Source organism: Salvelinus sp. IW2-2015, linkage group LG7 (assembly GCF_002910315.2).
Source record: "Salvelinus sp. IW2-2015 linkage group LG7, ASM291031v2, whole genome shotgun sequence".
Classification (NCBI taxonomy): Eukaryota; Metazoa; Chordata; class Actinopteri; order Salmoniformes; family Salmonidae; genus Salvelinus; species Salvelinus sp. IW2-2015.
The window spans coordinates 13,328,703-13,400,791 of record NC_036847.1 but is presented as its reverse complement, the minus strand read 5'-3'; the positions used below and the strand labels follow the sequence as shown (position 1 = coordinate 13,400,791).

General features: G+C 42.4%; 1 protein-coding gene across 2 annotated transcripts; it reads left to right on the top strand.

The window, feature by feature from the left end:
* The first annotated feature begins 19,709 nt into the window (after positions 1-19,709).
* On the top strand, positions 19,710-41,743 carry LOC111966422 (protein FAM110A). 2 transcript variants are annotated; one of them, XM_023991036.2, is made up of 3 exons: positions 19,710-19,842; positions 38,255-38,570; positions 38,729-41,743. In XM_023991036.2, the coding sequence occupies exon 3, from the start codon at positions 38,737-38,739 to the stop codon at positions 40,114-40,116; it is 1,380 nt and encodes a 459-aa protein (XP_023846804.1). In that variant the 5' UTR covers positions 19,710-19,842; positions 38,255-38,570; positions 38,729-38,736; the 3' UTR covers positions 40,117-41,743. The 2 variants fall into 2 exon arrangements, with proteins under 2 accessions (XP_023846804.1, XP_023846805.1); XM_023991037.1 differs by lacking the exon at positions 19,710-19,842 and adding an exon at positions 29,708-29,865.
* The last annotated feature ends 30,346 nt before the right edge of the window (positions 41,744-72,089 follow it).

The window sequence follows — 72,089 nt, the reverse complement described above, 5'->3', positions numbered from 1 at the left end:
AGACGCCACGCTTGCTAACCACCCTAAAGGCAGATCCCTAAACCGCACTCACTACAACATCCATCTGATGTGAAGAGATAATAAATGTTCAACCCACTGGTTACTGACACTTATGTCTCTGCGTAGTGACTGCTGCTATAAGGGCAACGCTCTAAAGTTCTCCATTATCTCCATTATCCATTATCTAGTCCTTATTCATAAAAAATACTGCTTTTATTTTATTTACCCTGTTTAGAGAATTTGGTTTCTGTGGCAACTTCCAGTTTTATAGAATGAATACCGATACTAAAAATGTGGAGTGTCTGTGTACATCAGGAAATTGTCAACCCCAACCTGGCAATGTGTTAATGACTTCCTCTATTTCCAGTACTTTATGAAATAAGTCACAATTTATCATCACACATTCTGTGATGTACACTGAATCGAGCATGCACCAAATTACCACAGGTAAGCAGCATCCCAGAGACAGAGAATACATCATGGGTCTAGTGCTGTAGATTTTCTTCCACACATCTGTGTGGTCCGCCTCAGTCATCCATGAGATTTCATCAGACTATACAGTACATTATCTGTCATGGTGGCCCCTACATGCACAGGCTAGCTGAGTCGTCTCTCCTGTAGAGCTTGTTCCCATGTTGGCTCCCTGGCCCTGGCAGCACAGGACTGTCCCCTCCTTTGAAGCCCGGTGGCCTGATGGGTAAGTGGGTCAAATTCCCATCATAAGCATCCCGAGGCTGGTTCATTTTTGTTCTCCCTCTGCTGCCATATTCTGCCCTGCTGCTTTGTGCTCTTTTTCGGGTTGTGCCTTCCCTTCCCTTCCCTGGAACCCCTTTCTAAGGGGATATCGATGCGTGCATGGGGATGTGGACCTGGATAATGATGAATGTGCCATGGAGCCACTGTTGTGAGTCTAGGGAAGACCTCGATTAGTGCCTCATCACTGTTTGTTGCGTTGGTTTCTCTTCATTAAAATAAACTAGAGGAAGGGGGAGCTCTGGTGCACCACAATAACATTGTCAGTTGTCATTCTTATCCAGGGCAGGTCACCTAGTTTGCAGTTTTACATATGATCTACCTCATGACGCAAATTGGGTTAAGCATCTTGCCTGAGGGCAAAGACTAGCGTCCTTCATTCTACTTGATGTGGCTCTAAAATATTTGGCAACAAGTGCTGTGCCATACCGGATTAGGCTACTGTTTTTCATCGATTTTTATTAATTCATTAAATTAACTCATGAAATTATCTCATTACATTGTATTACATCATACATAATAAAATAGATAAACTTCAAAACAATATAACTTCTGCACCAAATCAAATTAGTTTGTAAGTAAAACGTGGCAGTTGGACTTTTTTCTTCAGTCTTTAGTATTTCAGACGAGTTGGTCTTTGCAGACTTGTGTCCATTGCCAAGGCAGCGTAAGGTCCATTCTGTGCATGGCCTTAGAGTTAGGGGCCTTCCTTTGGGTGTCAGAGAGTGTCCTGTGCCTCTGAATAATCACCTGGGACACAATGCAGGGGGAAACCACCAGAGGGTCTGGAGAATCTTTATCCCAATTAATCTACAGGACAAACCACCCATTCTGTCACTCTTTGTTTTTAAATGGGTTCAAAGAAGGAAACATGGTGGAAATGAATCAGCTTTAATTTAATTGGTGGTAATGGATTTCCCTAAAGTGAGACAGGAATGTTGAATGGTCACTGGGTTATGTCCAGAATTGGAGCAGCTCTTTGAGTGTCTTCCTGCACACCTGTAGACACTGATGAGTTAGGTCAGGATGTCACCGCAATAGCGATGGGGGCCACTGGTATGTTGCTGTATGTACAGAATAAGTGTGGATAGCAAAAATAAAAATAGATGTTCAATATACACTCTGCTTGCTCTTCTGTTGTGCTAGCGAACATGGCATATGTTTCTCAACTTTGTCGGTTCAGAAGCAAACAAGGCCACTGCTCCAGGGCGTGTGTGTTTGRGTATCTGTATGTGTGTGTGTGCTTGTGCCATGCATGTGTTCATTTGTTTGCACACTTTCTGTGTCAGAGGGGCTTGATTTTGAACCTACTGAACTGGTCCTGGGTGTCAAAATACAACAATCTATTAATACACAAAAAATATACACTCATAGACTCACACACACTCGCTTATCGTATTCCACCGTGCACATAAAGGCAGACACTCCACATGTATTTACGGTGTACCCTCACATTGACTTAAATGCACTCAAACAAATAGTTAAAAAGCACTCTACTCACAGTCACATGTTGGCACCTCCCACTCAGCACACAACATAAAGGAGAAGAGGTGTATCTGGGAAATAGCCAAGAATTCTCTGTGGAATGCCATTAGATCACTTTGAGACAGGTGACCTGGAGAGAGATCAGGAGCTTGGGAAAGGCTGCAAACAGCCCAAGGTGGTTCGGGCTAGAATGGGAAGACCCTGGTACTGTATGTGTCGCATGTTATTGCTTCATTTTGTATCTCAATTATGAAATTGTTCACACATTAGTCTGGTTACTGGGATAGTGAATTCTCCAAAGAATAAATGAATGGGACAGCTCTCGGTCTATAGGACTGTGTCCTGTGGGGCTGTCAGGAGACAGTCGCATGAACCAAGTCTCTTTTTCTCACCATTCAGACACCTTTGCTTTACCCCCTAAAATGCTGTTTTTCAGACATATTCATCTTAATTTCCCCCTCCTATCTCACCTCTGCCTGTATTTGGTAAACTATGTGCTTCCTCTAACACATGTAGTCACATCTCTGCAGTCATATCTCTGTAGTCGGACCTTTTCCCTGTCGTCTGGTACAGGATTAGGCCTACTGACTTCATGGCCTTCCTGTGAACAACCCCCTGCCCCCTCTACTGTGCAATGTGGTCTGTCTGCTGCATAGAGTGGCCTAGTTCTTTCTTTCTTTCTTGTAATTTATTCTAGTCAATCATTCTACGCTTTGCGTGCCTTGACTGTCAACTGTGGATTTAAGCAATAGTATTGTGATGAGAATAATCTTTATAAAAGCAATACATTTCTGTTGCTAAGGTTTTTTATTCAGGTCAGCAAATAGAGCTGATGATATTCTGTACACGCACTCCTTTGGGATTCTGCTGTAAATTCCAAAGATTAGTGAAGTATAGGTGCAGCAGATATTATGAAATTGGCTGAACTAATGGCTTAAAAGGTCATAAACAAGTATCCAATCCAAACTTGTCCGTACTGTTGTCACTGCTCAGTGCTGATTCAGTGGCGTTCATAGTGGAGTGTCAGCCATAATTACACAGCTTCAGGACAAATATATTATCTCTGATCTATTATTCATTCCTTTATGATCCATAATTCATCATTTGGTTTAGGGTCCTTATGCATCGAGTCTCGACTGTTCCTTACGACAGCTTCAGCCACACATCTGTCCCATATTAAAGTAGGGAGAGCGAGAGTGAAAGAGAGTATTGGGGGATGTAGGGCAAGTCTTCTGGTGAGGATGGAGGGGGTCATCATGACGTTTTTCTTCCCGGGCCCCCTTTGTGATCATGGCCCAGTCCCCTGGGTTCTGAACCCTGTCTCTGCTGATCGACCCAGTAATGAGTGTCTGTGGGTGTGTGTGTCTGGCCGGAGTGTGTTTGTGTGTGTGTGGGGGGGTTCAGTGACTTCACAGAGAGAGAACACAAAGAACCCCGGTGAATGCAGGTCTGACCTCCGAACCTGAGGCGTCTAGTCACACCCATCCGATCCCTCCCTCTATCCCCTCATCCTTCTCTCCTGGGGCACTGCTTTTGCCCATATGGAGGTGTGGAGAAGCAGCTGGTTGTCTGGTGAGAGAAGGAAAGTGGAGGTGGATGGATAGCAGGAAGGCACTGAGGGGCGTGTGGCTAAAAGAGAGGGATGGACAACAACAAAAAATACTTTGTTTTAACCTTTGGCACAGTTTTATGCTATTGTCAGATGTTGAGTCACCCTGGCTTGCTCTTTAGCTAAGTAGATMTAAATGTATCACCACTCTTTGTAGGCTTCTCATCATCTACAAAGCCACTGTTTTAATTACATTTATGCAAATATAAATATGATAAGAAACACTGACTCAAATTCTACAGAAATTCATAGAAATTGTGTATTTGATGGGTTTCTGGGTTTTTGTGCTTTACAGCACTAAATACATATTTTTAGAACTTCGACATATTACAGGAATAGATTGTAGCAATGTAGATATTTATCCATAACTATCTTCATACCTCTCTGCACTGGCTGTAAATCTCCATCTGTCGCAACTGTGATCACCTGACCCTAAACTGACAAGACCTTTACCCCCAGCCTCCTACTCTGCCAACAAACGAGCAGGCCTGATGGTCTGTTACCCCATTAGAGACACACACACGCACACAAATCAGTAGCCCTCAACGTGCAAAGTCTCAAACACACACAGAGACACTCAAGTACCTTGACTGTGGATATAATGTCAACACAACAGCAGTCAGCAGCTTTGACTTTGTCTCTGTAGGCCCTATGTCTCTGAGCCCCTCCTCCTCCCCAGGTCCCTGTGATGATAGGGGGAGTGGGTGGGTGAATCTGTTTAATTCAGAGTGTGCCTTGGCAGCTTAGCATCTGCTGACCCCCTCCACTGGGGCTGTGTGGTGAAGACCCCTTGAGACCAGGGCAGGCCCAAGCCCAGGCAGGGAGAGAGAGAGGGATACTGAGGTGTTGGGGTGGAGGGGGAAGGGGGGAGGGGCAGAGCATGGGGAAATTAAAGGGAGAGAAAGTATTGCGTCTTTCTACCTGTATAATTGAACAAAGGATTCTTATTTTGTGAAATAAATAACAGAAAATGGGGTCCAACACATAGCAGAACATGCCAAAATCGCCTCAACATTGTTCCCACATGTTGGTAAGCTTGTTTTGGTTTTTATATGCCTCTGAGTTTTAGTGGAGCTGGAATGAGTGGCTGTAGAACTGTGTGATGTCAGTGTTTCTATTCTCTCCCATTCCAGAGTGGGAAGGTAAWGGAGCTGCGCTGTGCTCTGCTGTTATAAAACCCTAAAGAACTTTGTGTTCAGGTTCTCTGGGATGCTCTGCTGCTGGGGCATTTTCTTCTCTGCTCAGGTTTTCGAAACCCAAACCAAGTTCATTACGTTTCTTCAGCTCTAGTGTGGACTGTCTCTGTTTTGCCTGAAAGTCTGTCAGTTTTGTATCAAGTGTCTGCCAATCTGCCATCGGTTTGTGGGCAACACTTAATTTTAAGGGGTCCTTATTAGAGTGTAATTAATTGTAATAATTAATAGTTACACTGTAATAGCATGTAACTGGTGGTAATTGCAGTCTGTAATTACAGGGGTGTAACAACGAATGTTTGTTAATGTAACCGATGTGAAATGGCTAGCTAGTTAGCGGTGGTGCGCGCTAATAGCGTTTCAATCGGTGACGTCACTCGCTTTAAGACCTTGAAGTAGTGGTTCCCCTTGCTCTGCAAGAGCCGTGGCTTTTGTGGAGCGATGGGTAACGATGCTTCGTGGGTGACTGTTGTTGATGTGTGCAGAGGGTCCCTGGTTCGCTCCCGGGGCGAGTGGACGGACTAAAGTTATACTGTTACATTGATGCTGTTGACCCGGATCACTGGGAGCAGCGGAAAAGGAGGAGGTCGAAAGGGGGGTGAGTGTAACGGATGTGAAATGGCTAGCTAGTTAGCGGTGGTGCGCGCTAATAGCGTTTCAATCGGTGACGTCACTCGCTTTGAGACCTTGAAGTAGTGGTTCCCCTTGCTCTGCAAGGGGAATGGAGCGATGGGTAACGATGCTTTGTGGGTGACTGTTGTTGATGTGTGCAGTGGGTCCCTGGTTCGCGCCCGGGTCGGGGCGAGGGGACGGACGTAAAGTTAAACTGTTACATTACCATGCTAGTTACAAATGTCAAAGTTTCGGATAGTGTCACAACGCAGCATATTTCTGCCTGTACAAATTAGGTGATAAGTGTTAGCCAATTGTAAACTGACCACTCATTGACACAACTCTGCAATAAAGGGCTCTGGAGTCTGATGCCCGGGCCCAATGCCAAAAACATGGGTTCACAAATGGTTCACATACAAAAATACTTTAAATTGTTAAATCATTTAACAGTGCATTTGACAATGGATAAATTATATTAACCATCAAAAAAACTAATTGTTGTCTTGGTTGAATAGTGGTTTATAAATGAACTTAAAATGGTCATTTGACAAGCTCTTATTCCATCATACAACCTTGCAAGGGTTTCACTGTTGAGGAACATTCCAACATTTGGAACATTCCAACATTTGGACTTGACTAGCTAGCTAAACAGGCAAATATGCTATGGTCGCTACTCGCTAGCTAACTAGCTAGCTAGCTAACGTTAGCTGGGCTCGATGGTCTTATCTTCCCTGAACCTTGTTCTCTTTTTATTTTTTTTATTTTTTTATATATATATTTTTTTATTAACAACAAATCAATACAGAAAGTACATCAGGGAACACAAGTTTATATAGATTATATATAATGGACAATCGAGCTAGGGGGTACAATATCACATTACAATTACACAAGGACCTTAATTAAGGGACATACAGTGGGGAGAACAAGTATTTGATACACTGCCGATTTTGCAGGTTTTCCTACTTACAAAGCATGTAGAGGTCTGTAATTTTTATCATAGGTACACTTCAACTATGAGAGACGGAATCTAAAACAAAAATCCAGAAAATCACATTGTATGATTTTTAAGTAATTAATTTGCATTTTATTGCATGACATAAGTATTTGATACATCAGAAAAGCGAACTTAATATTTGGTACAGAAACCTTTGTTTGCAATTACAGAGACTAACGTTTCCTGTAGTTCTTGACTAGTTTTGCACACACTGCAGCAGGGATTTTGGCCCACTCCTCCCTACAGATCTTCTCCAGATCCTTCAGGTTTCGGGGCTGTCGCTGGGCAATACGGAGTTTCAGCTCCCTCCAAAGATTTTCTATTGGGTTCAGGTCTGGAGACTGGCTAGGCCACTCCAGGACCTTGAGATACTTCTTACGGAGCCACTCCTTAGTTGCCATGGCTGTGTGCTTCGTGTGTCGTTGTCATGCTGGAAGACCCAGCCACGACCCATCTTCAATGCTCTTACTGAGGGAAGGAGGTTGTTGGCCAAGATTTCGCGATACATGGCCCCATCCATCCTCCCCTCAATACGGTGCAGTCGTCCTGTCCCCTTTGCAGAAAAGCATCCCAAAGAATGATGTTTCACCTCCATGCTTCACGGTTGGGATGGTGTTCTTGGGGTTTGTACTCATACTTCTTCTTCCTCCAAACACGGCGAGTGGAGTTAGACCAAAAAGCTCTATTTTTTGTCTCATCAGACCACATGACCTTCTCCATTCCTCCTCTGGATCATCCAGATGGTCATTGGCAAACTTCAGACAGGCCTGGACATGCACTGGCTTAAGCAGGGGGACCTTGCGTGCGCTGCAGGATTTTATCCATGACGGCGTAGTGTGTTACTAATGGTTTTCTTTGAGACTGTGGTCCCAGCTCTCTTCAGGTCATTGACCAGGTCCTGCCGTGTAGTTCTGGGCTGATCCTCACCTTCCTCATGATCATGATGCCCCACGAGGTGAAATCTTGCATGGAGCCCAGACCAGGGTGATTGACCGTCATCTTAAACTTCTTCCATTTTCTAATAATTGCGCCAACAGTTGTTTCTTCTCACCAGCTTGCTTGCCTTATTGTCCTGTAGCCCATCCCAGCTTGTGCAGGTCTCACAATTTTATCCCTGAATTGTCGCTTACACAGCTCTCTGTCTTGGGCCATTTGTGTGAGAGGTTGGAATGTGTTTGATTTGAGTGCTGTGGGACAGGTGTCTTTTATACAGTAACGAGTTCAAACAAGGTGCAGTTAATACAGGTACATGAGTGGAGAACAGGAGGGCTTTTAAAAGAAAAAAACTAACATAGTCTGTGAGAGACCGGAATTCTTACTGGTTGGTAGGTGATCAAATACTTATGTCATGCAATAAATGCAAATTAATTATTTAAAATCATACAATGTGATTTTCTGGATTCTTTTAGATTCCGTCTCTCACGGTTGAAGTGTACTATGATAAAAATTACAGACCTCTACATGCTTTGTAAGTAGGAAAACCTGCAATAATCGGCAGTGTATCAAAATACTTGTTCTCCCCACTGTACATACACTTACCAATTCTTAACAAAGCTTTTTTGTTAGTAGAAGTATTTTAACTGTCTTTAAAATACAGTTCAAATTTCTTTTTGAAGGTAAGAAAGTGGTGTTTTTTGGTTAGTAAATTTTACATTTGTGTATATGAAATTTGGCCAAAAGAATAATGAAATGAATTACATAAAAATGTTTCAGCTTATTTCTATCGTATGTAAAGAATCCAAGCAGTACATCTCTCCACAATAGTGTAAAACCTTCATAAATGTGTTCAATTATACATCTACTGATGTCTTGCCACAGTTTTCTTACATGAATACAATGCCAAAAAAGATGCAACACTGTTTCTGGGAGGTCATTACAAAAGGAGCAARTTGAGTTGATGTTTTCCTTAAACTTCTTCATATAGTGGTTGGCAGGATAATATTTATGAATCATTTGAAAGGAAACTTCCTTAATTTTGTTAACAAGTAGGTATGTGTGTGGCAACATCCAAACTTTTTTCCAACAGATATTATCAATAAATCCATTCCAATAAGGCATGACATAAGGTATAGATCATCCTGCTGAAACAAGCTGAAACAAGATTCGTATCGCTCTGTTGTTGAATGGACCAAAAGAGAAACAAATCTTTCCTACTGATGACTCAACAGGGTCAATAGAAGATAGGCTCTGAGGGTCAGGTCATGACATGTTCCTGAATAACAGAGCAACACCTGAGGGAATGGCGTCTAAAACAATTGCAAAATCTTTAGGTGTTACAGGGACCTTGTAAAGTGATAAGAATTCCTTATAACTGAGTAAAAGACCCTCTGCATTTACCAGTTGGCTCACCAATAGGATATTATTTCGGAACKAATATTCRAAAAACAAAGAAGTATTTTTATASAATATATCKCGATTATTCCATATATAATATCTGTGTGGAGAAAAATTGTGTTTATAAATTAAGGACCATGACAAGAAAACCTGCCGATGAAAAGCAGAAATTTTCACTGGAATTTTGTCAATATTATAATTGCAAAACAACATGAAGTTAAGGCCACCAAAAGTAGAGAAGACATGATGAGGAATAAAATTCCAGATAGAAGTGGGTCTTCTTAGGAATTGTTTTATCCAATCTTAAAAGTATTATTTAAAGTAGTAAAGTCCAGAAAATTCAGCCCACCATTCTCATAAGTGTTRATTACAACAGTTTTCCTTATGTAATGGGTACGGTTTCTCCAAAGAAAGTTGAAAAGCATCTGGTCTATCTCCTTGCTTATTTTACTGTCAAGATATAAAGATAGAGCGCCACCCTGAACCTTGTTCTCAGGATATCCGTTACCCAATGGTATTACGTGAGACACACCCAGCATGTTAACGCTAGCTAATTAGCTAGCCACTTGTGTCAACACACAATGAGTAACATTAGTTCCTTTCAATGTAGCTAAACATTAGCTAACTTATTAGTATTAGCAAGCACTATTATTGCTATCTGAACACAACAACTTGATAGGTAGCTAACTATATGCCTAAACTATAGAAATCATGATAATAACTAGGGGTCATGTAGTGTCTTTGCTAAATTGTCATACATTATTTTTCACTAAAGGGACGCTAACGTCCCACATACCCTAGAGAAGTTAAGTTTGCTGACGACACAATAGTGGTCAGCCTGATCATCGACAATGATGAGACAGCTTATAGGAAGGAGGTCAGAGACCTGGCAGTGTGGTGGCAGGACAACAACCTCTCCTGCAATGTGAGAAAGACAAAGGAGCTGATCGTGGACTACTGAAAAAGGAGGGCCAAACTGGCCCCCATTAACATCAACAGGGCTGTAGAGGAGCAGTTAGAGAGTTTCAAGTTCCTTGGTATCCACATCACCAACAAACTATCATGGTCCAAACACACCAAAACAGTTGTGAAGAGGGCACGACAAAACCTTGTCCCCCTCAGGAGACTGAAAAGATTTTGTATGGGTCCCCAGATCCTCAAAAATTTTGACAGCTGCACCATCGAAAGCATCCTGACCCGTTGCATCACTGCCTGGTAATGCAACTGCTCGCCATCCGTCCGTTAGGCGCTACAGAGGGTAGTGCGTACGGCCCAGTTGTCAAAGACTTCAGTCATAGACAATTTCTCTCTGCTACCTCATGGCAAGCGGTACCGGAGCGCCAAGTCTAGGTCCAAAAGGCTCGTTATAACAGCTTCTACCCCAAGCCAGAAGACTGCTGAACAATTAATCAAATGGCCATCTGGACTATTTACATTGACCCCCCCCCTTTGTTTTTACACTGCTGCTACTCGCTGTTTATACTCTATGCACAGTCACTTTACCCCTACCTACATGTACAAATTACCTTGACTAACCTGTAACCCCGCACATTGACTCTGTACCGTCACCCCCTGTATATAGCCTCGTTATTTTTATTTTATTGTGTTACTTTAGTTCATTTGTTAATATTTTCGTAAGTCTATTTCTTCAACTGCATTGTTGGTTAAGGGCTTGTAAGTAAGCATTTCACGGTAAGGTGTTGTATTCACCTGTTGTATTCGGCGCATGTGACAAATGAAGTAATTATATAGAAATTGCTCAATAGGTAACAATAAAGTTACACTTGACTTTAAATAGCTAAATCCTGTTTAATAACTAACGACAACCTTGCACTTATGCAGATATTACTCTATGGTGTATTAGTGTGTTTATTTTCTCACTTGGAAGGCGCTTTCAGAAGCTGACTTAGATTGTTTTAACTATCTAAATCCTTGTCACGTTCGTCGTAATGTGGAAGAGAGGAGTACCAAGGAGCAGCGTGATACGAATACATTCTTCTATTTATTAATAACGAAACGAAGAACACTTAAACAAACTAATCAAAACAACAAAATGAACGTGAAGCTATATATATAAAGTGCAGACACAAGCAACAAATACATAGACAATAACCCACGAAATCCCTAAAGAATATGGCTGCCTAAATATGGTTCCCAATCAGAGACAATGATAAACAGCTGCCTCTAATTGAGAACCAATCTAGGCAACCATAGACATACAAACACCTAGACTAGAAAACACCCCATAAACATACAAAACCCCTAGACAAGGGAAAACACATAAATCCCCCATGTCACACCCTGACCTAACCAAAATAATAAAGAAAACAAAGATAACTAAGGCCAGGGCGTGACAATCCTGTGTAACACCTAGCAATTACATTGTACTTATGCAGATGTACAGTGCATTCGGAAAGTATTCAGACCCCTTGACTTTTTCCACATTTTGTTAGGTTACAAACTTATTCTAAAATYGATTGCATTTATTTTTTTCGTCATCAGTCTACACACAATACCCCATAATGACAAAGTAAGCACAGGATTTTAGAATTTTTTGCAAATGTATAAAAAATGTAAACTGAAATTTTACATGAATATAAGTATTCCGACCCTTTACTCAGTACTTTGTGAAAGCACCTTTGGCAGTGATTACAGCCTCGAGTCTTCTTGGGTATGACACTACAAGCTTGGCACATCTGTATTTGGCGAGTTACTCCCATCATTTTCTGCAGATCCTCTCAAGCTCTGTCAGGTTGGATGGGGAGCATCGGTGCACAGCTATTTTCGGGTCTCTCCAGAGATGTTCGATTCAGTTCAAGTTCGTGCTCTGGCTGTGCCGCTCAAGGACATTCAGAGACTTGTCCCGAAGCCACTTCTGCGTTTTCTTGGCTGTGTGCTTAGAGTTGTTGTCCTGTTGGAAGGTGAATCTTTGCCCCAGTCTGAGGTCCTGAACACTCRAGAGGTTTTCATCAAGGATCTCTTTGTACTTTGCGCCGTTCATCTTTCCCTCGATCCTGACTAGTCTCCCAGTCTTTGCCGCTGAAAAACATCCCCACAGCATGATGCTGCCACCACCATAGAGCTTGGTTTTTGCTTTGACATGCACGGTTAATTGTGGGACCTTATATAGAAAGGTGTGTGCCTTTCCAAATCATGTCCAATCAATTGAATTTACCACAGGTAGAAACATCTCGAGGATGATCAATGGTAACAGGATGCACCTGAGCTCAATGTTGAGTCTCATAGCAAAGGGTCTGAATACTAATTAAAATCATGTATTTAAAAAAAAAAATATTTTTTATGAATTTGCAAAAATGTCTAAACCTGTTTTCACTTTGTCATTATGGGATATTTTGTGTAGATTGATGAGGAAAAAAATAATTGTATCAATTTTAGAATAAGGCTGTAAAGTAACAAAATTGAGAAAAAGTCAAGGGATCTGAAAACTTTCCGAATGCACTTTACTTTGTTGTGTACTTGTCACGTTTCTGACCTTATTTCCTTTGTTTTGTCTTTATTTAGTTGGTCAGGGCGTGAGTTGGGGTGGGCAGTCTATGTTGGTATTTCTATGTTTTCTATGTTTGGCCTGATATGGTTCTCAATCAGAAGCAGGTGTTTATCGTTGTCCCTGATTGGGAACCATATTTAGGTAGCCTGTTTTGTGGGTGGTTGTCTTCAGTCTTTGTGTGTCTGCACCAGATAGAACTGTTTCGGTTTTCACTTTTGTTGTTTTGTATTTTGAAGTGTTCTGTTTTTTGATTTTTATTAAATTAAGATGAACACTAACCACGCTGCGCTTTGGTCCTCTCCTTCCACCGACGAAAGCCGTTACAGTACTTGTGGGTTCATCCTCTCACTTGGATGGCAAGGAGGTTCAAGTTATCATAATGGGTAACGTACACATTAATGATAAATTATTTGTTATTATAATCTGGGATGACACCCGTATGGTAGACCACATTCCTGGGTAGGTCATTAGAACCTATTGAGCTTCCAACCTTTGTAATCTCGGACACCCAGCGCATCTGTCCACAAGAGAATACAACCTTGTGACAATTATTACTTAATCGGATGCAGCTGAGATGGAACTAAACACTAAATTGGGGAATTTAGTGGAAACTTGCCCATTTGTAACAAGCAGGGTAATAKGCATTTTGTTACCTCTAATTAAAGGTTGCAATTAGCTCCAGTTACATGTTGTTATTACAGTGTAACTATATATTATTACAATGGACTACAATACTTGTTACAGTGTAATTACACTGTAATAAGAACCCCTTAAAATGAAGTGTTACTGTATTTTCTTGTARATCTTGTTTCTTCTCACAGCTCTGTTTATACTGAGTCAATGTGTTGTTATATTTCTTCTTCTGTCATGCCCAGTAATAGTACCTGGCCAATAATTGCATGATGTGGTATGCTTGACACACATTAGACTCCATGTTGTTAAGGGAAGTGTTGGGTGTTACAAGAACTCAGCATTATATTTATGCTAGATTCCAAGAATGGCCGATTCCAAGAATATTATCATTGATATCCAGGAAAAGTTGTCACTTCTTGTGATTATATAACTGAATAAAAACAATATTAAAACAAAGACATTATTTTTAACCTGCATTTATAGTACATACTATAAATATCTTATGGGAAGAAAGGCGAAAACCGGGTTGTGAGTCAGACGGAAGCTCACAGAGAGAGGAGCTGTCTGCTGTGACAGAGTACCAGCGTCCCGGCCTGGCCTTCAGACCCGGCCACACAGCCTGAGAACACGAGGAAAGCAGAGTTATAAATATCTTTGATGGTTTAGGCCTGATGGAGTGGAGAGATAAAAACAACACACAGATAGAAAAGGGAGCAACAGGCGACACGCATCGAAAGAGGTGCTATTAGATATGTATCATTACGTTATGATTTTCCAGATTGCATTATGGCAGATGAGATTATGCTTAGGGCTGTCCTGTATAGGGTTTCAAAATTCTGTTAACTCTCCCAAAATTCACTGGTTTTCCTGAAATCCCAGTTCTCGGAATTGTAAGGGAATAAGCAAGGAAATCCGMTATCTTTCAACCTGGATTTCTGGAAAACCTCTGAATTTCTCGAAAGTTACTGGAATTTTGTAACTCTAATCCTGTAGTTCATGCCTATGACTGATGTTGTCTGCTGATGCCTGCTGATAGAAGTATAACTGGAAAACCTGATCAGACTGGAAAGCTGAAGCATACCACAGCTTACCAAGGAACAGGGCATCGCCGGGAGGATTTGTGTAGTCCTAGGGTTGCAAAATTCTGGTAACTTTCCCCAAATTCCCCAGTTTTCAAGAAATCTTGGTTGGAAGATACCTGGAATCACGAGGGAATATACAGGAAATCCGGGAATCCTCCAACCAGGAATTCTGGAAAACCAGGGAATTTTGGGAAAGTTACCAACATTTTACCACCCTATGTAGGCCTCTGCCAGGCCAGGCTTGGCTAAACTTGTTTTGATCCATGCCCAGATCATATCTCTATTCTCGACAATGGAAAGTATTCATACTTCCTCTCACTTCCAAGGAAAACTAATGGACTGTGAAAAACACCTTTTTTTGTACACATCTAGACCTGTTTCCCCATCATGTCAATTGTTTTCCATTATCCTTGATTGCATGCTTTACAAACTCACATGCTGACCAAACTGGTCGAAATACACATGAAATATTCCAGGGCAATTAGCTAGCTTGCTGTTGCTAGCTAATTTGTCCTGGGAGATGAACATTGGGTTGAAATTTTACCTGAAATGCATATGGTCCGTTTTTTGCAGGATCTTTGTAGAATTTTGATCCATTTTGAGTCACACAAAATCATGTGTTCTCTACTCCAACAATTAATCCACAAATTAAAGGGGAAACCTATTTCATTCATTCTTCTTCTGCAGATTTTATATGGCGGTTGGCAACCATTACCACCATCAACTGGACTGGAGTGTGGACCTCATTCATCTTTCAATCACCCACGTGGGTTAGTATGTGCCTAAAAACCAATGAGTAGATGGGAGAGTCGGGACATGCAGCACATCAATTGTTAAAATAGAACCAAGTTCTAATATAGAACCAAGTTCTATTTTCGAGCCTGGCTAAGCAAACGCTCGTGAGCAATTTGACAAAATTATTGAAAAATATTTATTTTGCAACACTCGCGCACACCACACCGGAGGTTTGGTCAGCATGTTAGAAAGCATGGGCCCCAATTCAATTAAATCTTGATACCAGATTTCTGGGATGTCTAAAATATGATTAATCTCGTACTAAAGGAAAGTTTGTTGACAGTGATACAAAATGTATTAACTTTTTCCACTGCAAACATTGTTTTGTTTAGGCCATAAATCTACACATTCATACTGTAGTGCAAGAGGAATTTGTGTGTTATCCCGGAAACTGCTAACCATCGTTAAGTGCCCAAGATTATGAGATAGAGATACATACATCTTCTTATCACAACACCCAACTAATTATGTGTTTGTGAGATGCGAAGAGTGCTGGTTCATGCGAAAGCAGCTCTCTGGAATCAAAATTAAAACTATTGTATGTGAGAAACCTGTTTGTCACACGCTGGGGGTTTAAAGAAACAGCCGTGTTGATGGAAGTGATGACGAGGTGTCCGCACAGTGCCTGAAGGATTTCCTCCTCTCTGATGTCCAGCGGCTTGGCTCTAGGTCAACCGGGAAGCAGGTTCCCTCCAGTTAACTGGAAGTCATTGAAAACACAATCATCTGGCTTAGGTGCATTGTAAACAATATCTAGGCCCCCAAGTGTTTTATTGGTCCTTGACTGGATGTGTGTGTGGAATAAGTTCCTTTTATAGCTGGATGTAGTTGTGTCGCTCTAAGAAAGGAAATAGTGGTGCTTTATGTCAATATCGTTGTTGTGAGTTTTCCTTTTATAGATTAAGTTATGTGTTGCCTAAGAAAGGAATTAACTGATGTGAGTTAACTTGTTGAATCTGTCTCAGTTTCAGCATTATATTTTACTGTAAGGAAATAAGAGCAGTTTTGTCCTGTATCTTCTTAACCTTACCAAGCACTGTATTTCTGAAATATTTCTAAAGAACACATCGTTCATGTGTTTTAAGGGGGAGATAAAACAACAAAAGATCATGACATAATTTATACCATGGCATTGTTGAATATTCGTTTCTGATTGGCTTGAAACACATTCTAGAACGCACAGTACATTTGCATGGTAGAATTCAATGGCTTTAGTTCATTCTTACATGTTTATGTTCGAACTGCTTTTGAAAGCAAAAGTGGAATTTAAAACATTGCCCTTGTTGAATTCGATTCTCATAATAGTGAGCTAAGACTAATTTGGTTAGCTAACTAAACGAGCAAGTATGTTTGTTTGGTTCCCGAGGCAACCACTGTCTCTATCTGGTAAACATGCTAGCCACTTCAGTGGATGTTGAACACATTTCTAGAAGCAAATGAACACATGTATAGGGGCAAATATGTTCAGTTATAGCCCTGGTATAAAAGGGATAATGAACTTGTGGCTCTATGCGTTCTCTGGAAAATAAAGCAACTCCATGGAAGGTTAGTTCCACGTTGTTCATAATTTTTCCATAGAACGCAATGCCCCTCCTTGATTATCCCTTACGTAACCGCAAAAAATGAGGATCTGCCTGTCACTGAATTATATTCTACTGAAGAGGAAGTACAGTACTGTACATCCCTATCCTGGACAAACAGCAGTGATAGATTTAACCATCCAGATTACATAAAATATCAATGCTTTTATGTTTTGCTTCTCTAAATGACCTAAAATCCCCAGTATTTCCCCAGACATGCAACTTCCTCCTCATCTACTGTGTAAGTCCAGAGAGCATTGCGTCTAGTTTTGTGCCGGTTTTGGAGGGGGTGATATGTGTTATATCATGAAGGGGGTTTGGCAGCCAGGAGTCAGGACCAAGGACCTTGAGGACTCAGTGCTTTGTCTTCGGTGGTTCTCAGAGGCATGTCCTTTCTGGCTGTCCTCCTTACAGTTTAGACTGCTGTCGACAATGGGCTCCATGGCAGTAGCCCACATCCCACTAATGAGCACTCTAAACCATATTGCAAGAGGTAGGTTGTGTCGTCAACATCAGCCCTGCCACTCCTCTTTCCATGCTCATCCATCATCATGCTCATCCATCATAATCACCTTGATTCAAATCAAATCAAACTTTATTTGTCACATGCGCGGAATACAACTGTGAAGTTCTTACTTACAAGCCCTTAACCAACAACGCAGTTCAATAAAGAGTTATTTACTAAATCAACTAAAGTAAAAAATAATAAAAAGTAACACAATACAATTACAATAGTGAGGCTATATACAGGGGGTACTGGTACCGAGTCAATGTGCGGSGGTACAGGTTAGTCGAGGTAATGTGTACATGTAGGTACAGTAGAGGTAAAGTAACTGTGCATAGATAATAAATAGCGAGTAGCAGCAGTGTAAAAACAAATGGGGGGGTCAATGTAAATAGTCCGGGTGGCCATTTGATTAATTGTTCAGCAGTCTTATGGCTTGGGGGTAGAAGCTGTTAAGGAGCCTTTTGGTCCTAGACTTGGCGCTCCATTGTTTTACTGTTTTGTGTCTAGATAATCAATTGAAGCTACAGACGTGGGCAATATGGCAAAGGTTCCTTAAGGGCAGAGACTACAGGCCTTTTTTAGGGGAATAAAGCTATTCATTCCATTCCACTCTGAACAAGAATAGGCCAATAAGATAATATAGATACATCCATAAGTATCTGATGCAGTTCTCCACAGAGGTACACACACACACACACACTCCCCTATTCCTTATCCTGTCTACTCTTTGATGTGGCAAACATACTAATTGCATCATCGTTGTTGTGCAAAGGTCTTCTAGGCTCCCTTATCCAAATGTTTTTGCTTCTCTTCCTAATCTAATAACGGAAGCAAGAAACACATTCATGCTGAGAATAATACATCTATTGTTCCCACAGGAACAGAGAAGCAAGTGTTCTTTTCTCTGTTCCATCCTTTCTGTACGCAGGTAAATAATGAAGGTCGCATCGCTCTCTTATTTGAGTTTAGGTAATTTTCAATTAGTTAATTAATGCAGTTTGTTGCCAAAACATTACATCATCCGTCAGCTTCATTTAAGGTCAGCCAATCTGGAAAATGTCAATAACTTTAAAAGTTCCTTCAAGAGCAGTCACAAAAACCATTAAGCGCTGCAGAGGATAAGTTCATTAGACTTACCAGCCTCAGAAATTGCAGCCCAAATAAATGCTTCAGAGAGTTCAAGTAACAGACACATCTCAACATCAACTGTTCAGAGGAGACTGCGTGAATCAGGCCTTAAWGCTCTAATTTCTGCAAAGAAACCACTACTAAAGGACACCAATAAGAAGATTAGACTTGCTTGGTCCAAGAAACACGAGCAATGGACATTAGACCGGTGGAAATCTGTCCTTTGGTCTTGTAAGGGAAATGTTAATGTTTGTGTTTTCTTATAACTAATTTCTGTGTTATATTCATGTGCTGTTCTATAAACCAATTTATTTGTTCATGCAAGTGGCTGACTGTACAAATCCTCACTTATCAGTAGCTGCAATTTGGCAGTATGCCCAGACGTTGTTTTGAGACGCAAAGTAGGTGAACAGGTGATCTCCGCATGTGTGGTTCCCACCGTGAAGCATGGAGGAGGAGGTGTGATGGTGTGGGTGTGCTTTGCTGGTGACARTGTCAGTGATTTATTTCGAATTCAAGGCACACTTAACCAGCATGGCTACCACAGCATTCTGCAGCGATACGCCATCCCATCTGGTTTGCGCTTAGTGGGACTATCATTTGTTTTTCAACAGGACAATGACCCAACACACTTCCAGGCTGTGTAAGGGTTATTTGACCAAGAAGAAGAGGGATTGAGTGCTTCATCAGATGACCTGGCCTCCACCATCACTCCTCAACCCAATTGAGATGGTTTGGGATGAGTTGGACTGCAGAGTGAAGGAAAAGCAGCCAACAAGTGCTCAGCATATGTGGGAACTCCTTATGTTGAAAAAGCATTCCAGGTGAAGCTGGTTGAGAGAATGCCAAGAGTGTGCAAAGCTGTCATCAAGGCAAAGGGTGGCTACTTTGAAGAATCTAAAATGTAKAATATATTTGGATTTGTTTAACACTTTTTTTTGGTTACTACATGATTCCATATGTGTTATTTCATAGTTTTGATGTCTTCACTATTATTCTACAATGTAGAAAATAGTACAAAAAATAAAGAAAAACCCCCAAAACTTTTGACTGGTACTGTATATATCTATTCCAGTCTCTGACATTGCTCATTCTATTATGTCTTAATTTCTTTCTTCCTTAAACACAAGCATTTGGCTGCAAAAGCGATAACACAAATCTGTATGCAACCAATAAACTTTGATTTTACGCCATTTTATTGCGCAGAGCGGTCTCCTAGCAGTCGACAATGCATCTTCCAAACTGGGAACTGACCAATGGCGGATTGTGGGCATACCAAATTGGGACATAATGAGGGGTGAACAAGATCCCATGCCTTGAACGTCTATGCAATATTTACAACATTTAGTCCTAATCTAAAGCAATACCATCGGATTTGTTCTTAAAAAGATATGTATGATATTTGTAGGGTTTTGATTWTTGAAGACAAATTACACCTGACTTTTTTATATTGCCACTAAATGGACTTGAGTTGGTATCTTCCGCGCCAATATTGAATTCCCGTACTTATGCACTTGATCTACAACCACGCCGACGATGGATACTTACCTATAGCGTTATCATACGAGTCTGGAAATCCCTTTACATAAATCTACTGTAGCAAGATAAAGCATCGAAAACACACAGTGAGTAAATTATCTACACAGAATTTCCTTGCATTCCAATTCAGCTTTCTACAACCAGAATGAATGACAGACTGTAGGCATGAGAATGGGTCTATCTAACGTTAGTAAGTAGGGTTTTAGAACCATATTTACATTGTGTTATTTTCATGTTTTTGTGATTGCACACCTTTTTCCAAGCAAATGGACTAGAGAAAGGTGTAAAATAATTTTGTGTCAGCCAACTGGGTAACTTGTGTTGACTGGAAAGGTGACCTGTGTGTCTGGCATTAGTAGTGGACCATATAGGTAGGTTAATTTAACAAATTCCTTTATGGTGCGTGTTCTATGTGACTTGTTATCCTCAAACGGTTGGGATAGGTGTGTTGGGTGTTACCTCCATGCAGAACATTAGGTGGGTGTCAAATGAATGGGGTGTTTTCGGGAAGGAAGCGGACTAGGCTAGGCCTAACGTTACTTCTCAATGTCCCGGTTGGTATATTTGCACGCGTGTTTCTGTGTAAGGCAAGGGCTGAAGTTCTGCTCCCTAGAAGGGAGCCTGCTGGCTACGTCCTCAATAGTGGTGAGACTGGATACCAACATGTGTTTTCTTAACTTTATCAGGAACCTTTGATGTTTTAACTCGTCGGGAAGTGCCAGAGTGATTCCGAGCTTTAGCAATTAACGTTAACCATAGCAAAGCTTTATTAAGGCATAATGTAGCCTACACACAGACAAGTTGCAACAGTGTATTTCTATGGATGTTATTTAGAATTAATTTATGGCAGAATCTTTCCTAAATTGGATTTGCACTCTCGGTTGTTTTAACAACAGTAAATATTTGTACTTTCTTTAGTGGGTCTGGGACGATAACAGTATCACGGTACTTGTTAATATCGTGGGGAGGGGGGAAACGAAGCAGATGTAACTTTTTTTTTTAGCAACACAGCCCTAATGGTGGAAAGAAAACATAAATCATTATGTTGTCATCCAGAGTCACGTTTCTTTTATTTTTCAAGATATAGAATAACATATTTTACTTATAGTAGCTTTTCAAAGGAAGAAAGAGTTTGGTATGCTTGTTTTCATTTTTGGCATGAACAAATATTGCGATACTGGTATCGTTCTGGCCCAATTGATTAGTAATGAATTTTTGGAGCTGCAGTAGTATCCTTTTCACACACATTTCTGGTCTGTCTGTCCTAAATCCTGTCAGATTAAAGCCTGTAGCAGATGTCCGTATTATTACAATAACTGTCGCACACACACTGTTAGGGCCTTGAATAACTACACACACACAGAGTAAAATGTTGTCTTTGGGGTAACCCAACCAGATTTCACAATATCAACATGTAACTAACAATCTGGGTTAGTACAGTTATTACCTTGCTTGTTTTGACCTTCTGGCCTATGAGCTCAGACTTAATTAAAAAAGACCTGACTTCAAACTCTGTGCTCTGCTCCACTTGACATAGTAGGAATGTGACAGAGTAGGCTATTAGAAAAAGTGTGGGTGATTTGTCATTTTGTGGGATTGAATAGGAAATCCCCCACATTGCTGGTGGGGTAATAGTTATGTGAAGATGTTAGTCATATCACTCAGTGGCTGACTGTTAGGCTGGCCTTCTCGCTGACTGAGTCTGGTTGTTGTCAGTGCTGCTGACTCTGTCTGTGTTATCTACCATGTGATGAGATTGCGCTGGCAGCCAAGTAATCCACCAGTCCACTCACCACAGCATTATGCAACTTAATTTTAACTACTAAACTGTCAGATTAAAACACACCATGTTTTAAAAGCCACCCGTAAAACATCCCAACACACTCCAACGCTGCCCTATTCAATACATTTTTAGTGATTCCTATACAACATTCTCAGGCAGGCTGAGGGTAAAGAATAGGTTCCCTAGCTACAGCATGGAGAGAGGAGTGGTCTCGTGGCCCCTCACCCTCCTAAGTTATGAACACTTTGGAATGGGGTCAGTGACTCTGCCCTTGACACTGAGCTGAGGACCGAGGAGATTGTCTGTCTACCGCCCTACTCAGTTTGGAGTTTGAGATTTATTTTTGCATCTCTCTTTTCTTGTATCAGAGGTAAGCCAAACAGAATGTATTATAGTTATGATGACATGCCGAAAAGATGGCTAAAGCTTTGACTGAAGGGCGAATAAGATGGCAACAGTGATAACAAAACACCCACAACTATCTACTGAACAATTAGTCTAGGCATAAAAATCTGTTATGTATTGAAGATTATTTTGTGGGGAATGCAAGAATGCCAAGTCACAGGTACACTGAACAAAAATATAAACGCAACATGCAACAATTTCATAGATTATACTGAGTTACAGTTCATATAAGGACATCAGTCAAATGAAATAGATTCATTCGGCCCTCATCTGTATTTCACTTGACTGGGAATACAGATATGCATCTGTTGGTCACAGATACCTTTAAAAAAAGGTAGGGGTGTTGATCAGAACCAGTCAGTATCTGGTTTGACCACCATTTGCTTCATGCAGCGCAACACATCTCCTTCACATAGAGTTGATCAGGCTGTTGACTGTGGCCTGTGGAATGTTGTCCCACTCCTTTTCAATGACTGTGAAGTTGCTGGACATTGGCGGGAATTGGAACAAGCTGTTGTACACACCGATCCAGAGCATCCCAAACATGCTCAATGGGTGACATGTCTGGTGAGTATGCAGGCCATTTTCAGCTTCCAGGAATTGTGTACAGATGCTTGCGACATGGGGCCGTGCATTATCATGCTGAAACATGAGGTAATGGAGGCAGATGACTGGAAGGACAATGGGCCTAAGGATCTTGTCATGGTATCTCTGTGCATGTCATTTGCAATTGATTAAAATGCAATTTTGTTCATTGTCCTTAGCTTATGCCTGCCCATACCATAACCCCACCGCCACCATGGGGCACTCTGTTCACAATGATGACATCAGCAAACAGCTRACCCACACAACGCCGTACACGTGGTTTGCGGTTGTGAGGCTGGTTGGATGTACTGCCAAATTCTTTAAAACGACATTGGAGGCGGCTCATTAAATTCTTTGGCAACAGCTCTGGTGGACATTTCTACAGTCAGCATGCCAATTGCATGCTCCCTCATCTTGAGACATCTGTGGCATTGTGTTGTGACAAAACTGCACATTTTAGAGTGCAGTTTTATTATCCCCAGCACAAGATGCCCCTGTGTAATAATTATGCTGTATAATCAACTTTTTGATATGCCACACCTGTCGTTTGGATTATCTTGGCAAAGGATAAATGCTCACTAACAGGGATGTAAACAAATTTGTGTACACAATTTGAGAGAAATAAGCTTTTTCGTGAGTTTGGAACATTTCTGCGATCTTTTATTTCAGCTCATGAAACATGGGACAGTTTTTATTCAGTGTAAATACTTAGATTGTTTTTTCAATTAACAGGTGTGCCTTGTTAATTTGTGGAATTTCTTTCCTTAATGCGTTTGAGCCAATTGTGTTATGACAAGGTAGGGTTGGTATACAGAAGATAGCCCCATTTGGTAAAAGACAAAGTCCATATTATCAAATTTATTTATATAGCCCTTCGTACATCAACTGATATCTCAAAGTGCTGTACAGAAACCCAGCCTAAAACCCCAAACAGCAAGCAATGCAGGTGTAGAAGCATATTATGGCAAGAACAGCTCAAATAAGCAATGAAAAACAGTCCATTACTTGAAGGCATGAAGGTCAGTCAATCCGGAAAATGTCAATGACTTTGAAAATGCAGTCGCAAAAACCCATCAAGCGCTATGATGAAACTGGCTCTCACGAGGACCGCCACAGGAAAGAAAGTTACCTCTGCTGCAGAGGTTAAGTTCATTAGACTTACCAGCCTCAGAAATTGCAGCCCAAATAAATGCTTCAGAGTTCAAGTAACAGACACATCTCAACATCAACTGTTCAGAGGAGACTGTGTGAATCAGGCCTTCGTGGTTGAATTGCTGCAAAGAAACCACTACTAAATGACAGCAACAAGAGACTTGCTTGGTCCAAGAAACACAATAAATGGACATTAGACCGTTGGAAATCTGTCCTTTTGGTCTGATGAGTCCAAATTTGAGACTTGTTTCCAACCGCCGTGTCTTTGTGAGAATGGATGATCTCCGAGTGAGTGGTTCCCACCGTGAAGCATGGAGGATGAGGTGTGATGGTGTGGGGGTGCTTTGCTGGTGACATTATCAGTGATTAATTTAGAGTTGAAGGCACACTTAACCAGCATGGTGAAGGGCTTAAACCAAGGCCTCATGCCTTTTTTAAAGGGTTAATAAGTTGTTTTATGATAAAGTGTACGGTCTCCTCTCAGGAGACCTCTCTGTGTGTGTGTGTGTGTGAACACCTGTTGTGAGTGTTGTGCCCTTCAGACACTATCAGAAGGTGGAAACCGCCTACTCTCATACTCCTGTCTGGGCCCCACTGTGGCTGTCTGAGGTTCTGAGAATACTACTGGTTTTCTGAGAACACAAGGCTGCCGCAGACCTGATGAAAACAGCCAGCTGCCAGAAGATGCTTAGACTCGTTCACCTTGTTATGACCTTATACTTGCCATGAAAGGTCAAGTTTCGGTCAAACCCACTTCTGAGCTTTTAATTGCTGACAAGATGGGTGCTGCTGTCAGGGGGAGGTTAGATTTATTAAAATGTTGCCAGGGAAAGTCACACAAGGGGAACTGGGGAGGCTATATAAGTTACAGGATGTCTTAGACACTTTGCAGAACCTGGGGAGAGCTATCATATACTGTACTCTGTATCAACTACTGCCTACAATTGTATTACTAAAGGAGAATTGTAATACTTAAACAAAGAGTATGTTTCCTTTCTACTACATATATGTATGTTTGATCATTAGATAGACATGATCGTGTGTTGAAGAAATTGACCAACAATGGCTACCGCAGCATTCTCCAGCGATACGCCTTCCCGTTTCGTTTGCGGTTAGCGGGCATTATCATTTGTTTTTCAACAGGACAATGACCCAACACACCTCCAGGCTGTGTAAGGGCTATTTGACCAAGAAGGAGTGCTGCATCAGATGACCTGGCCTCCACAATTACCTGACCTCAACCCAATTGAGATGGTTAGGGATGAGTTGGACTGCAGAGTGAAGGAAAAGCAGCCAAAAAGTGCTCAGTATATGTGGGAACTCCTTCAAGACTGTTGGAAAAGCATTCCAGGTGAAGCTGGTCGTTTTTTCCCCACATCAATCTACACACAATACCCCATAATGACAAACCCAAAATATTTTTACCCAAAAAATTGATTTTACATAAGTGTTCAGACCCTAAACTCAGTGCTTTGTTGAAGCACATTTGGCAGCGATTACAGCCTTGAATCTTCTTGTGCCAAGCTGAGGCGTCATACCCATCTCTATTTGGGCAGTTTCTCCCATTTGTTCTCTGCAGATCCTCTCGGGCTCTGTCAGGTTGGATGGGGAGTGTCACTGCACAGCTATTTTCAGGTCTCTCCAGAGATGTTTGATCAGGTTCAAGTACGGGCTCTGGCTGGGCCACTCAAGGGCATTCAGAGACTTGTCCGGAAGCCACTCCTGCGTTGTCTTGGCTGTGTGCTTAGTGTCATTGTCCTGTTGGAAGGTGAACCTTCGCCCAACTCTTTGTGCTTTGCTACATTCATCTCACTCTCTCCTGAGTTGTCTCCCAGTCCTTGCCGCTGAAAAACATCCCCACAGCATGATGCTGCCACCAAGGACTTCACCATAGGGATGGTGCCAGGATTCCTCCAGACTTGACGCTTGGCAGTCAGGCCAAAGAGTTAAATCTTGGTTTCATCAGACCAGAGAATCTTGTTTCTCATGGTCTGAGAGTCTTTTAGGTGCCTTTTGGCAAACTCCCGAGTGGGCTGAGGAGTGGCTTCCGTCTGGCCACTCTACCATAAAGGCCTGCTTGGTGGAGTGCTGCAGAGATGGTTGTCCTTCTGGAAGGTTCTCCCATCTCCACAGAGGAACTCTGAAGCTCTGTCAGAGTGACCATCGGGTTCTTGGTCACCTCCCTGACGAAGACCCTTCCCGCCCGACCGAGTTTGGCTGGGCAGCCAGCTCTAGGAAAAGTCTTGGTACTTCCAAGCTAATTCCATTTAAGGCCACTGTGTTCTTGGGGACCTTCAATTCTGCAGAATTTTTTTGGTACCCTTCCCCAGATCTGTTGCCTCGACACAATACTGTCTACGGACAATTCCTTCGACCTCATGGCTTGGTTTTGCTCAGACATGCACTGTCAACTGTGGGTCCTTTATATAGACAGGTGTGTGCCTTTCCAAATAATGTCCAATTCATTGAATTTACCACAGGTGGACTCCAAGTTGTAGAAGCATCTCAAGGATGATCAATGGAAACAGGATGCACCTGAGCTCAATTTCAAGTATCATAGCAAAGGGTCTTTAATATTTATGTTTATTTATTTGTAATAAATTTGCCAAAAAGTTATTACAACCCTGTTTTTTTTTTTTGTCGTTATGGGGTTTTGTGTGTAGATTGAGGGGAAATAAATATTTAATCCGTTTTAGAATTAAGCTGTAACTTAACAATGTGGAAGAAGTCAAGGGATTGGAATACTTTCTGAATGTAGTGTGTGCATGCACACTACCATTCAAAAGTTTGGGGTCACTTAGAAATGTCCTTGTTTTTGAAAGAGAAGCACTTTTTTTGGGGTCCATTTAAACAAGGTTGGGGATGTCCGGCCTCCGGGCCATTTTTTAATATTTATATATATAAAAAAACTTATTTTTTTTGATGTTCGGACGGTTATTGTGGTGGCCACAGCCATTTTGCTGGTCAACTACCATAATCCAATATTCAATGACTGTCACAGCTGTTGTGTGTGTGTGTGTGTTCCACAGCAGTTAGAGTTAGGGCCTGCTTGGGCATGCTGATGTGTAATGTGAGCACGTCAGACTGGTTTACAGTCTGTCCTGTGGAATGTGTGTGTGTGTGTGTGTGAGCCCTGAGGCCAGGCTTATCTGGTGTGGGAACTGGGCTGGACTGGTACTGCTTTAATAGTAAACCTGCACCCCATATCCCTTTTCACTCTCAACTAAAACAAGAATGCAGAACATGGATTGTTATGGAGAATCTGATAGAGCAGTAGCAGTCAGCCATACAGTAGCTGTTCATAAGCTGGTATTCTCCCGCTATAACAATCATAGACTCACTCTATTTAATCCTCTCCGACACCTACCTTGCGGCTAGCGCAGGTGGAACAGGAGCAGTTGTCGGGTACGCTCAACTACACTTGGGTTCCCATGGTGATACATTACCATAGCCACTGGGTACACTTTGGAAGTTGTTATTGATGGTCAGTAGTTGTTCTGCTGAGCTTGTTGCCCTGGCAGTGGTGTCGGTTTCAACGCAGCAGAGGATGCAGGAGAGACGAGGTAACTTGACGGTCTGTCTGCAGGGGGTTCAGCTTTAGGAGGCGGTGTGGGATCATTGGGATGTTCGTCGCTGGAGTTCTGCAGATGACATACTCGGGGAGAGGCAAGACAGATTTCTCTGATCGGACTGGTCTCGCTGTGCTCTGTTTTAATGGGCCCCTGAGATGGAGGACATTATTTGGTGGAATAAAATGTTATTAACTGGACGTTTTTAAATCATGACATAAATATTACACTATTTTAGTGTTGATGTTCTTTACCATACACACAGCTAGCTAGTGGGATTTTTGAGTGGAAGGCCAGTGCGATTCTCACTGTGCTGTGTCAGGAAAATGAGTAGTTTKATAATTCTACCCACAGAGCCCTGTCCATAGCACCCCACCCTACACATCGGTTGGCCATAAATAAGCAACACGTGCATGTTTTGGACTGTAGAAGAGAAGTACTGTAAAGTCTGGGCCTTGCTTACAGGAAGCCATAAAGCTGCTGATATGAATGGACTTGGATATATCAACTCACACAGGGCTGGGTGCATAGCCTAGTCATTTCCATGTATTCCCAGTAGGACTGCTGCTGTAACACAGGCCAACCAGGCTTAAACCTATTTGGGAAAGTGGGCAGCATTTTCACGTTCGGATGAAAAGCGTGTCCAGAGTAAACTTCCTGCTACTCAGGCCCAGAAGCTAATATATGCATATATATTATTAGATTTGGATWAAAAAAAACACTCTGAAGTTTCTAAAACTGTTTGAATGATGTCTGAGTATAACAGAACTCATATGGCAGGTGAAAACCTGAGAAATCCAACCAGGAAGTGGGAAATCTGAGGTTTGTAGTTTTTCAACTCATTGCCTTTCTAATATACAGTGTCTATGGGGTCATATTGCACTTCCCAAGGCTTCCACTAGATGTCAACAGTCTGTAGAACCTTGTTTGAGGCTTCTACTGTGAAGGAGGGGGGAATGAGAGCTGTTTCAACCAGATGTCTGGCAGAGTGCCATGAGCTGGTCACGCGCATGGCCGTGAGAGCGACATGCATTTCTAAAGACAAAGGAATTTTCCGGTTGAAACATTATTGAAGATTTATGTTGAAAACATCAAAAGATTGATTCTATACATCGTTTGACATGTTTCCATGAGCTGTAATATAACTTTTTGAACTTTTCATCTGAACTTTCGCCTTGACTTGCCCACGCCTCGTGAGTTTGGAAGGTATTTGGACATAAATTATGGACTTTATCGAACAAAACAAACATTTATTGTGGAACTGGGATTCCTGGGAGTGCGTTCTGATGATCATCAAAGGTAAGTGAATATTTATAATGCTATTTCTGACTTCTGTTGACTCCAACATGGCGGGTACCTGTGTATGGCTTGTTTTTGTGTCTGAGCGCCGTACTCAGATTATTGCATGGTGTGCTTTTTCTGTAAAGTTTTTTTGAAATCTGACACAGCGGTTGCATTAAGGAGAACTATATCTTTAATTCTGTAAATAACAGTTGTATCTTTTAATCAAAGTTTATGAGTATTTCTGTAAATTGATGTGGCTCTCTGAAAATTCGCCGGATGTTTGAGGCACAACATTACTGACCATAACGCGCCAATGTAAACAGATTTTGGGATATAAATATGAACTTTAGTGAACAAAACATAAATGTATTGCGTAACATTGAGTGCCATCTGAAGATCTTCAAAGGTTAGTGATTAATTTTATCTCTATTTCTGCTTTTTGTGACTCCTCTCTTTGGCTGGAAAATGGCTGTATGTGTTTTTGTGACTAGGCGCTGACCTAACATAATCATATGGTGTGCTTTCGCTGTAAAGCCTTTTTGAAATCAGACACGATGGGTAGATTAACAAGAAGTTAAGCTTTAATTTGGTGTATTGCACTTGTGAATGTGTGATAGTTGCATATTTCTAAAATATTTTTGAATTTCGCGCTCTACCTTTTCAGCATGTTGTCAAGGAACCCCTAGCCGTAAGAAGTATTAATGACGGGATATATCCTCAGCCACACCGGCACGTGATTTTCTTGTCTTTCACCCAGCTTTCTCTTTGAGGTATATCACTTTGTGTCTAACAGACCAGAGGTGTTTTTCATCTGGAATAACCTCTGGGGAAAGTGAAAATCCATAGAACGGGTAAAAGATTATTTGTTCATGGGTTTGTTAGGGACAAATTATTTTATGGTGGTTAAAAATTATGCTTTAAATTGTTTGACAGTTTACTGGAATCCTTCACTGGGACCATTCCTTTGCTAATCTGTAACAGGTAAAGGAAAATGTGTCTAGGCTAAGCCTTTAAATGGGAAGAAAGTGTAAGGGATCTCACGTGACTGAGGAAGAGGCCCTGCCTGGCTGCTTCCTGCCTCCAGAGTGGCTCTTCCTGATTCAAGGCAAAGGGTGGAGTGAGCGCAGGAGGAGGAGTATTTCAGTGAGGGAGTGAACCAGCCTCTACAGGTTTGTGTTCAGTCAGAACTCCGCATACACACACTCACTCAGGACCCAGATGCATGCTCTACATTCTCATAGTCAGCTTTCACTCTAGAGTGCTTGATTCTCCAGTGTTCTGGTCCAGATCTTTGCGACTCAGCTGAGGATTCCGCTCGTGAACACACACAAGTAAGTAAACTAGGATTATCTGGACGAGCTGACCAAACAGCCGGAGTGTTTAGACGTGGTTTGTGTTTGTTTGCTTCTACACCAGGGTGCTTGGTTGTTATTTTAGGTAACCAAACTGACTCAAGGGAAATAACTTTTGTACTCCAGAATGTAAATGATATTCATATCAACCTGAAGCACATTACATTTGTAACTAGATGCATATAATTTGTAAGTTTTCAGTATACAGTTGAAGTCGAAGTTTACATACACTTAGGTTGGAGTCATTAACTCATTTTTCAACCACTCCACAAATTTCTTGTTAACGAACTATAGTTTTGGCAAGTCAGTTAGGACGTCTACTTTGTGCATGACACGAGTACTTTTTCCAACAATTGTTTACAGACAGATTATTTCACTTATAATTCACTGTATCACAATTCCAGTGGGTCAGAAGTTTACATACACTAAGTTGACTGTGCCTTTTAAACGGCTTGGAAAATTCCTGAAAATGATGTCATGGCTTTAGAAGATTCTGATAGGCTAATTGACATCATTTGAGTCAATTGGAGGTGCACCTGTGGATGTATTTCAAGGCCTGGGCCTAAAACTCAGTGACTCTGCTTGATGTCATGGGGAAATCAAAAGATATCAGCCAAGACCTCAGAAAAAAAATTGTAGACCTCAACAAGTCTGGTTCATCCTTGGGAGCAATTTCCAAACACCTGAAGGTACCACGTTCATTAGTGCAGAAAATAGTACGCAAGTGTACACACCATGGGACCACACAGCCGTCATACCGCTCAAGAAGGAGACGCGTTCTGTCTCCTAGAGATGAACGTACTTTGGTGCGGAAAGTGCGAATCAATCACAGAACAACAGCAAAGGACCTTGTGAAGATGCTGGAGGAAACGGGTAGAAAAGTATCTATATCCACAGTAAAAAGAGTCCTATCTCCCGGGTGGCGCAGTGGTCTAGGGCACTGCATCGCAGTGCTAGCTGCACCACCAGAGTCTCTGGGTTCGCGCTCTGTCGCAGCCGACCGCGACCGGGAGGTCCGTGGGGCGACGCACAATTGGGCTAGCGTCGTCCGGGTTAAGGAGGGTTTGGCCGGTAGGGATATCCTTGTCTCATCGCGCTCCAGCGACTCCTGTGGCGGGCCGGGCGCAGTGCGCGCTAACCAAGGGGGCCAGGTGCACGGTGTTTCCTCCGACACATTGGTGCGGCTGGCTTCCGGGTTGGAGGCGCGCTGTGTTAAGAAGCAGTGCGGCTTGGTTGGGTTGTGCTTCGGAGGACGCGTGGCTTTCGACCTTCGTCTCTCCCGAGCCCGTACGGGAGTTGTAGCGATGAGACAAGATAGTAATTACTAGCGATAGGATACCACGAAAAGGGGATACATTTTTTATATATTTTTTAAAGAGTCCTATATCGACATAATCTGAAAGGCCGCTCAGCAAGGAAAAAGCCACTGCTCCAAAACCGCCATAAAAAAGCCAGACTACGGTTTGCAACTGCACATGGGGACAAAGATCGTACTTTTTGGAGAAATGTCCGCTTGTCTGATGAAACAAAAATAGAACTGTTTGGCTATAATGACCATCGTTATGTTTGGAGGAAAAAGGGGGAGGCTTGCAAGCCGAAGAACACCCTCCTAACCGTGAAGCACGGGGGTGGGAGCATCATGTTGTGGGGGTGCTTTGCAGCAGGAGGGACTGGTGCACTTCAAAATAGATGGCATCATGAGAATGAAAATTATGTAGATGTATTGAAGCAACATCTCAAGACATCAGTCAGGAAGTTAAAGCTTGGTTGCAAATGGGTCAATGACCCCAAGCATACTTCCAAAGTTGTGGCAAAATGGCTTAAGGACGACAACAGTCAAGCTATTGGAGTCTTAATCACAAAGCCCTGACCTCAATCCCATAAATGTGTGGGCAGAACTGAAAAGGCGTGTGCGAGCAAGGAGGCCTACAAACCTGACTCGGTTACACCAACTCTGTCAGGCGCAATGGGCCAAAATTCACCCAATTTATTGTGGGAAGCTTGTGGGAGGCTACCTGAAACGTTTGACCCAAGTTAAACAATTTACAGCCAATGCTACCAAATACTAATTGAGTATATGTATACTTCTGACCCCACTGGGAATGTGATGCTGAAATAAATCATTCTCTCCTATTATTCTGACATTTCACATTATTAAAATAAAGTGGTGATCTTAACTGACCTCAGACAGGGAATTTTTAGTAGGATTAAATGTCAGGAATTGTGAAACTGAGTTTAAATGTATTTGGATAAGGTGTATGTAAACTTCCGACTTCAACTGTAGTGAAAACCAAGCGTATGGAGACTTCTATCCATCAAGACACAGCAGCTGTCCATCCTCTCTGGCTCCTGTGGTCTCATGGTTGCTTGATTTTTCCTAACCTAAATACTGGCCTTGATTATAAAAATTGGCAGCTCTGCTTCCAAGACAATCATCTCTGGCCCTAATTGGGTGAAAGTATGTGTGGAAGAATAAGAGTAAACACATTCTTGCCAACAATGCATTTGAGAATGAGCATGTTGAAAACCATGATGATGTTGGGATAATGTCGCTTTAAGTCAGAATCACATGTTGGCTGGTGAATGTTTTGTCTCTGCTGTCAGCCTGTGTGTATAGGCTAGTGTATAGAGGCCATATCTCCTCTGGCCTTCAGCTAAAGCAAACAGAAAATCCCCACTCTCTCAGGGGCACTTTGAGCTTTCTGCCTGCATACGGCAAAACAACCCTGGATTCCAGGGGTTAATCATTGGATGACTGCGAAGCGTGTGTGTATCTGTGGGAAAGTGGGGTTCTCTGCCAAAGCCAACACTGAGGCACCACTGACGACGACAGCCCGGCCACACTCTTCCCCAGCATCACGTCTCTGTGATTACTGGCTGGCTGGCTAGGGACATGTCTATGTGATTGCGCCCGCGCCTGCATTTTGGAATGCATTCATTGCTGAGGGGGGATTTGTACTCCCTATCTCTTTCCCCTTAGGCTGAGCTACCACAGTAAAGGCCACGGCTGTGTTGTCTATACTGTGTTGTCTATACTGTGTTATCTAACATTAAGATTAGTCATGATGAGGAGTGACGCAGGGTCGTAAGGTTGCTCAGCAGGGGACTGAACACGGAGCCCTAGGGTTTTCAGAGAAACATGAATGCTTGTGAACATTTATAACAGAGAGATGACAATTGAGATTGAGTTGGAACACTTTGATTTGTTAGGGTAACTTAGGGCTATATGGAACACTGTCTAATCCTCTGTCAACATGACTGATGAGTGTTTTTCCTCGTAGGCCTACTTTTTCTCTTGGTTCAGAATTGTCTTTGAACCCCTTTCTCTTTTTTCCGAGTGGGCTAATGTGGACAAATTACAGATGTCTTTGTATGTTTGCGCTACAGAGCTTAGCTCCCCTAGGGAGCGCTGTACCACCTGCTGTTTCATTACCTCATTTAGCCTAGGCCACACACGGTTATACACTGCACACTGCTCAGGTTAGCGAGAGATGGGTCAGTGTGTATTTGTGTGAAGGATGTATTTTGTGTGTGCATGTTTGCGTGCGACGTCTGTCTGTGTGAGGGGGGTGGGGAGCAGTAGACTAGACGGTCAGTTGGGCTCTCCAGTGTATGTAATTGTGAATGGGATTTTGTATCCTGAAGCCATAGACAGACAGTGATGGGTTAGAGGGGGAGCTATGCTCTAATGACTAGCTCTAATCTGACTCTCTGACTTTGTCCTCCTGGGAGTGTGATTGTTAGGGCGGGCGGGGGTGTTGGCAGGCACAGAACATCTGTACTTGTACCCTAACGGACACTCTAGTATGGGGTTTCTCGCCATCCATCTCAGCCCAATCTGCATTAGTCTAACTTTAATGCAGTTCAGCATGTGTGTGGAGGATATAGACATTGACCCTATGCCATAAGGTTAGAGGTTTTAGATACCGTGAGATTTGCTGATACTGTGGAGTTGCAGCAGCAGTCCTCTCCTGGGAAAACTTATCTTCTTTACTCCAGTTAAACCTCTTAAATCACCCCCTGGAGACAGTGGTTGATAACCTCTGAACTGTTGGGTGACCATAAATCTGGAGTACAGTTGGTGGTGGGGTTAGTGGGGACAATCAGGCTCTGTGCTATCCATTGGGTTGCCAATGGTTGTTTTTAGTAGAGCTATCTTGGTTTTGGTCTTTTTACATGTTTTATTGTTGCTGTGAGTGAGGTTATCAAGTCTGACATTTTATACATTTCCTTGCTCTGTAGTCGGCCTGTTAGATTAGTGGAAAAGGCCTATACATACATAGCTCCGCAGAGTGAGGTGAGTTCACAGCCCTGCAGTGTCCTCTAGCCTCTCAGTCCAGCAGGACAGACAGTCACACCATCTCACTGTGTTTGTTTGTATATCCATCTCGGTCACGTTTCCTGTTGTGAAATGCGTCACTGCTTCCTTCTATATGTGTGATGTAGCCTACCTGAGAAACCACGGCCAATGGCAGCTTCGCTTCCCCCTCTTTCTGTGGTGACTCTTCTGTAGAAGGTGGCACCCCTGTTGTTGTCCTTCACTCTGAGGTCAATGTCCAGCAGGCCAAGGCTACTGGGGGAAACCAACTGACTCCTGATTGGCCGGCTCGCTTGGCTCCTGACTTGAAACTGCTTTCCAAGACTACTGTCTGCCACTTTAACCCTTTTCAATAGCACCACTGCCTGACGGAGGCCCTTTTATTTTGAAGCATATGAATTGTAAGGCTGTATTCTTCAGGAATTCCTCTGTAAACATAACTCTGTTCAGTCCTGCCCTCTTCCTCACTGTCTCTTAAACCAACCCCCTGCTCTCTGTCTCTGTCACGTGATGGATATTATGGGAGAAGCAAATTGCTTCCAGTCACATAATTCCCCTGTAATTACCCCTCATGGCTCTCTTGCCATGTACTCTGTGGGCTGCTTTTTCCTTTCAGCCAGAGCCTACTGGGTTGGCGCTGACCACAGATGGATGGAGCACCTGTGGCTTCATGTGATTTTCTCATAAGGCATAGCATTCTCCACTAATCATCAGCTGGATGAAAAACTGTACACCCAACGAAACAGAGGTAGAATATTGCTGTTAGCCTGGTTAGGGAGAGCACAGCTATTTCCATTCTCCATGTCTGTGGTCGTTCCAACCACAGTGAGTGATGTAGTTGAATGTTCAGCCAGGCAGGCAGCATGTCCAAGGGCTGTCTCAGCCAGCCAGCATGCCATGCAATTGGAGGCGTTTTTGTTTCTGACAGGAGGTATTCCTGGCCCTTTCTCCCCCCCCCTGTACAGTTGCTCAGGACCTCTTGTTATTAGATCAGTTCACACCTCAGCCTGGGGCAGGAACTAGTTAAAGTTGAATTTATTTGCACCAAAGAAAACAAGTGATAAACAATACAGATTTTTTTTAACAGTATGACATTGACTTTTACACAACCAAACCCAAAATACATTGTTAGGTTATGGACCTGCACTGTGTTGGTGCTTTTTCAATGAGACTGCTTTAGTTCTGCTGGCTACCCAAACGAGTGGCTCACATACTCCCTTAAAACACCGTCGCTTGAAAAATGAGAAGAAAATGGCAATAGTACTGTTTGTCCATTTTGAGACGCTGTAGCCAGGACACTWKCTTAAAATAGTCACAATTAATCTAAGKACTCAAGAAGTCTGTCACTAATTGGCTTTTTTGCCAAGGAGATCTTAGTCGTGCAATTTTACAACTAAGATGTTTGGTGCAGGATTTCTCAATTAAAATTTTTACATGAAAACTAGTCGTCTCTCGTTGAAGGACAACAAAGACTTTATTGAAGAATCCCTACTGTTGACCAATCAGACAAAGGGTCGTAGACTTCGGCTGCCTAACTTTGGCTTGCCTTGTGTGCCCGAACAGCTGACGACAACCCTGTCCGAAGCCCAAAACGAACAAACACGTCATAATATATGCACAAACTCTTCCGAACTGATTCTGGGAAGCATGAGGAACGCCTTTATCCCCACACCAGGGCGTCGCTAGTGTTTTATGTCAATGTTAGCACTAGTGTTATTGTGTTTCCATCAGGAGTGTTACACTAAAGACTTGTGGCGACCAGAATCAACAACCTCTGCATCATTCAAGACTTTTTCTTTGTGACGGGTTTTAAAACTTTAGCCGTATTATGTAGATGCCAGCTTTGAAGTACCCAGGGCCTTGCCTGGGCTCCAAGTTAGAGCAGGTCTGCTGGAGCCATGGCCCAGTGAGACACGGGTGCTGGCCTGTGATGGAAACAAAAGTCTGAGKCTTTTGGGTAAAACACTGGGGTAAATCTTCACTTTGTAAATGCGGCAACAACCGTGGATCTACCTTTGAATGACAATTGCTGGTGCTTCAGGAGGCGATGGGTAGGTTGTGTTTAGACACCTTCCTTGTTAATACACAGCATTTGGGATTCATAGCCGTATCACTGGCTGGGGGCACAGATAACAAAGCGAGGGGATGGAGAGTGGATTTCAGGATTATGCCATCTGTTAGGGTGGGTTTTATATGGGTGGTAGGCAGTGGCACCGTCCAGGAAGAAAATGATTACCCTCTCTTATCACCAGGAATAGGAGAGGTTTATGATAATTACCAGAACAACAATTTYTTTGTGTGATTACATCCAGTATGTGTAACCATACAATAATGGTAACCAGGCTTGTGGTAGTTAATTGGGCAGTTGATTTAGGTCAGGGGGGTTACTGAGTCTCTTGTCTGAATGAAAATATGGGTTCTGGAAAGGGTACTCTCTGAGATTTGTCTAGCCTTTGACCAGCAGCTGCTGTGTTGGAGTGTTTGACAGTGTCCTGCCCTCATGTGTATGTCAGTGGCTCTGTAGGGCTGCAGCCTCGCCTGCATGTTTGAAGAGCTGTACTGTAACTGTGGATGTGAATGATGACTGGGTCGGGGTCTAGCACAGACACCAGAGAGCCTGCCAGCCTCCTCACCCCTCTGCCTGAGCAACTGTGCCAGCTATTAACAGACCTGCCTCTTCGAGACAGCTGTGTGTGAGGAGAGATTGAACTGCACAAGGCAATGCAACCTTGTTTTATGTGCCACTGTCATGATTACAGTCACATCCTTCCTGTTATTTKTTTTTTGTTCTCTCCGTGCTCCCTACGGCTCACTTGTTATACAGACCCTTTGAGTCTTTGCACACTGTACTGTACACTAACCTTTCCATTCCTATGTTCATATCTATCCATTCCCCTAAGTTTTGGTAGCTGACTGGTAGACTCAGGGTCATACTATATTTTACATTATTTTATAGCAGGATGAGGCATTTCCTACTAGTATTCTATGCTCTATTTCGGTGGAGATTTCTCCTTTGGTTTGTCAGAGGATGGAAGGAGCAGTGTGCGTTGTTACAGTAGTACGTGCTGCTGCCTGTCGGTCCTGCTTTCTCTCTGATGCTGCTGGAGAGGGGGGACATGGGCTCTGGGAGACAGCAAGGCTATTAAAAGATGAATAAAAAATGTACTGAGGAATATGATCGTGGTGATGATGATGATGATGAGGGGAAAGAGATGAGCCCAGCCCGCAGTAACACTCAGTGTGATGTAATCCGGGGCTTTGATGGTGTAACTGTAATGAAAAAAAATTACATTCGGAATTGCTTTTCAATTCCTCTGAAACTGGGGATCAAGAAAGGAGACGACAGAATTGGTGGACGAGAGCAGCTGTAATCGGCTGTGAGGATAGACATGGGAACAACAAGGGAGCAATTCTCTTCTTTCTCCACATGTATTTAAGAGTACTTAAAAAGTCCAATCTTTACCAGGAAGATGTGATGCTCCTGAGATTGAGGCTTGGAGTGGATATAAAACATGATCAGCTGATGTCTTTACCTTCTCATATTTCTTCACATACTTTCTCACTGTATGGCTATAGTGTTGAACAAAGAGCAGAACAAGTGGAGCAGTTGAGGATGTTGAAATAAGACTCTGATGCAACTCGATGTAAAATATTGCAGCTTTTTTTCCCACATCTCTCCCCCTTTTTTCTTCTCCCTTTCAAATAATTTAATTTGAATGAAAATTCAGTTTGTTTTGTTGTCAGTGGGGGAGGGGTGCAATTGGTCAGAGTCCTTTGACTAAAGCCAATAGCAGCGTAGCTTCCAACCTCCACCCCTCCCTGCCCTGCTGAGATTCCCAGTCTGGCCTGTGATTGGCTGCATTGGGACCCAGCAGCCGGAGGCAGTGAGTGTGTTTAGGGGAGGAGTCYGATGGCGTATTAAAGCCGGCCGGTCTGCTGTCCTTTTGCTTAAGAGTGCTCCCGTGTGCGTTTTGTTAATGTGGAGCAGTAACGTTACAGGGCGATTCTCCTGTTAGTCTGACACAGTCTTCCTCTCTCTCTCCTCTCCAGGAGCCCTGCTGGAGCTTCACTCCAGGATCCCTGAGAATCTGTGGAGCTGCCAGTTGATCTGTTGCTTTTCCGGGACGGACAGAAGGATCAGGAGTTTGAGTTGRTCTGTCAGTTTGCCTGTGTGATCTAGTTACCAACCAGCGGCCGCTAGGCTAGGCTAACCCCAGGACCTGCCCCCCGTTGGGTCATTGAGCCGGACTGATGTGGAATGTGAACCATGGTGACCCTGTCCCACAATTAGCCTTTCAGTGAAGAGGACAGATAGACGACGTGAAGAAAAGGAGAAGTAAGAGCAGCAGCAGTAGCAGATAAACCGGTAAGAAAGTTAATTGGGCCTTGTGTGGGAGGGAGGGGGGGATAAAAGGGGCCATGCAAAACACCTATTTTCTCTGGTTTAAGACAGTTGTGAGCACGAAAAGGATGTTGACCATTACTGTCTCACACTCTTTACCTTTCTCTCTGCTTTTCTTTCAGACCCCAGAATGCCTGTAGAGACCCTCCGGCCCTCAGACGGGTGCCTGGTGGGGGTCCCCTTCACTTCAGCCATGCCTTTCCGCATCCTCAACAAGGGACCCGACTACTTCCGGCGGCCCGCGGAGCCTGGAGCCCGTAAGCTGAGTGCGGTGGAGCGTCTGGAGGCGGACAAGGCCAAGTATGTGAAGAGCCAGCAGGTGGTGCTCACCAGGCAGGAGCCTGTCAAACCACCCATCATCCGCAAGCCTCTGCTGTCCCCGGGCATGATGCTGCAGTGTCGGATCAACGCCCCCCCGGCCCGCAAGGTCCCGCGGCYGCCGGCCGACTCAGAGAACGGAGGAGGGACAGGAGGGGTAGGGTGGCGGAGGGGACCCCCTCTTAACCTGGATATCCTCAACAACCTCATCAACGTGTGTGATGGACCCCTGCACTGCTCCCCGTCTCCCGTCCCTTCCTCGCCCTCCGCCTCCTCTCCTTCATCAGGGGGGAACAGCATGGGGAATAGACTCTTAGTTGACCAGGAGAGGAGCAACAGAGTCCTGAACGACTTTAAACATGTTAATAACTGCAACACATCCTCCTCTTCCACCTCTCCCTTTAACAACAACAGCCAGGCCTCCCCTGCCGAGCCCAGCCGCRGGCCACCTCCTGTCCCAGCACGGGGCATCAGGGTGGGGGTGCCAGTGCCCTACAGCACTCCAAACTCAGTGACGGTGCGCAGGGTGGATGTTAGGCCCCAGGCTGAGGTGAGGAAGCCCCTGAGGACCCAGCTCCGGCCTCCGATCAAGCCCAGACAGACTGCCCAGCCACAGGTAGCCCAGCCACAGGCCCCACCACCACCTCCACAGCAGCCCCAGACTCAACCTCTGTCCCCCACCCCCATGCAGGCTCTCCCCTCTTCCCCACCCTACCTGCCTCCCAGCCCCATGGTGTTTGGGGCCGGCATGATGCCCCCAGCCTCTCCTGCTTTCACCCGCCTGTCCTCAGCCAGCTCCAGGGGGTCTCGGCCCGGCTCGGCCCGGAAACACCCCTCCCTACACCGCTCCAAGTCTGACCTGAGCGACCGGTACTCACGAGCCACAGCCGACCTGGAGCGCTTCTTCAACTACTGTGGGCTGCACCCAGAGGAGGTAGAGGGCATGGGGGGAGTGGAGCGCTTCGCCAGGGCCAGCTCAGACATTGTGTCTGTGTCCAAGATGCGCAGTGTCAGCACCCCCAGCTCTGAGTGTGAGCAGGCACGGGAACAGGGGGAGGACGAGGAGGGTCCTGCCCAACCCGGGGAGCGTGTCCCCTACGGAATCTCTGTCATCGAGAGGAACGCTCGCGTCATCAAGTGGCTATACGGGATCCGCCAGGCGCGGGACTCCAATACTGTGTCCAATGTTTAGAGGAAAGAGACAGGACAGGGAGGCTCTGGAATGATACCCAGGCCTGCCCCACATTGTGTTTTTTATTTTTATTTATTGATAAATCCCACAGACCATTGAGGGGTCTTTGGTATATATTGTTTTTTGTTTCAAGGAGGACATTGTTATTCTGTTGCCTTACGTAATTTTTTTGAATATACCTTTTTGGGGGGGGGTCATTATTTTTGAACCATCAATCTTTCAAAGTTGGAGAGCACATGAATTCATCTGGGCTGCAGGTCAGGACTGCTTCCCTAGAAGAGCAGGACCAGCAATCACACTTCTCAAACAAACATTGAAAGCAATCATGTCAGGGATAGAAATGACTGAATGCTGAGGATGATGTTGATGGGAGTAGACCAGTGATGCTGTGGTCCCTGCTGTCTGTCAGTCTGTCACACAGGTACTAAGGAGGCTGTGTAGAGGGTCCCAGAGCCCAGTTGTGTCTGCACTGGGGTTGGAGCTAGTCTGATGATGCAAGAATAGGCTGCGTGTGTGTGTGTGTGTGTGTGTGTGTGTGAAGAGCAAGTAAGACTTAGAACCACATTGATACTGTGAAACATGAAACCTTCCATAAAATGTATTTTTATTTTATTTTTTACCTTAGCTCTAAGACTGTTCATTAATACCGTTGATGTTGCTTTCCAGCATGCAAGTGAAAGTCAATATATTTGTGGGTCATCTCAACAAAGCACAATCACCTGTACTCACAAATACACAGTGAAAACAGACGTGTTCAGGTCTGCGACGGAGTAACGTCTGTAGCTGTGTACTGCATTGTCGCCTTCTGTATTGCAGGTGAACATGGTCTCTAATCAAGCATTGGTGCAGTTTCTGTTTATTCAGTGAAGAAGTATGTCTGGGTGCGGATGAGAGTCTTAAGTGTAGGGGTGCTGTCTGGGTGAGGAAGGTCACTGCTCAATGGATTGGGGATCAGGATGGAGTAGGAAAGAGGGAATTCTGTGAAAGTAAACAGAAGGTGTRTTCGGTTCTGCGTGTCCTCGACAGCCTGCAGAGAAGATGGTCTAATATGTCTTTTAAAAATGCAATTTGAAGTTGTTACAAAACTATTGTAATCGTACTATTCAACAACTGGTGCATAGCATTCAAGCTTTGTACAAAAGTGCAATCTGATTGTATCTATGTGAACATACACACAGACAAACTCACACACATGCACACAAAATCCAGGCACCAGCCACCCGCACAACAGTAGTGTGAATGTTGTGTGTAACTGAATTCTGAACTATGTGTAATGATAATATGCACTCTGCAGGGTTGGAGTCAATTCCATTTCAAATTCCAGAAATGACGAATTGAAATGGAATTGACCCCAGCCCTGGCACTCTGCTCTGTGTGAAGGGAAAAGAGGGGAGGCTGTTTATTTATGTGATTTCCTGTTCCTTTGAGGAGACTGATGGAGGGCTCAGTGGTGAGATGATGTGTGGGTCTAGGACTGAGCAGTCTGTTGATGTGCTTTTGAGGTCAGCAGTGAGGTCAGCAMTGAGGTCAGCAGTGTCTGGCTGCCCAAAGAAGAGTCAAGCTACAACTTGCAACATGGTGTCTTTCTTAACATGTCAATAAAGAATAAAGTTTTAGGAAAAAAATATTTCCCTGGTCAGTGATTATGCTTTCAATGCCTACCAAAATATTCAATGGTGTTGAATGTCTTAAGGTCGTTGTGACGGCATATGGACATAGACTCTGTTTTTTAGAGACTACAGGTCAGCTTTGCCGAGTTCTGAGATTTTCAATGTGATGCGGGTCCAGAGGAACACCCACAGCTGTTTCTAAATCTCCTTTTTGCATGAATTGACAGCAGCACTCCCATGTCCCTTTTGACAAGTTTTTTATTTATTTTGTTTTTCTATAGTCTCTCATCCATTATTTAGAAAGAAAAACTGTTTATTGAGTACATCGTGCTACAGTTCTATTTTCTTCCTGATATGGCACAGGTCCAGAAGAGTGTTGGTGCTGTTTGGGCCCGATCCCGCCGTAGAACATTTTGCCTTTGTTACGCTCGCCATTCCTACGCACTTCTCATTAGTTGCTGTTTAGACCTACCTTATGCAGGTGCGTAATGACCTTTGTCGACGTGGTTCCCTTGCGCGTGCTGAATAAATATAATTCAACTGTTAAACTGTCCCACTTGCTGTGTTTTCAGTACATTTATCTTAAGCCATTCCTTTTAAACATGGTGTACCTTTTTTAGTTCGACTTTTGTCGACACACTCAATAGAATATATTTCGAGAACAGGTTCAGAATATTAGGGATCAATGAAAGAAAGCCATGTAAATACAGACATTCATCTTCGTTTCAGCACCAATTAGTACTTTTACAAATATTCTGATCTAGTAGATTTATTAGGGTTAGGAAAGTATTTATGAATCATAAACGGGTTAGGAGAGCTTTCACGCACAAAAGAAAAGGGTTTGATTCGTTCTGAAAAATGCCGCATTGTTCTTCAACCCATGGTAATGTTGGAAGATTAGTGTACATATAATTGTAATAGGGAGACTAGTGTACAGTAGTAGGCTATAGCCTTGTCTATTGCCTGCACTAACCATGGAACTTTGACACAGCAAAATATTGCGCCGTGCGTTGGCTTCAAACTGTTATGGCTTGGTCTGCGCTCCGCTCCAAAATGATTTAATTAGCCTACATGTCTTTTTATATTATCAACTATTACTAATGATCCTCAGAAACAACCACATGGCTGAGACGGGATTTAAACAGAAGAACAAAATAAATGATATGATTATGTAGGCTGTACCAACTGAAGGGAACTAACAGTAAATTGGCAGTTGAGTGTGTGGTTATTAGGCCTACTGACAATGGATAATATTTAACATGATAGAAACAGAGGAAGTCTGGGTAGCCTATAATTAAGTCATTCGAGAGGGCCCATCCTTCCAAGTTAAGACCGTACAATTTAAATTATGCATAATGGCACAGCATTTTCATAAACTTTATTGTGGGAAAGTTGATATGCTTCAGTTTGCTGCCATATGACTGGTTTCACATTTGTCTCCAGAGATCAGAAGGTAAAATAGATCTAAATTGTCATTTATTTTTTATCCAAATGCATTACTCATTTACATAGCTCTTATCAATAACTCGTATCAATTTGTAAATTACAGTGCACGGAGAATGGTGTTATTTCTATCTGAAAAATAAATTAGATTTTTTTCATAGTTTCCTCGAGCGTAAAGGTGGTAGAATTATTAGGGCATTAAGTCAAGGTCAGAATACGGCATAAGCTATTCTCATGCTTAAAACTTCTACTTGGTCACAATCCCGGATCCGGGAGCATCCTCATCAGTAAAAAAGCTGACTAGCATAGCCTAGCATAGCGCCACAAGTAAATACTAGCTTATAAATATCATGAAATCACAAGTCCAAGCCACCAAATGAAAGATACACATCTTGTGAATCCAGCCATCATTTCCGATTTTTAAAATGTTTTACAGCGAAAACACTATGTATTTCTATTAGCTAACCACGATAGCAAAAGACTCAACTGCATATTTTCACAATTTTTTTACCGCATAGGAAGCTATCACAAATTCGACCAAATAAAGATATAATTAGTCACTAACCAAGAAACAACTTCATCAGATGAGTCATAACAGATTTATTGTATAGCATATGTTTTGTTTGAAAAATGTGCATATTTCAGGTATAAATCATAGTTTTACATTGCAGCTACAATCACATATCACCAAAGCAGCTAGAATAACTACAATACCTAAATACTCATCATAAAACATGAAAAATACATGGTGTACAGCAAATGAAAGACAAACATCTTGTGAATCCAGCCAATATTTCAGATTTTTTAAGTGTTTTACAGCGAAAACACAATATAGCATTATATTAGCTTACTACAATAGCCAACCACACAACCGCATTCATTCACCGCAAAGGTAGCGATAGCGAAAAAACCAGCAAAAGATATAAATTTATTCACTAACCTTGACAAACTTCATCAGATGACAGTCCTATAACATATTACACAATACATATATGTTTTGTTCGAAAATGTGCATATTTAGCGGTACAAATCGTGGTTTTACAATGTGAATACGTAGTCAAATTGCAAAAAATTGTCCGGAGAAATCTCGGAGAGTCACCTAATCTAATCAAATAACTCATCATAAACTTTACTAAAATATACATGTTGTACAGAAAATGAAAGATACACTAGTTCTTAATGCAACCGCTGTGTTAGATTTTTAAAAATAACTTTAGTACGACATACAGCTTACGTTATAGCGAGACAGCGCCCAAAATCAGGGCGGAAAATATGACTAAACATTTTCAACAGAAATACGAAATAACATCATAAATGGTTCCTACTTTTGATGAGCTTCCATCAGAATGTTGTACAAGTTGTCCTTTGTCCAGAATAATCGTTGTTTGGTTGTAGAATGTCCTCTTCTCCTGTCGAATTAGCAACCAAAGCTAGCCATGTGGCYCAAACGTGCCCAACTTCACATAASGCAAAGAAAAGAAAATGCCGAAAATCYCAATAAACATTCAATAAACTGATATAACTCGGTTTAAAATAACTACTTTATGATGTTTTTAACACATATATCAAATAAAATCAGAGCCGGAGATATCTAACGTCTATAGCGAAAGCTTTTCAGAACGCAATCTGGGGTCCCTTCTCGCGCTTTCCAAGACAATGAAAATTCTGGTCACGTCATTCCAAAAGCTCTGGTTCGGCCTCAGATCAAGATAGACACCCCATTCCACCTCTCACTGCCTATTGACATCTAGTGGAAGGCGTATGCAGTGCATGTAGATCCATAGATTTCAGGCAAATTAATAGGAAGGCCCTGGAACAGAGCCTCGATTTCAGATTTTTCACTTCCTGACAGGAAGTTTGCTGCAAAATGAGTTCTGTTTTACTCACAGATATAATTCAAACGGTTTTAGAAACTAGAGAGTGTTTTCTATCCAATTGTAATAATAATATGCATATTGTACGAGCAAGAATTGAGTATGAGGCAGTTTAATTTGGGCACGATTTTTTACAAAGTGAAAATAGCGCCCCCCTATTGAGAAAAGGTTTTAAGTTCAAGATCAGAATACACAGAGAGAAAAGCGCATATAAAGGGAATTACATTCCATTTACGGAAGCTTATTTGCCTACTTTACCCAGTTGTCTTCAATGGAGCATTTCTCCATACTGARGGAGAGGAGGATGAATAGGGAATAGATGGGGAGGGGGCCGAGTCGGGGTTGTTACCCAGCTGCTGAATCCTGCTGAATTCCACAGTGGCCCTGCCTGCCAAACCCTGTCCCATGGCACGTTACTTCAACATCACCTCCTCACCCAAGGATGTGTTCTGATTTAGGGTGCAGGTTTAAGTAGTTTTGGGGAGGGTTATAGTGTTGATGGTATTGGGGCAGCAATGTGCTATGGATCCATAAACAAAGCGATAAATATTGTCCCTGAGGCTGGGATGACGCCCAGTGGCACCAACCACCTGTCACTCTGGTCAGCAGTGATTCATGTCCAGCCCTCAGTGGAGAGAGAGGAAGAGGAGGAGTGGGGGAGGAAAGGAAGGGCGAGAGAGTGCACCTTCTGCATGCCAATATGCTGGGTTTTAGGGCTTATACTGAAGGAGCAGACTCCCTTGGTCTGGGAAGACCAGTGTTTTGTTTAGTAAACAACTGATGTCGTAAGGAACACAGGTATAAGGACAACAGACAAGGCAGGGACTACTGCCATTGTGTTTTTAGTATGCCTTATTGGCCCCTCAAATTTTCTTTCAACAGCTTTTCAAAAGTAGAGGATCCTATGACGTGAAATGTGCCATTTCAAGACACAAGGCGAATGTTGGAGTGCAGGACAGGGAGTAAACTCAAGCATATTTCCTGTGTTTTCCCATGCTCTGTCATTTCCCATTAGACTGACAGACAAACGGGATCAGCTAGCTCTCAGGCTGAGTGAGTGAGGAAGGCATAGAGGAGGCCATATGTCCATATTGACAGAGATCAGCTGGGCTCTGGAAGGGGAAAAACACAGACACACACACATCTGCATTTGCTCACAATCACACACACTCATGTGGAAATGTAGCCGTCTTAGTGTGTACTGCATGTTTGCTGAGTGTATGTCTCTGTTCTGTGGGTGTGTGTGTGTATGTGTGTGTGGAGTCTGGCTTTAGACTATGAGGCCTGGGTTAAACAGGGGGCCATGGGGAGTTGGTGTTGTAAACTGAAGACTTCCTGAGCCCTAGTTCCTATAAGAAGGCTTCTGCTAATGTATGTCAAGCCCTGACACACTCACCCACCGGCGGGAGGGAGGATGACAGACAGTGATAAGCTGATTAGGGACAAGGGGCAGATGGGGTCTGTGTGTGTGAGTGTACATGCTCTGGGTGCTGTTTCCTGTGGGAAGACCGGGGGACAGTGTGGTTTTTAACTTAGCATGTTGCAGCACTCCACATGGATCACATCACAACTTACCTGCTACGCGGAGGCATATTTAGCCTTTTCTGTACATACAAATACAGCCTCTAAATGGTACTGTTCAGTACAATACGCAACTAGAGCCCCTATGGCTCTCGTTGCAGTCAGATCAGCAACTTCTAACCATAATCTTTAAAAGCTGAACTGTGAAACCATCTTTAGATCCGCTGAAAGGGACGAACGAGTGCCAGTCTGGCAGGGGATATAGGGCGGATGATGCCGGCGAAACAGGATATTTATAGATTGTGTAAAACATATTGACAATATAACACGTCAGCCTATCTAAACCACTAACAGAAAGGAAGATTCCCATGTTTTAGATGACGATGGCAAACAAGGTTATTAGTAAGGTGTCTGTGCTTGCTACTGTTTTGCAACAGTAAAGTCATAGCGTGGGAGGGCAGGAGTGCAGAGCCATGCCTAAACCCGTTTCTGTTGGATCTCTGACAGGGCATTCAGAGACACCAACGTGTCACTTTAGGAGGCGTGCAAAGCAACTCCTTTAATAATGTATCAAGCTCGTAAACGAACAGGTGAATGCAGAAAAAACATCTGAGACACACTCAAACAATACTAGTTGGGCTGGTAGAGCATCACTTGAGAAAAATGGTCCTATCACTTCAATTTCTTACCATATGAGCTTCCTTTTGTTTATTACGTCCTTGAGGTATTTTATTATTTCAGTGAGGGTCAATGTGTGAGTGTATGTGTCTATCGGTTCGGGTGCTTGTCTTTCCATTTTGTTTTCTGGGAAACTTTCAGACTTTCCGTTTGGAAATATGTACCGTAAAAGGCCTTAAATCACTGATAAGGAGAAAGCCAGCCAATCCGATGAGATGTGTCTTCCTCTGCACTTTGACCTGTCTGCCTCACAACCCTACACTGTCTGACAATAACAATGTCAGGCCAGGAGCCGTAATTAACGGAAACAACGGATTTACCCTCCCACGACGGATGCCAAATATTGAGAGTACCTCAGGCCAGAGTTGGGCAATTCCAGGGCTGCTTGTGTTTATCTAACCTCTTTCATTGAAAAATCCCTTGACTGACATCACAAGTTTGATAGGAAGTCTCCCACCCTGTTGTTATTGCAAACCCTGACCTTCTATGTCCTGTAATGAACTACTCTCTTGACAAATGTGGGCAGGGTTTGTCTTTGTAACACAGGCTGGGAGTGACCAACCTATCAGTACTGTTGGTCATCCAGATCATAGTACAAGCATGTCAATAATGATGTAATATGCTATACTGTATTTTATAGTGATGATTACCACATACTTTATTATGGTGTTGTAGTGCACTATAATGCACTCTAGATATGCACAGATGGACTGTCACAGCACATTTTCTTTAAATTATGTATGTGATATACTCTTGAACCATAATTCCAAGATATTGCACTGGAATATAGGTCAGTGTGTGTGTCGCTATGTCTTTCAACAGGGTAATTGACTTAAAGCAGACTCAACAGATCAATCAGGCCCCGATTTCGACCCGAGTTAAGCACGCGCACTTCTCTCTTTATGCGTATTCTGATCTTGAACTGAAGCATGAGAATAGCACTTTTCGTTTGGGGTGGAGATCAAAGAAATMAAGGTGTGGCGTAGGTGTGTCTACACTCTTAGAAAAAAAGGTGCTATCTACGGCCTAAAAGGGTTCTTCGGGTGTCACCATATAAGAAAAAAATTTGGTTCCAAATATAGCTGTTTTGGGTTCCATGTAGAACCCTTTCCACAGAGGGTTCTACATGAAACCCAAAATTGTTCTAACTGGAACCAAAAAGGGTTTTACCTGGACCAAAAAAGGTTCTCCTATGGAGACAGCTGAAGAACCCAGAATACAGATAAGCCTATTCTGACTGACTTAATTCCCTCATAATTCCACCACTTTTACGCCCGAGGAAACCATGAATAAGGTCATGCAAACCTGCCGGTTCCATAGCTAAAAATAACAGCATTCTCAATGCGCTGTAATWTCTAAATTGATAAGAGCTATTGATAAGAGCTAGGTAAATGAGTAATCCGTTTGGAGAAGGGGATTGTAAATACACATAGCAATTGTTTTAGATAATTTCCCCTTATGATCCCTGGATACGAATGTGAAACCAGTTAAATGGAAGCAAACTGAAAATCATATCAACATGACGTGAACTTTTCCTCAGTGAAATAGACAATAAATAGGTGTGCCGTTATCTTTATGCCAGAATTTTTTTGCATGGATGAAATTTGGACATCATAGCTTCTGTAGGGRTGAACATGCTGAGTTGATGTAGGTACTTTATAATGTTTTAATTATAGTCTATGCCCGGGCTTTTTTCCATTTTATTTTACAATTTGTATCATGTGAAATATTAGCCACTATTGGGAGCCACCATCAGTAATACCCATATACATTTATAACTGTCACTTTAGTGTTAGTTCTCTTCAATTTGTATCTTACATTTTGCATAATTCCATTCCATTCCGTTGACCTTTCTTTCCTCTGTCAGGTCTGTGTTAATTATTCCTGAGGGTCGTTAGCATTAGTGGCTCATATTAGGCTAACATTGTGCAATAATTGTAATAATTTGGAACTTGTATCCTATTTGAATCAATATGGTTCACGACGACTTGACCGTTGTCATCACAGTTCCATGATTAGTGAGGATTAGGGTAGATTCATAGGACTATTGTTCAACACCTATTGTACACTTTTTTCCACTTTTTTTGGTTTGGAGAGCGTAAATGCTCTCCAAACCAGTTTTTTTAATGATTCATACATACTTTCCTAACCCTAAAATGTTCCTAAATAATCTAACAAATCAGAGTATTTTAAAATCTATCAGTTGGTGCTGAAATTGAGATGAAGATGCATACATGACATTCTTTCATTGATCCCTATTTTTGTTTTTACCCGTTCTCTCAATGCATTTTGGTCTGTTGTCAAAATTCTAATTAAAGGTACACCATATTTAAAGGGATTACTTAAGATAAATGTACTGAAAAACCTATTGAATGAAAACTCGACGAGAAAATCTGTTGGCCAGCAAGTGGGAGGGTTTTCAACAGTTGAATGACATTTATTCAGCGCGCGCAAGGGAACCACACCTGCAAATGCCATTATGAACCTTCATAAGGTAAATCTGAATACCAACTACTGAGAAGTACGTCATTTCCTAATCGAGCCCTTAGTGATTGAGTTGATGAACAACAAGGCTCCAGAGGTCAGATTTCAATAAACATTGAATATTMTCTTATTTAACTAGGCAAGTCAGTTAAGAACACAGTTAAGAACACATAGAAAAAAGCTAAATTAAAAGGACTGGAGTGTATTGAATAATTAATTCATGTCCATGGAGAGGACAGCATGTGTGCAGAGTTGCAGCTGGATGAGAGCCTTAGCTTGTTAGCTCCATTGATTTGCTGGAGCCAGTTGTCCTAGTAGGCTAGTGGTCCGTTGGAACACAGCTGGTGCCCTGGACTGAGACAGGCGTGAGCAGCTGCCCACTGGGTCGGACTCTGAACTGTGAGTGAATATCATGGGGGAGTCTGATAAACACTGAGACACTGGCAGATACTCACACACACTGGGGGACTGTGATATACTGAGAAACAGAGAAATAGGAAAACAAAAAAGACAGACACACACAGGAAGAGGACAAGCAGACAGACATACAGAGAAACATGCACAGGGTATTACGTGCTAGCAAGTACTAATAATACAGTAACAGCAACATCAACAAACAACTTCTTTGTTTCTTTCTTTCTTCTTTGTTTCCTTCTTTTCAATTCAGGCAGGAGCCTTTCAGGGGTAAATCCCTCTAGTAATTAAAGCTGCAAAATCTACCCCACTTTCAGCTCCAGCTAATGTCCGTAAGACTGCTTCTAAAGCTGGTCTGCCTTCTTCTTCTATAGAAGGCTTGTGTGTATAAGTCTCTTACACACACACACACACACACAGTTATGTCCTCATTTGCATGTGCTTAGCTTTAGAATAAACACTTGAAATACATATGCATCATATATGCAACCTTGTCCTGAGAACCACTTCTACACTGGGCTGGGGTTACACAATATGGTAGCTCAGAGAACCCTCAGAGAACCCTCAGTGTGTTATGATAATGTTCAAGCTTGGCTAGTTGATTCATCCCATCTCAGATGTTGTGCCCATTTTTCAATTTTTAGATACCATTCTTGGCCGGTGGTTCACTGACTCTCTCCACGGCTTCCACCCCTACCATGGGATCCAAGCATCCCTTTCTCGGTGCCAGTTTATGGGCATAGAGTCTCTGTACTGTCCTTACGTGCCAGGGAGGTGGAGCCCTGCTGTGAGTGAGGATTACAGTAATATACAGTATCACCATTGTTTGTTTTAATGGGGGATGGGTCATGTTTTTACTCACCAAGGCCAGGGGTCTGTCATGATACTGTCTGCATCTAGAACAAACCTTGATATATTCTCAACAAACTTATTGTGAGCCTGGAAGGAGAGTTTACAGTCCAACCAGACACCTAGGTATTTGTAGTTGTCCACATATTCTAGATCAGAACAGTCCAGAGTAGTGATGCTAGTCAGGCGGGAGGAAGCGGGCAGCAATCGGTTGAAGTGCATGCACTTAGTTTTACTAGCATTTAAAGCAGTTGGAGGCCACGGAAGGAGTGTTGTATGGCATTGAAGCTCGTTTGGAGGTGTCCAAAGAAGGGCCAGAAGTATACCGAATGGTGTCGTCTGCGTAGAGGTGGATCAGAGAATCACCAGCAGCAAGATATATTGATATATACAGAGAAAAGAGTCGGCCTGAGAATTGAACCCTGTGGCACCCCCATAGAGACTGCCAGAGGTCCGAACAACATGCCCTCCGATTTGACACACTGAACTCTGTCTGAGAAGTAGTTGGTGAACCAGGCGAGGCAGTCATTTGAGAAGCCAAGGCTCTTGAGTCTGCCGATAAGAATGCGGTGATTGACAGAGTCGAAAGCCTTGGCCAGGTCGATGAAGACGTCTGCACAGTACTGTCTTTTATCGATGGCGGTTATGATATTGTTTAGGACCTTGAGCGTGGCTGAGGTGCACCCATGACCAGCTCGGAAACCAGATTGCATAGTGGAGAAGGTACGGTGAGATTCTAAATGGTCGGTGATCTGTTTGTTAACTTGGCTTTCAAAGATTTTAGAAAGGCAGGGCAGGATGGATCTAGGTCTATAACAGTTTGGGTCTAGAATGTCTCCCCCTTTGAAGAGGGGGATGACCGCGGCAGCTTTCCAATCTTTGGGGATCTCAGATTATATGAAAGAGAGGTTGAATAGGCTAGTAATAGGGGTTGCAACAATTGCGGCGGATAATTTTAGAAAGAGAGGGTCCAGCTGATTTGTAGGGATCCAGATTTTGCAGTTCTTTCAGAACATCAGCTGTTTGGATTTGGGTGAAGGAGAAGCAGGGGGGGTAGGGGTTGCGCAAGTTGCTACAGGGGGTGCTGGGATGTTGGCCAGGGTAGCGGTAGTCAGGTGGAAAGCATGGCCAGCCGTGGAAAAATGCTTATTGAAATMATTGATTATCGTAGATTTATCGGTGATGACAGTGTTTCCTAGCCTCAGTGCAGTGGGCAGCTGGGAGGAGGTGCTCTTACTTTCAATGGACTTTACAGTGTCCCAAAACTTTTTGGAGTTAGTGCTACAGGAAGCAAWTTTTTTTTCAAAAAGCTAGCCTTAGCTTTCCTAACTGACTGAGTATATTGGTTCCTGACTTCCCTGAAGAAGGTGTTTTGGTTCCTGACTTCCCTGTCTCCGAGATGAACGTACTTTAGTGTGAAAAGTGCAAATCAATCTCAGAACAGCAAAGGACCTTGTGAAGATTCTGGAGGAAACGGGTACAAAAGTATCTATATCCACAGTAAAACAAGTCCTATATCGACATAACCTGAAAGGCTGCTCAGCAAGGAAGAAGCCACTGCTCCAAAACCGCAATAAAAAAGCCAGACTACGGTTTGCAACTGCACATGGGGACAAAGGTCGTACTTTTTGGAGAAATGTCCTCTGGTCTGATGAAACAAAAATAGAACATTTTGGCCATAGTGACCATCGTTATGTTTGGAGGAAAAAGGGCGARGCTTGCAAGCCGAAGAACACCATCCCAACTGTGAAGCACGGGGGTTGCAGCATCATGTTGTGTGGGTGCTTTGCTGCAGGAGGGACTGGTGTACTGCACAAAAATAGATGGCAACATGAGGCAGGAAAATGATGTGGATATATTGAAGTAACATCTCAAGACATCAGTCAGGAAGTTAAAGCTTGGTCGCAAATGGGTCTTCCAAATGGACAATGACCCCAAGCATACTTCCAAAGTTGTGGCAAAATGGCTTAAGGACAACAAAGTCAAGGTATTGGAGTCGCCATCACAAAGCCCTGACCTCAATCCTATAGACAATTTGTGGGCAGAACTGAAAAAGCGTTTGCGAGCAAGGAGGCCTACAAACCTGAATCAGTTACACCAGCTCTGTCAGGAGGAATGGGCCAAAATTCACCCAACTTATTGTGGGAAGCTTGTGGAAGGCTACCTGAAACGTTTGACCCAAGTTAATCAATTTAAAGGCAATACTAATTGAGTGTATGTAAACTTCTGACCCACTTGGAATATGATGAAAGAAATAAAAGTTGAAATAAATCATTCACTCTACTATTATTCTGACATTTCGCATTCTTAAAATAAAGTGGTGATCCTAACTGACCTAAGCCAGGGAATTTTTACTCTGATTAAATGTCAGGAATTGTGAAAAACTGAGTTTAAATGTATTTGGCTAAGGTGTATGTAAACTTCCGACTTCAAATGTATTTGGCAGGGTCTACAGACAATCACGGATTATAAAGGGAAAACCAGCCATGTCGCGGACACCGACGTCTTGATTCCGGACAAGCAAAACACCTTCTTCGCCCGCTTTGAGGATAACATAGTGCCACCGACGTGACTCGCTCCCAAGGACTGTGGGCTCTGATTACCAACAATTACGAGACAGCCTGAGGAGGAGGAGGTGAGGGTCCTGGCGGAGTTGTGCCAGAAAAATAGCCTCTCCTTCAACGTCAACATAACAAAGGAGCTGATCGTGGACACCAGGAAACAGCAGAGGGAGCATGCCCCTATCCACGTCGATGGGACCGCAGTGGCGTACACATCACTGACGATCTGAATTGGTCCACCCACACAGACAATATGGTGACGACAGCGCCACAGCGCCTCTTCAACCTCAGGAGGCTGAATGAATTTGGCTTGGCCCCTAAGACCCTCACAAACTTTTACAGATGCACAATTGAGAGCATCCTTTCAGGCTGTATCACCACCTGGTATGGCAACTGCACCGCCCACAACCGCAGGGCTCTCCAGAGGGTGGTGCAGTCTGCCCAACGCATCACCGAGGGCACACTGCTTGCCCTCCAGCACCTGATGTCACAGGAAGTCCAAAAGGATCATCAAGGACATCAACCACCCGAGCCACAGAATGTTCACCCCACTACCATCCAGAAGACAAGGTCAGTACATGTGCCTCAAAGCTGGGACCGAGAGACTGAAAAACAGCTTCTATAACAAGGCCATCAGACTGTTAAATAGCCATCACTAGCCAGCTACCACCCTGTTACTCAACCCTGCACCTTAAAGGCTGCTGCCCTATATACAGTGCCTTGCAAAAGTATTCATACCCCTTGGCGTTTTTCCTATTTTGTTGTATTACAACCTGTAATTTAAATGGATTTTTATTTGGATTTCATGTAATGGACATACACAAAATAGTCKAAATTGGTGAAGTGAAATGAAACAAATAAAACACGTAAAAGTGGTGCGTGTATTCACCCCCTTTGATATGAAGCCCCAAAATAAGATCTGGTGCAACCAATTACCTTCAGAAGTCACATGATTAGTTAAATAAAGTCCACCTGTGTGCAATCGAAGTGTCACATGATCTGTCACATGATCTCAGTATATATACACCTGTTATGAAAGGCCCCAGAGTCTGCAACACCACTAAGCAAGGGGCACCACCAAGCTAGCAGCACCATGAAGACCAATGATAACCCTGAAGGAGCTGCAAAGTTCCACAGCGGAGATTGGAGTATCTGTGCATAGGACCACTTTAAGCCGTACACTCCACAGAGCTGGGCTTTACGGAAGAGTGGCCAGAAAAAAGCCATTGCTTAAAGAAAAAAATAAGCAAASACTTTTGGTGTTTGCCAAAAGGCATGTGGGAGACTCCCCAAACATATGGAAGAAGGTACTCTGGTCAGATGAGACTAAAATGTAGCTTTTTGGCAATCAAGAAAAGCACTATGTCTGGTGCAAACCCAATACCTAACCCCGAGAACACCATCCCCACAGTGAAGCATGGTGGTGGCAGCGTCATGCTGTGGGGATGGTTTTCATCGTCAGGGACTGGGAAACTGGTCAGAATAGAAGGAATGATGGATGGCGCTAAATACAGGGAAATTCTTGACGGAAACCTCTTTCAGTCTTCCAGAGATTTGAGACTGGGACAAAGGTTCACCTTCCAGCAGAACAATGACCCTCAGCATACTGCTGAAGCAACACTCGAGTGGTTTAAGGGGAAACATTTAAATGTCTTGGAATGGCCTAGTCAAAGCCCAGACCTCAATCCATTTTTCGAATCTGTGGTACGACTTAAAGATTGCTGTACACCAGCAGAACCCATCCAACTTGAAGGAGCTGGAGCAGTTTTGCCTTGAAGAATGGGCAAAAATCTCAGTGGCTAGATGTGCCAAGCTTATAGAGACATACCCCAAGAGACTTGTAGCTGTAATTGCTGAAAAAGGTGTATCTACAAAGTATTGACTTGGGGGGGGGGGGTGAATAGTTATGCACGCTCAAGTTTTCAGTTTTTTTGTCTTATTTCGTGTTTGTTTCACAAGAAAAAATATTTTGCATCTTCAAAGTGGTAGGCATGTTGTGTAAATCAAATGATACAAACCCCCCCAAAATCTATTTTAATTCCATTGCCAAGGGGGGTGAATACTTTCGCAAGCCACTGTACATAGACATGGAATCTCTGGTCCCTTTAATAATGGAACACTAGTCACTTTAATAATGTTTATATACTGTTCTGTGTTACTCATTTCATATGTATATACCGTATTATATTCTACTGTATTTTAGTCAATTCCACTCCYACATTGCTCGTCCTTTTACTTTAGATTTGTGTGTATTGTTGTGAATTGTTAGATACTACTGCACTGTTAGAGCTAGGAACGCAAGCATTTCTCTTCACCCACAATATCATCTGCTAAAAATGTGTGTGACCAATAAAATGTGATTTGATACTATAGTGTACTACAGTCATGTCCACAAAAACACTACAGTGAATACTAGAGTTTATAAATATAGTAATAAAACAGTATTTAGACCATAGTGTACTATATWTTTTTTTTCATGTGGGTTAGCTGTAAATGTGCAACATGTTTGAACTAGGACCACAATGGAAATTGTAAACTTTTTTTGTGTTATGGAAATGTATAAATGCATTTGTGGTTGTATTGTGCTTTTAAATAATCAAATCAAATCAATAAAGGGATACTACAATATGGAGTATAGGATTCTACAGCATTCTACAAAAAAAMTATATAATAAGTACTACACGATCGAGGGGGAACTTCAGAGGAAATCCCTGGCATGAGCTCCCCAAGGACCTCACGTTCAAATCAAAACAGCATCGACAAAGCTAGCAGTTAGTAGTAAAGCTTAATCAGTTGATCAAAAAAATTAAGTAAACACTACGTATATGAGGGATTCTACAGTGTGTAGTATAGTATTAAACACATTATAGAAATACATTCTAAAGTAAGCACTACATGATCAAGAGATAACAGTATGTAGTATGATATTCTACAGTATACTACAACATTCTATGGCAAGCACTACACGATCGAGGGGGAAACTACAGTAGTAGTATAGTATTTTCCAGTATACTACAAAATTCTATAGTAAGTACTACACAATTGTGTGTCGTATAGAACTCTCCAGTATGCTTAAAAATGTTAAAGTAAGTACTACACATGGTTAAGGGATACTACAGTGTGGAGTATAGGATTCTACAGTATACTACAGTTTATTACAGAATTCTATAGTAAGTACTATAGTTTTCTATAGTAAACTGTCGTATGTTATGTGGGAGAACCTACTAGAAAACAATGGAACATAATAGACCTTAAATATTTCTACACTATGCAAACATCTATTCATATAGTATGTCTGATTTTGTCAAATTAATATTGCATCTTCACTCTTCCACTGGAATAAGCAGCAGTAATTTAGTGATTTCTCTCCCTGCTCTATAATGTGGATGTCATGCTGTGAAGCTCAACGCATCTTGAAAAGGAAACGCTAATGTCTGCGGCAATGCCACTAAACTGGGTTGCCAACGTAAGCAAAGGATTTTACAAGAGAAACGTTTGGAGGTAGAACTGGAACAAGTACATTAACTTATAATGGCTTGCCCGGGTGCATAATTGTATCATTTGGTCCGGGGGGACATGAAAGGACATGAAAAGAGCCTGATGATTATGGTATGTCTGCATTCAGTAAATATAATCTAAAAGCCAACTTGTGCTTGATCCGAAAATGTGGTTGGAGGCGCYGTATGGATGGTATGACGCAAATGCGGAGCCTCCGGAAGCCTGACAGAGGCCACATTGAGGTCCGTACTGCATCGATGTGCGTCTCCCAAATTTTGCAACAATGCGGAAGGCTCAGTATAGCTCCGCATTGACATGATTGGTTGACAGTAGGTGAGGGAGGGAGGTCCTGTATAAACATAAACTCACTTCCTTGACTCCCTTCACAACAGCTCTGCTCAACATCTTTGCGCTGCTACCGCAAAGCTCAAGAAGTATGAATGCCCTCACTTCTGCAGAGACCACATCACCATAAATGCTGCACGGCCAATGCCGACACCTGATTGACCATGCAGCGCCTTTTAGTGCTCTCGTTTCCTTGGCCTTGTTTCTTTACCTTGAACATACAGTACCAGTCAAGTTTGGACACACCTACTCATTCCAAGGWTTTTCTTTAGTTTTTACTATTTTCTGCATTGTAGAATAATAATGAAGACTTCAACATTATGAAAAAACACATATGGAATCATGTAGTAACCAAAAAGTGTTAACCAAATCAAAATATATTTTATATTTTACATTCTTCAAAAGGAGCCACCCTTTGCCTTGATTACAGCTTTGCACACTCTTGACATTCTCTCAATCAGCTTCATGACGAATGCTTTTCCAACAGTCTTGAAGGATTTCCAACATAWGCTGAGCACTTGTTGGGTGCTTTTCCTTCACTCTGCAGTCCAACTCATCCCAAACCATCTCAATTGGGTTGAGGTCGGGCAATTGTGGAGGCCAGGTCATCTGATGCAGGACTCCATCACTCTCCTTCTTGGTCAAATAGCCCTTACACAGCCTGGAGGTGTGTTGTGTCACTGAGTTGGAGACTTACAGTATATCTCCCTCACTAACTTTAAGCGTCAGCTGTCAGAGCAGCTTACCGATCGCTGCAGCTGTACACAGCCTGTACACAGCCCATCTGTAAATAGCCCATCCAACTACCTACCTCATCCCCATATTTGTTTTTGTTTTTCTGCTCTTTTGCACACCAGTATTTCTACTTGCACATCCTCATCTGCACATCTATCACTACAGTGTGAATTGCTAAATTGTAATTACTTCACCGCTATGGCCTATTTATTGCCTTACCTCCTTACTTCATTTGCACACACTGTATGCAGATTTTTCTATTGTGTTATTGACTGTACGTTTGTTTATCCCATGTGTAACTCTGTGTTGTTGTTTGTGTCGCACTGCTTTGCTTTATCTTGGCCAGGCCGCAGTTGTAAATGACAACTTACCTGGTTAAATAAAGGTTAAATAAAAAAATTAAAAAAAAATTGTCCTGTTGAAAAACAAATGGGATGGTGTATTGTCGCAGTGTTAGCCATGCTGGTTGTGTGCCATAAATTCTAAATAAATCACTGACAGTGTCACCAGCTAAGCACCCCCACACAATCACACCTCCTCCTCCATGCTTCATGGTGGGAACCACACATGCATAGATAATCTGTTCACCTACTCTGTCTCACAAAGACACGGCAAATCTCAAATTTGGACTCATCAGACCAAAGGACAGATTTCCACCAGTCTAATGTCCATTGATTGTGTTTCTTGGCCCAAGCAAGTCTGTTCTTATTATTGTTGTCCTTTAGTAGTGGTTTCTTTGCAGCAATTCGACCATGAAGTCCTGATTCATGCAGTCTCCTATGAACAGTTGATGTTGAGATGTGTCTGTTACTTGAACTCTGTGAAGCATTTATTTGGGCTGCAACTTATCCTCTGCAGCAGAGGTAACTATGAGTCTTCCTTTCCTGTGGCGGTCCTCATGAGAGCCAYTTTCATCATAACACTTGATGGTTTTTGTGACTGCACTTGAAGAAACGTTCAAAGTTCTTGAAATMTTCCGGATTGACTGACCTTCATGTCTTAAAGTAATGATGGACTGTCATTTCTCTTTGCTTATTTGAGCTGTTCTTGACATAAATAGGACTATCTTCTGTATACCACCCCTACCATGTCACAAAACAACTCATTGGCTCAAACAAATTAAGGAAAGAAATTCCACAAATTAACGTTTAACAAGGCACACCTGTTAATTGAAATGAATTCCAGGTGACTACCGCATGAAGCTGGTTGAGAGAATGCCAAGAGTGTACAAAGCTGTCATCAAGGCAAAGGGAGGCTACTTTGAAGAATCTCAAATATAAAATATACTGTATATTGATTTGTTTAAAAAAAAATGGTTTCTACATGATTCCATATGTGTTATTTCATAGTATTGATGTCTTCACTATTCTTCTACAATCAAGAAAATAGTAAAAATAAAGAAAAACCCTTGAATGAGTAGTTGTTTCCAAACTTTTGACTGGTACTGTATATACTCTAGGATCACATTGTTCAAAGTAAAGAGTCACCAAGGAAATGGGAAGAGAAGGACAKAATTTAATTGGTTTAGATTTGAATTATACTGTCCTTATCATGGCTGACTATCAGGTATGCAATGCCTTGAATGTTGAGGAAAATAAATCAAAATGCACCCTAGGCTTCTGAATCTGGAGGGTAATAACATGGCTTTGTTAATGTCCCTTTTAATGAAGGTGTCACACCATTAAGCGTCCCCCAGCCTGTCTGATAGTTAGGAGCTTTCTCTAACATGTGAACATAACAGCATGCAATAATAGCCTAAGTTACAGGTATTAGAACAATTTAGAGGTGAGATCCCCCAGGCCTTCTCCTCCAATGGTCAAGCTACTGATTGATAAGGAGAGAGAGAGAGAAAGAGAGAGGAGGGAGAGAGGAGAGAGAGAGAGAAAGAGAGAGGATGGAGAGAGGAGAGAGAGAGGGAGAGAGGAGAGAGAGAGAGAGAGTCTTAACCAGCGCTTGTGCATCTGTGAGACATTGTACCCCAGAGTCCATAATTCGACTAGGATTCTCCATTAAGACTTCGGCTGCGTATATGAGTCATGAAATATGTAAGGTAAGGACCCACCCAGTGGTGAAGCTGTGGGGATCTGAGGAGAGGAGGAGAGAAACAGACTAGGGTTCATATGGGCATGGTAAAGGCCAGTCCCTAAGAACATTATTTTTAAACAAATCAAAACGGAATTAAAAAGAAAAAGAAAGCTACTACTAACTTCCAAGGACACTATTAAATATGTAACTCATGTTAAGTAGCCTAATAATGAAGTCATGTATTGATGTGAAAACAGATTTGTATTTACATGAATTAATTTATTATGTGGGAAAATGTGGGAAAAAAAGTTTGATAAAGATCATAAAAAAATATTTTAAAATGTAAAGGCGATTACACAATGGGGGTAGATTATATGGGGTGAGAGCTGGAGCACGTGATAAAATCTGTCTTCTCATGCATGTGTGTGTTGGGGGAAGGGCATCATTTGTGAGTAGTGCTTGAAAACTGGAGACGGGGAAATGCTGTGAATGCATTGCTTCTGCATGCATATGGTTGGCTGATGTGATGGAACCAGGTCAGGTGAACTGGGATCCTGTGAATGAGTCTTCCCAGCTAACATCAAACATTCCCACAACTTTAGAGAACATTCCTTTAAGAGTCTCATTAGGTCATTAACTAACGTTTTCATAGGAATGATGTGCAAGGACAAGTTCCAAGAGACTATTCACTTATTGTCAAATAGAACTTACCCAGAACATCGTTACCCTGTTCTTAGAACTTAAGATATACGAACGTTCCAAGAATATTCATGTGCCCAGTTTTTTGTGGGTTAGGAGAATATTCTATCAACGTCCCCCCAAACATACATAGAACATGGTTGCCATGTTCTCAGAAACTAAGATATTAATGTTCTAGAAACGTTTTATGGGAACATTGCAAGAACATTGCAAGAAGTTTTCTGAGGGTTAGGAGAATATTCCATCAACGTCCTACCAGACACACACACACAGAACACAGTTGCCATGTTCTCAGAATATAAGATATTAATGTTCTAGATACGTTTCATGAGAATGTTGCGGGAAKWTTTCTGTGTATCAGTTGTCAGGACATTGCCTGATGGTCCCAAAGAAATGTTTTCCCAAAAATGTATGGGTCCTTACACCTGTTGCCAAGCCAAYAATTAAGGCCCTGATTGGTGAACCACTGATCCATTCATGGATCTTTGTCTAGTGGCAAGGTTAGGYATACACACACACAGTGCTTTTAACTTACACATTTGACATAGATATTACAATGTGCATGTTCATTTATACAGTAATTATTATTCAACATAATCACCTGTGATTTGAACTCACACCCTCTTGGTTCAGGGTACTCTGATCTTCCCGCTGCACCACCATGTCCGTGTCAGGTATCGATTCATCTGACTATTCGCATCATTGATTTTATTAACTTATAGTACCAGTCAAAAGTTTGGACACACCTACTAATTCAAGGGTTTTTCTTTATTTTTACTATTTTCTACATTGTAGAAGAATAGTGAAGACATCAAAACTATGAAATAACACATATGGAATCATGTAGTAATCAAAAAAGTGTTAAACAATCATAAAAAATAGATTTTATTTTTTGATTCTTCAAAGTAGCCTCCCCTTGCCTTGATGACAGCTTTGCACTGTCTTGGCATTCTCTCWACCAGCTTCATGAGGTAGTAACCCCAGGGAACTAATTAGTAGGAAAACCTTTTGTCATGTTTGTGCTGTTGCCATGATTGACTTTAGATGCAGTATAACTTTAGCCAGCTAACTAAGACTGAGGGGACCACTGTATTTTGGCCATTTTTCATTAACTTTGCTAGTAACAGCATTGGCAACAATGCCATTTGACAACATCCTAAAATGTCAAAGTTGTTTCCTACTAATTATTTCCCTACTTTAGCAATGTCATCGTATTTCCATGCCACTGTAAGTTAGTGTAATTTAGACGAAACAGTCACATTAGCCTCTGAGGTGCAACCCATGTCTAGGGCACAAATAAATATTAGATGCAGCTATGGTGGTACTAGTTAACTCATGTCTGACTACAACAGTGTACTAACCAGCAGCAACAAACTCAAACCAACCCAGGGRCATAGCAAAACATGTCACAGTTGGTTGCATACTGTAATGGRGTCACTGGCCTGAATCTAATCCATTCTGGAGTCAGTCAGTCTACATCTGTAAAGCATAAAGTTACCTTCCAAACAAGATTACGTTATTTCTCAAGCTATGTTTATAATTGAGGGATGATGACAATCGTTGACCCTGTTTTTCTGTTAGACAYAGTGCACAGTRYGGTGCCAGACTTATCCCCTGGTCATGAACGGATGTCAGGACCTACTAGAAGAAGCAAAGGTGGGTATCATSTCCAGCAATATGATTGCAATGGTTTAGCGACCTCCAAAAATAATTTGATTCACTGTTCACTTGCTATTTTCACAGCTTCTCAGGCAAGACCTTAGAGAATAAAAGTGTGTCATGTGACACAAGTACCCTTGTGACACCTCCTCCYTTGTTGGTAGTCTCCCTCAACTCCTATGAAAAGGACATGCCATRATGAGGRCTCTGATAGTGACTCGAGTTACTGCCCTGATGATACAGACGGCTTCATRAACAACGACAGGTAATGTGTGTTATGTGAAATGCGAAACGTTGTATTCAAAATAACCGGCTTGATAAARGAYTAGGCTAATTCCCCAGCCAAGCAGATACAACTAGTAGAGTKATTTTGTCTCAACGTCAAAAGTGAAGAGGCGACTCCAGTATGCTGGCCTTCTAGGCAGAGTTGCAAAGAAAAAGCKATTTCTCAGACTGGCCAATAAAAAMAAAAGATTAAGATGAGCAAAAGAACACAGACACTGGACAGAGGAACTCTGCCTAGAAGGCCAGCATCCTGGAGTCGCCTCTTCACTGTTGACGTTGAGACTGGTGTTTTGCGGGTACTATTTAATGAAACTGCCAGTTGAGGACTTGTGAGGCGTCTGATTCTCAAACTAGACACTCTAATGTACTTGTACACTCTTGCTCAGTTGTGCACCGGGGCCTCCCACTCCTCTTTCTATTCTGAGAAGAGCCAGTTTGCTCTGTTCTGTGAAAGGAGTAGTAGAGATCTTCAGTTTCTTGGCAATTTCTCACATGGAATCGCCTTCATTTTTCAGAACAAGAATAGACTGACGAGTTCCAGAAGAAAGTTKTTTGTTTCTGGCCATTTTGAGCCTGTAATCGAACCCACAAATGCTGATGCTCCAGATACTCAACTAGTCTAAAGAAGGCCAGTTTTATTGCTTTTTTAAATCAGAACAACAGTTTTCAGCTGTGCTAACATAATTGCAAAAGGGTTTTCTAATGATCAGTTAGCCTTTTAAAATTATAAACTTGGATTAGCTAACACAATGTGCCATTGGAACACAGGAGTGATGGTTGCTGATAATGGGCRTCTATACACCTATGTAGATATTCCATAAAAAATCTGCCATTTCCAGCTACAATAGTCATTTACAACATTAACAATTTCTTCACTGTATTTCTGATCAATTCGATGTTATTTTAATGGACAAAAAAATGGCTTTTCTTTCAAAAACAAGGACATTTCTAAGTGTCTCCAAACTTTTGAACGGTAGTGTATGTTTGTGTGTCAGATATTGTCACGCCCTGATCTGTGTCACCTGTCCTTATGCTCGTCTCCACCCCCCTCCAGGTGTCTCCCATCTTCCCCATTATCCCCTGGGTACTTATACCTGGTTTCTCTGTCTGTGCCAGTTCGTCTTGTTTGTCAAGTCAACCAGCGTTTCATCTCAGCTCCTGCTTTTCCCCAGTCTCTCTTTTTCTCGCCCTCCTGGTTTTGACCCTWGCCTGTCCTGACTCTGAGCCTGCCTGCCTGACCACTCTGCCTGTCTCTGACCCTGAGCCTGCCTGCCGTCCGGTACCTTTGCCCCACTACTCTGGATTATCGACCCCTGCCTGCCTTGACRTGTTGTTTGCCTGCCCCTGTTGCTGTAATAAACATTGTTACTTCAACACAGTCTGCATTTGGGTCTTACCTGAAACCTGATTGATATAACCTGTCCTTAACTGCCATTGGTAACAGAACAGTGACTATGTGTGTATGTGTTCACAGAAACATGTATGGAGCCAGTACACYGAAACTTGCAAGATGATGTGATGAAGTCGAGACTGACAGACGGGCTTGAWACTGATGACTGAATAGAGAGAGACCTGACACTCGACATTAATAGCGACAACTTTTACTTGTATTGTCTTTTTTATTATTCCATTTAATGTGGACACCACACAGGAAGGTATGACCACTCTGACATGTTTGCCAAGGTAGCRCCATTACAGACAAAATGTCAATAGGCACAGTATCTGTATTGGCTGGGAATGACAATGAAAGAAGAGAGGTGCACAATGTTAAAATAGCAGAACACTGCTTCTATGGTATTATGTAAAGGGTTGTTTATTCTACAGGGACCTGTTAAACTATAAATACAAAAGTAGGTGGAAACCKCTTCAAATTTGTGAATTCTGCTATTTCAGCCACACCCGTTGATGACGGGTATAAAATCGAGCACACAGCCATGCAATCTCCATAGACTAATATTGGCAGTAGAATGGCCTTACTGAAGAGCAGTGACAGTGACTTTCAACGTTGCACCTTACAGTGACTTTTAACGTGGCACTGTCATAGGATGCCACCTTTCCAACAAGTCAGTTCGTCAAATTTCTGTCCTGCTAGAGCTGCCCCGGTCAACTGTAAGTGCTATTATTGTGGAAATGTCTAGGAGCAACAACGGCTCAGCTGCGAAGTCGTAAGCTACACAACCTCACAGAATAGGACCCCCAGGTGCTGAAACGCGTAGTGTGTAAAAATCGCCTGTCCTCGGTTGCAACACTCACTAGCGAGTTCCAAACTGCCTCTGAAGCAACTTCATCACAAGAACTGCCCGTCGGGAGCTTCAATGGGTTTTGCATGGCCGAGCAGCCGCACACAAGCCTAAGAACACCATGCGCAATGCCAAGACAAGCCTAAGAACACCATGCGCAATGCCAAGCGTCGGCCGAAGTTGTGTAAAGTCTGATGGACTAATCTGGGATTGGTAGATACCAGGAGAACGCTACCTGCCCCAATGCATAGTGCRAACTGTAAAGTTTGGTGGAGGAGGAATAATGGTCTGGAGTTGTTTTTCATGATTCGGGCTAGGCCCCTTACTTCCAGTGAAGGGAAATCTTAACGCTWCAGCATACAATGACATTCTAGACGATTCTGTGCTTCAAACTTTGTGGCAACAYTTTGGGGAAGGCCCTTTCCTGTTTCAGGAATGACAATGTCTTCATGCACAAAGAAAGGTCCATACAGAYWTGGTTTGTCGAGATCGGTGTYGAAGAACTTGACTGGCCTGCACAGAGCCCTGACCTCAACCCCATCGAACACCTTTGGGATGAATTGGAACACTGACTGCAAGCCAGGCCTAATCAGTGCCCGACCTCACTAATGCTCTTGTGGCTGAATGGAAGTAATTCCCTGCAGCAATGTTCCAGCATCTAGTGGAAAGRCTTCCCAGAAGAGTGGAGGCTATAGCAGCAAAGGGGGGACCAACTCCATATGTATGCCTATAATTTTGGAATGAGATGTTTGACGAGCAGGTCATGTAGTGTATCTGATTAAATACATTTWAAAAATTCAATMACATGTTTTTTCTACATGGTATATGTGGTGTAGATTTCAAAAAGACGATAGTTCTCTTTGAGATGCTCAGCTATATAGTAATAAATACTCATAACTGATKATTTATGCTCAAGGGGAAATCCTATAGAATCCCATTTTTCAATGAGAAACTAATTTAAATTAGAACAGGTGTGTTGTAATTGTTGCCAAATAATTTCATTAACTTATTTTGCTAAGAATGTGAGAGTAGGGTGATTCCCCTGGCAGGTCTCGAAACRAAGRTACCCCGCACCAATGAGGAAGGCRCTAACCACTGTCCCAGTAAGGGATATCTCTAGGACATGTGCTTATTGGGCCAGTATAGTTAGGCCCTGTCCTGAAACAACTTGCTAGGTATAAGGCTGTAAGCAATAGAGTGAATGCACTTTAAAGTAAATCTCAGCTCTGTTAAAAGTACACTCAAGYTAAACTTGTTTTGATCATAGTGYTTCAGGAGTATAAATACAAGAGGTTAACCTGCTCCACCAACATTAGACAACTATACTGAAAGCCCATAAAGATTGTATAAGGAAGCCTGTACAGAATAAAAATATTATAAAACATGTATCCTTTTTGCAATAGGGCACAAAAGTAAAAGTGCAAAAAAATTGGCTAAGAAATTAACTTTATGTCCTGAATACAAAGTGTTATGTTTGAGGCAACTCCAACACAACACATCACTGAGTATCACTCTTCATATTTTCAAGCATGGTGGTGGCTGCATCATGTTATGGGTATGCTTGTCATCAAGGACTATGGACTTTTTTAAAGGATAAAAATAAACAGAATAGAGCTAAGCACAGGCAAAATCATAGAGGAAAAGTTGATTCAGTTTTCAACTTAGATATTTGACACTTTGATATACAGTACCAGTCAAAAGTTTMMGCACGCCTACTCATTCAAAGGTTTTTCTTWATTTTTTACATTGTATAATAATAATAGTGAAGACATCAAAATGATTAAAAAACACATATGGAATCATGTAGTAACCAAAGAAGTGTTAAACAATTCAAAATATATTTTAGAWTCTTCAAAGTAGCCCCCCTTTGCATTGATGTCAGCTTTGCACACMCTTGGCATTCTCTCAACCAGCTTCATGAGGAATGATTTTCCAACAGTCTTGAAGGAGTTCCCACATATGTTGAGTACTTGTTGGCTGCTTTTCCTTCACTCTGGGGTCCAACTCATCCCAAACCATCTCAATTGGGTTGAGGTCGGGTGATTGTGGAGGCCAGGTCATTTGATGCAGCACTCCATCACTCTCCTTCTTGGTCAAARAGCCCTTACACAGCATGGAGGTATGTTGGGTTATTGTCCTGTTGAAAAACAAATGATAAAGAGACTAAGGGGAAACCAGATGTGATGGCGTATCYCTGCAGAATGCTGTGGTAGCCATGCTGGTTAAGTGTGCTTTGAAATCTAAATAAATCACAGAGAGTGCCACCAGCAAAGCACCCAAACACCATAACACCTCCTCCATGCTCCATGTTTCACGGTGCGGAGATCATCCAATCACCTACTCTGCGTCTCACAAAGACACGGCGGTTGGAACCAAAAATCTCAAATTTGGACTGATTTTCACCGGTCTAATGTCCATTGCTCGTGTTTCTTGGCCCAAGCAAGTCTCTTCTTCTTATTGGTGTCATTTAGTAGTGGTTTCTTTGTAGCAATTCAACCATGAAGGCCTGATTCACACGGTCTCCTCTGAACAGTTGATGATGAGATGTGTCTGTTACTTGAACTCTGTGAAGCATTTATTTGGGCTGCAATCGAAGGTTGTTAACTCTAATGAACTCTAATGAGCAGGGGTAACTCTGGGTCTTCCTTTCCTGTGGCGGTCCTCATGAGAGCTAGTTTCATCATAGCGCTTGATGGTTTTTGCGGCTGCACTTGAAGAAACTTTCAAAGTTCTTGAAATTTTCTGGATTGACTGACCTTCATGTCTTGACGTAATGATGGACTGTAATTTTCTTTGCTTATTTGAGCTGTTCTTGCCATAATATGTACTTGGTCTTTTACCAAATAGGGCTATCTTCTGTAAACCACCCTTACCTTGTCACAACACAACTGATTGGCTCAAACGCATTAAGAAGAAAATAAATTCCACAAAGTTACTTTTAACATGGCACGCCTGTTAATTGAAATGCATTCCAGTTGACTACCTCATGAAGCTGGTTGAGAGAATGCCAAGAGTGTGCAAAGCTGTCATCAAGGCAAAGGGTGGCTACTTTGAAGAATCTCAAATATGATATATTTTTTCATTTGTTTAACACTTTTTTGGTTACTACAATGTAGAAAATCTTGGAATGAGTAGGTGTCCAAACTTTTGACTTTTACTTGAGTAAAATTCTAAAAGTATTTGGTTTTAAATATACTTAAGTATCAATAGTAAATGTAAATAATTTCAAATTCCTTATATTAAGCAAACCAGAAGGCACCATTTTCATGTTTTTTTATTTACAGATAGCCAGGGACACACTCCAACACAGACATAATTTTCAAACGAAGCATGTGTTTAGTGAGTCCACCTGATCAGAGGCAGTAGAGATGACCAGGGGTGTTCTCTTGACAATTGTGTGAATTGGACAGTTTTCCTGTCCTACTAAGCATTCAAAATGTAATGAGTACTTTTGGGTGTCAGGGAAAATGTATGCAGCAAAAAGTACATATGTATCTTTGTAGTGACTAGGTGTATTGATACAACAATCAAAGTGTAATTAATAACTTCACCATGCTCAAAGGGATATTCAATGTCTACTTTTTATTTTACCCATCTACCAATAGGTGCCTTTTTTTGCGAGGCAATGGAGAGGGTGCATTTTTCTTGTGCTGCCGTTCCTGAAGATATTCTGAAATACTGTTGGGCCTCTGCTATTTCAAAACTGCACCAGAGGCTGAATTAGTCATGAAAACAGTTACATGAATTYGACATAAACATCCGTTCCCCCTCATTGATTTATACATCACAAGCAATCAGAGTGAGAGCATAGGGTGAGTCATTGAATTACTAATACGGATCAAACAACAATGATTCAGCTATTATTGATTAAAATGAGCCTTTGTAAAAAAYAATCCCTGTTTGTGAATCACTGGAGTTTTGTAGACTATGTACAACCCCATAGTCACATGGTCAGAGCACTAACCAAATCATGAGTGTTCCTGATGGAAATGTATGCATTTCACCAGAGCTGACTAAGTACTATGGTTTTTCTGGAGGCGTTCATGCTCCAGTTTTGGTTGCTGTTGTTGTGTGCTGTGCTGTGCTGGGTGGTGAGTATTACATAGGGTTGCCAGTAAGAGGATTGGTACAGCGGGGTTAGCGGGGTTACCATAATCTCTCCTTCTCTTCTCCCACCAGTAATCTCAGCTGTTCTTCCACATGAGAACCACTACAATTCACGTATCTCCCCAACAGATCCACGGACCACGTAATTGCCATTGCACTGCACACTGCCCTGTCCCACCAGGAAAAGAGAAATACCTACAGTGCCTTCAGAAAGTATAACAGCCTGAATTTGAAATAGATTCAATTGTGATTTTGTGTCACTGGCCTACACACTACACACTACCACATAATGTCAAAGTGGAATTATGTTTTTTGATTTTGTTTTAACAAATTAACAAAAAATGAAAAGCTGAAATGTCTTGAGTCAATAAGTATCCAACACCTTTGTTATGGCAAGCCTAAATTGAGTAAACATTTCCCTAACAAGTCACATAATAAGTTGCATGGACTCGCTCTGTGTGCAATAATAGTGATTAACAAGATTTTAGAATGACTACCTCATCTCTGTACCCCACATACAATTATCTGTAAAGTCCCTCAGTCGAGCAGTGAACTTCAAATACAGATTCAACCACAAAGATCAGGGAGGCTTTCCATATCCTCTATAGCAATCTTTCAGTTGGTGTTGCATATTTCTTAATGTTGGTCCTTGATATGACAGAAGATACTGGAAGGAGACTTACATACTGTTCCCGTCTCAGGATCGAGCATCAGAATAGAATGAATACCCTCCCCATCTCATAATGTCACAGGGAAATTTAAGCTGTAGGTCAGATGGACTCCTTTTGGGCTCTGATCCAGCTCTATCTCCTGGTCAGATGGACTCCATTTGGGCTCCAATCCATGAAGCAGGAAGCTGGCTGTGGGGTCAGGGGTCATGTGGAGAGGTGTTGACAGAGAGACAGAAAGAGGCTGAAATAACAGTCCAGCTATACCAGCCGCGTGTGTATATGTGCCTCCTGTGTGTGTGTGTGTGTGTGTGTGTGTGTTTGTCTGCTGCTGGTGCAGTCCCAGTAAGCTCTCCTCTCTGGTCACAACACAGATCATGTTGAGTCTACACAACAATAATGAAGAAACTATGGATAAAGTGCTCAATCATTATTGTAGAATACATTTTGTATGTTTCCTCTTGTAGATTAGTCAGACATTGAGCTGTACTATGTTGTCAGACTATATCCGCATGACAAGTTATGAAATGTTCTCTGCTACATGTTTATTGGCGAAGTGAGGGCAATTTAATGTGCACATTGTTAATTTGTTTTTGTCGTCAGCTTTTACTGGAAAGACTATTCATATGCTGCAGTGTAACCTGAGGCAGAAACAGAGGGAAGGTGTGGAATTTCACCGGGTAGGGTGTGTGTGTGTGTGTGTGTGTTAGGGGGACAGAATGAAAGGCTTGTGCTACAGTAATCATTTTCATCTCCCAAGGCAAAGGAGGACTGCCAAATGTCATTTTCATCATGGTGGGATTTTTGTCCTGGTCGGAACTTATTTGTCTACATCACAGGCAGCTCATCTCTTCTTCTCTCTCTTAGTCCAACGTCACTTTAGCCAGGTGATAGATTTGATCTATATCCTGCTTAGTCACCATTAACCATAACTGCCCCCCCCCCCCCCCCACACACACACACACACATACTCCTTAGACTCATCCTGACATGGGTCACCTGACTCACCTGTTGGCCAGCGTCACTCTGACGTAAGAATAGCAGGAAGGAAAGACGAATCCCAATTGCATTAGATATGGGCTGACTTTGTTTTGTTCCTTGGCATGACTAGCCTTCTGTCTCCAACTATCTCCACCTCATGACGGAGGTCTGGTTTCTGTAACGTTTCTGTCTCTGTTCCTCCTTATCAACCACAGCCCTCCTCCCACACAACCCTTTTTACTTTCTGCACTCCTCTTAGACAGAAAATACCATGCATGTTGAATCAGCAACGAACCACTACATTTTGTCTGCTCCCTTATTTTTGCTTTTCACAATGTCTCTGTTTTCTGCCTGTGTACTTATAGGTGTACTCTCTCCTAATTTCTGTTTTGTTTGTCTCTCTATCTCCTCACTCTTTATTTCCTTCTGCCAGAGTGTGTTGATTAGACTTGATTCAGCCTGTAGCTGGTCTGTGCGTGCAGCATAGCTGGCATGCCTGTGTGGTCCCAGTATTTGACAAATATTGGTTTATGGGAACAGAGATGAAATTGATAATGGGCAAAGTAATTACCTCTTGTTGAATGCTACATCTGTCTGATTTCACACAGCAGCACAGAGAATAGTACCCTGATCAATCCACATTTTTCCCATAAGGTCATGTTGTCTTTGTTGAATTTTCTGCTATTGAATTTCAAAACATGTCATGACCTATCAAAAATCTATAAAACATTCAAACTTGGGTCAGCCACAACAGAGTAGTATAAACAGACAATATTTGTAGAGTTGTGCAACTCTGTGATGTGCATTACTTAAAAAAATTGTAACGCATGGCTCTTAAATATTGAAGCCGTGTTAGAGTGAGCTCTTGGCAGTGTCCGCTGAATATTTCATAAATAGTTGTCAACCTATTTTCTTGAGTATTTTCATGCCTGGTGTATGTGGGACAGGATGCCACTTTGAGCCACTTCCTGTTTGATAAAGGAGAGAAAACTAGAGCCATAAGAGCCGGGAGGAAACCCCACCAGAGGAGAGGAGAAAGACAGATTAGGAGAGATACAGAGAGAGAGAGAGAGAGAGAGAGAGAGTGAGAGAGAGAACAAAAAAAGAAAGTTAGGAAGATGCAGAGAAAAAGGATTAAAAGCTGAGACTGACTGGGTGAGAAAAAGGAAAATAGACGTCTGAGAGCTAGAGGGCAGAGGAGATAATGAAACTGGGGGAATTGTTAGAGCAATAGCAGAAAATCAGAAACGGAAGGGAAACAGAGGCTAAGAAGGAGCAGAAGAAGACACTGCCTTAT